General features: G+C 39.7%; 1 long non-coding RNA gene across 1 annotated transcript; it reads right to left on the reverse strand.

The window, feature by feature from the left end:
• Positions 1-6,531: 6,531 nt before the first annotated feature.
• On the reverse strand, positions 6,532-46,217 carry LOC308180116. Its single transcript, XR_013940757.1, has 3 exons — positions 46,200-46,217; positions 20,296-20,385; positions 6,532-6,558 (listed from the first exon to the last, which is right to left on the reverse strand). It is a non-coding gene; the product is annotated as an uncharacterized lncRNA (long non-coding RNA).
• Between the last annotated feature and the right edge of the window lie 25,872 nt (positions 46,218-72,089).

The raw sequence follows: 72,089 nt of genomic DNA on the forward strand, positions 1-72,089 counted from the left end.
TTTTTTATCACCAGTCCACGTCTGGAGCAGTAGTGGTTCCTGCAGCTCCCCCTTTAGGATGCAGATAGGGGTTTTGCATGGGGATAGCACACAGAGGCATCCTCAGATGATGGGTACACTGTGGCTCACTTCTGTAGGAGGCAGCCAGGCCTGAGCTCTCTGAGTGTGTAGGTTTTGTTTGTTTTTTATACCTAAAAAGCAAGACTTCATAAGTTTTGCATTTCAAACCTTAATCTTTAAGTTCCTCACTTTCCACCACCTACTCAAAAACTGAATGCAACATTTCTAAACCACTTCAACTTGATATACCCCATTTAGTTTGCGAAATCTAAAGAAGCCTTTCACAGTTCTCTTGGTGATGGGCATCGGCATTAAATGTAGCATGTGGGAGCCCCTTGCTTTGAATATCCTTGGGGCATAGACAAGCCGTGTTGTTCCTGCACCTTGATGAAATGATGAGACAAGAAGGAACCTTGTCTTACTGAGCTGACTTTGGGTCTGGGCTTCAAAAGCTGCTGTCAACCAGGAAGGGGTAGATGTTTAGACCATTAAAATTTTCTCCTTGATTGGTCTGGAAAAATAGAGAGCCTTCCTTTCATGCTGGCAAATGCAATATACATATGCAAAATAAATACAAGTTTAGTTTCTTTCTACACTGCAGTTTACTACAAATAAACAGAGCTGTCCTTCACAGACACACCAGCAGGATTCCTCAAAACGTAGCACAACTTACAGTACTGTAGGGCAGTTGTTACAGTCCTTGATTATGTCGTCAGCACATCTCTATCTGTTTTCCCATGAAATTGAAGTAATTAATGGCTTAACACATGCCTGTGGTTGAACCGTGACCCTACAGATATGATAGTAAAACTATCGGGATTTTTTATTTATGTCTGTTTCCATTAAAAAAAAAATGTATTCCTGAGACTCAACTATGTGCACGACTTTTCTTTCACTTTGTAAGTGACCAACTTTCAGTCTTTCTATTAAAAATAAAAATTTAGAGCACAGCAAGCAAAGATAAATGTGTTCAATCACCTTCCCAGAAGTGCTGTTTTATTTATTTATTTATTTATCTATCTTGCAGGTGTCTCTATTGGGCAGGGTCACACTTAATACACGTGCTTGCATCTAGTCAATTGTGTTTGAATGTTTTTTTTTGGCAAGCTCCTGATTGTATTCATTAATTCCTTAAACTATTGGTTTCAACTAAAATAAGGGAAGGTCCCGGAAAGTTTTCCATTCCCATTGTGATTTCTCAATCTCTTTGAAATAAAGTCAGGACAGTGCTAAAGCAGGACGCTGTTTTTCTCTTTTGAACCCTGTTGAGGTAGACGCTTCCATCACTGCTCCGTATGTTGTGTCATCTCGGCTTTTCTCCATCTCTCTCCATTTTGAGAGCCCTACCATCCTGAAAACATCAGGCTTGACCTGAAACCAGCAGTAAGCTGCGTCTGATAGTGAGTCTTCATGTACCTGTGTGGTCTGATGTCAGAGAAATAGCTTAGAAATGGGAAATCAGATGAAATTACACGATTCTTATCTCCCCACCACCCTGTAGAGGGCACAAGCTACTGATTTAGAAATTCCTTAAAGTGAAGGGAAACTAGCAAAAAATAATTTTCATGAAGTTTTCAGGACTTGTAGCAGAAATTAGCAAGGGGCCCTAAGGTAGTTATCAACTATGCAAGACTATTGTTTATTTTTACACAGGAACTAAAGGAGAAAATATCTATGCTTATTTTTCTTTACTTAGCTGAAGAAATTGTATAGCTTTTTGAAAGGGTTAAATAATTTCCTTCTTTCCTGCACTCCTAAAGCTTTTCTTGCATGCATGTGTGTGTGAGTGTGAGGTTCCCCACTAACCACAACTCTGTTTTCCAAAAGGAAATTAAAATGAAATACATCAGGCATGCTGGGATTTCACACTTCAGAGACTTATAAAGCAGTGTCGCCTGTTTAAATTGATTGTCACTTTAACTGCCCACAGCTACTCTTCGGGAAGGGAGCTTAAGGTTTTACTGTTCTTAATGGGACAATATCTCTCTTCCAATGACTTAATTTAGCTTGTGCTGAAACTCCGATTAAAAGCAGGACTGTTAATATTTCATTGAAAATGCCAGTGATGTCAGGAGTAGCAACAGAAAGTTACCTGCCAGGCTACAAGAAAACCATCCTTTTCCCTTGTGATTTGCTAACATCCCACAGGAGGGAGGAAAGACGCGTACGAAGGATTGCATGAAACCTCCACCCTCCTCAGGGCTGAGCCCCTTTGTTTCTTCACGGTCTGCAACTTTACTCGTTGTTTTATTGTTTGTGCCTATACCATTATTACTTTCCTGATAACAAGTTTGTAAGTAAAGTATCACAGATATTACCAACAAAAATGGCCAGAGGGTCTTGAGAGCAGGGAGTTAAGACCTTTCCATTTCTACGCTGCTCATTTCTGGGTCTCTTTTCACAGGGGTTGAGGAGAACAATGAGCGTGCAGATGGGAAGCAAAGAAGCAACGGTGGCTTTAACAGAGAAATAGCTACAGTCTCACAGATACACCATAAATTTGAATGTGTTTGAACATTGTGCGACACATCTTCAGCCAACGTAAATTTTTGTACTTTCCTGATTGCAAACTCTAAGCAGTTATGACACTGAACAGCGCTAGAGGTTGCATTTCCAGAATTTCTTTAAAATCAGGCAACTCTGTTTCTTGGGTAAAAGGAGAGCTCTTACTATGCGCTTAGCAAACTAAAGCTGTATGTTTCTCCACCATGAAAAAAAAAAAAAAAGAGAGGGAAGGGAAGGGAAGGGAAGGGAAGGGAAGGGAAGGGAAGGGAAGGGAAGGGAAGGGAAGGGAAGGGAAGGGAAGGGAAGGGAAGGGAAGGGAAGGGAAGGGAAGGGAAGGGAAGGGAAGGGAAGGGAAGGGAAGGGAAGGGAAGGGAAGGGAAGGGAAGGGAAGGGAAGGGAAGGGAAGGGAAGGGAAGGGAAGGGAAGGGAAGGGAAGGGAAGGAAAAAGGGGGGGGGGGGTGGAACCATTATGGCAATAGCAGCCAGAACGTTCACCAAGCCTGCAAGCCAAGGCTCCCCACTCCCAGCTGAAGTGCCCATGGAATATATTATTTCTTAAAGATCCCATCTTATTGGAAAAACCCAGAGGTCAAAAGAAGATCTCTGAATAAATTTTAAGGTGTTTGTAAAATTCAGTCAGTGCTCAAGTACTGGGTGTGATGCAGGGCCAGGATGGGTGCCACAGCGCAGTTCCTGCAAGGGGCTGGAGAGGAGGCACGGAGGGACAAGGAGCACATTGTCCTGACCCTCCGCACGCAGCACTGTGGCCGCCTACCAGGAAAGTGAAATATTACTATTTTGAAATATCTCGTTGAATCTTAGATTCTTTAGGGACTGCTGAAGCCCTAAGGACTCTACTTTAGGCCCCGCAGTTAACATTTTATTGCTATGGGCTCCGTATATTAAATGGGGAGAAGGATATTTTCCAATTTTGAGGTTGTCAGCAGTCATTTCTCTTTGCTAGTTTGACACATACATCATCTTAGGAATTTATTTGACTGACAAATGCTGTCCAACCCAAACTGAGCCATGCGCATAGATCTCACTGACTATGAGATTGAGAGTTATTTACAATGCTGTGGGATAATAATTGCGTATTAAAATGAAATAAGTACCATACGACGAAACCTGAAGTGAGCATTTACCACATTTTAGTGCAAAATATTTGGTTCCTTGAAATTTCCTTCTACTGTTATTAAATCTAACTTTTGGGCCTAAACTTGTGTTCGTTACAGTGTCAAATATAAAGCAATTAGAACGTTCCCCTTTCAGTAGTAATATGTGATTTTTTTACTATTAGATGTGGCTATTAGACCTCATCAGGCTTATGTTTCCTGAATGATGATTATAGAAAACCATGTCAGAATAAGACCAGTGAAAAAAAAGACATTTCCAAGTCTTAAAAGGAAAGGCTTTTAATCTGTGGGGTGGAGGAGGTTTTATAGGAATAATATATTGACAGGGAAAGGCTGCAATACTACAAGCTTTATTGTCCTGAAATCTCATTTCATAATTTGGGAACACAGTTCTAGTTTATGAGTACAGGGCAGAGAGGGTAGCTAGTTATAAAATAGCATTAATATAAATCAAAGTTGTTACAGAAAGAATGAGCAGGTTACGTTTAAGATATTTCAAAGCTTCTAGCTTTAGAGAAATAGGAAATGACATATATATACACAGAGATCCCAGAAGAAAAATACAATATCCAATTAAGTGTCAAGGAAGGATGCTGGATATGTATTGATATACTGCAAAAGTGAAATCTGTGTGGCAAAGTCATTTGAAAGGAAGCTGTGGCTCCCATGCTACTTAATTTCCCTGGTCATTCCCCGCTTCCCTTCCTTGAATAATCCACAAAGAATCCAAACTCCAAAAGCCATTACCAGCATAGCACTGGAGTATAATAATGTTTATGGCACTTTGTTTGCTCCGCCAGGGACTCCTGCAGTGGGAACCTCGGCAGTCTGTGTAAGGCCTACCAGCAAAATGAAATGAAGATTGACCAGACAAACCTCTTAGAATAATGGGATAAGTGGAGAGGATTTATCCAAACAGGAAACATTAATTTTCCACTTGTGAGGCTGCTCTTCTTGTCCATCACTTTGGATCCTGATGAATGTTTCTTTTCAGCCAAGGGCTCCTGACAGCTTTATACAGCAGCACAATTAACTGGCAGTGACGGACACGTATTGTTCAGGGGGGACTATGTTTGATTTTAACCTGAATTTAACCACTCTCTGTATTTTAAGCAATGTCAATCACATATTCATGCTTTGACTTCAGTAGGTGTTTGATTCTTGTCCCATCTGACCTGGATCATAAGGAGACACTTGGATGATGGCAGAGCTTTCAACAGTGCCCCAGTTGGACTTTCCTTATTGCCCCATGCTTATGGAGATCCTGGCCCAGCTTATTCCAAACCCGTTACAGCACTGGGGAAGTTTCAGGTTTTGAAGTTCCTGCCCGCACTCTCAAATGCATTTTACCTGAAGTTCTGCAGCATCAAGCTCTCCTTTGTGCAGCTCCTGCTCTTGCTGACATTACCGGGCAGGTTCTGTTGTCTCTTTTCCCACCACTCGCCTCATCAAGGATCTCTAATGTACCTGCTGGCAAAAGTGTGTTGTTTACACATATTATATATTTATAAAGATCATTTATATATATATATATATATATAATGTTTATATATGTGAGTAAATTTCCTGTTTTCCCCACTGAAATAAAATAAAAATGCATCAGTGTTATCTTTTATTTGAAAAAATAAATAAATAATGTAAATCAGAACTATCCTAGGGCTTTTTATTTGAGGCAAACAGGAAACTAATGACTTCTGAAGGCAATCTCACATGCAAGAGGATTCTGCCTTCTGGCTCTGGAACATTTTCAGAGGCAAATACTGCAATTAGATTTGAAACTTATGGCAGTCTCCAGGTTCAGAACCCCTCAGGTTTTAGTTCTAGGCAGGCAAGGTGCCATAGTCAGTGCGCTCAGCTCTCAGACTGGTCCAAAAGACTGAGCCACCAGCACTGCAGAGAAAATATTCTCTGAAGTCTTCATTGATTCACAAGATACGGTGTCTTTAGACTGCAGGGAAATAACGGATTACAAAGGATGGAGAAATATCAGAGAAAAAAAAGGGATGGTTCTCCTTAGGGCACCCGCCTTTGCTGTCATCTGTCCTCCCCTTCAAGGAGAAGATAAGTAGAATGTAGCAGCAGCATTTAAAACGCTGCTATACTCAACTCTACTCTATTGCAGAAAAGTAATTAAAATCCTAGCTGCTGACTCTTTCCCCTGGGATCAAATTTTTACTGGAAATGAAAAGGAAAGGTGGTTGAACTGTGGAAACATTTACCAGCTGCAGGTATAATACTGTGTCTGTTGTCAGAGTGAACATTTCATTGGTTTATTTCTGGAGGATTATTTAGAGGGTTGTGGTCTTACGTCCAGGTCTCAAGAAAAAAAAAATATAGCCTATGAGGTGTGCCTTCTTTCTACAGAATAGTGATTTGTTATGTGTTTGTCTGAGTTAAATATAGCAGCCAGTCATTTTGCACAGTCCGATATTTTATCCTGCTAACTTTTAAAAAAGAAAAAGAAAAAAAAAAAAAAACAGAAAAAAAAAAAAGAAATTTGTGTTTGGATAGATGAAAAAGTCAGCAGAAAAGCCACAGTTCTTACGTTTGTTTCCCTGCAGGTTCAAGTGCTCGGTATTGTAAAATTCAACAATCAGTCAATATGGTCAGGCAGTTTCAGCACCACATTTTGATGCTCTCTGTTGACCGTTTTCTGGCCAGTGACAATTCCTCATCCCTATAAAACCTTGATGGGAGAAGAATAATTGTGTATCATTGAACACACCTTGATTTTATGGGAGGGAGGAGAGAAATGCAGATGGCCTTACTAATGTTTACCTGTCCTAACAGAAGGTCCTCTGTCCCACTGCTCGTGCTGCTGCTTGAGGTCGTCAGCTATGCACATCCTGCAGATTTCCTGGGTCAGGATGAAAGGAATAATAGAAATGTTATACTGCACTGGTAATTGGGTAAGCTCTGAGGTTAAAGCAGCTTACCAAGTCATGTGGATGCTGCTTTCTTGTTTTTTTTTTTTATCAAAATTTGTGGAATTTTCTTAGATACCTTTTTTTTTCCTTCTTGAACGGATTCAGTTTTCTCTAGCCACAAGTAGTCTGTGCTGTTGCAGGAGGCTTCGGTTGTTCAGTTCCCAAGCTTCGCTGGGAAATACCAGCTTAACAGCAGTATCTCTGAATGACATCCAGCAGAGATATTTATTTTTCCTCAACAAGATTTATTTGGCGCCCGTCCAGGGCTCGGCCTTTTCCCTGTACTCCCTTGGATTTTCCTGGAGTTGCCCACTTTTCCTGACTGCCTGCATTCATGGCTCTGACCCGAGCAGCCCGCAGCCAAGTACATCTCTCTGCACAGGGAGAGCTGCCTGCCATTCCTTTCATATCGGTTTGCTTTAGGAACTAGGTTCGCCGTGTCGTTTCATGCCCTCACTATGCGACACTTACCGCCATACTGAGGTTTCTTCTTAGATACACTTTCTGCATTATCTTCCCTTACATTCTCATTACGGTCCGTAATGGGATAAAGACACATATTGAAAAATCCTGTCTGCTTTGGGCATGAGACTATTTACTTAAGCTAGCTGACTTACATATTTTGGTTTAATAATTATGACTCTGCTCCCTTGTAACAATCTAGTGAACCCTACTATTTTCTCCCACTGAAGACCAAAAAAATATTTACACAGCATTGTGCTCCTCAGGCTAAACACTGATGTGATGCTCCACTAATCATGGGAATCAGTGCAAAGATAATCGATTAATTTTTATTTTTTTTTTCCAATGATATTTGAACCAAGCCTACATGGAGAAGACAGTGAGCCTTTGTCTGTAGGTGGGAAGGAGAAGGGGAAAGAGATGCTTCCTGTCTTTAAGGTGAAGTAATGTACCTCAGCTCACTTTTGTTAGGAGGAAATGATACTGAATGGAGCAATAAGTGAATGTAAAATATTTTCCTGGATGTGAGTGGGAGCTAGCGATGCATCTGAAGTATCACTTGTGTCTATATAAAAATGGAATACCATCAAAAAAGCTTCTTGGCAGAACTGGTACCTACTGTGGCCAGCTGAAGGTGAATGTACTGTTCCCTCTGTTATTTGACTGGGCAATCATGTCCAACGGGAAGATGAATAACACCTAGGATAGGAGAGAAGCTGTGCTGAACCTGGGCGGCTATCCAGAAGCAGCTTCTCTGGAAGCAGATAAGCTTAGTGCAAACAGACAGACCTCACCGACGTCCCCGCAGCCCTTGGGTTTGCTGGTAGCTTTGGAAATATTCTATTTTAATTTTTTTCCTAACAAATGAGAAAATGATTTGGTTCTCTTTGTCCAATTTGTCTGGAATAAGGAGGCTAAGAGTTCCATGGCAATGTCTCTTTTCCTTCTGGTTCCAGACAGATATGTCAAAGGAAAAGGAATATGGGGAAAAAAAAAAAAAAAAAAAAAAGAACTATCTGAACATATCCTACTTGGTGTGATTTATACACCAAGGGACTATTTTCCTTTCCCTACTTAGGACAGATCAAGAAGGCCCACATTATGGGCCTGCTGTTGTTTGTGCTGATGGTAATCTGGCTACCAAAGTCAAGTTAGAATGAGTAAGCTTTTCTATCTTTATCATTTATGATTTGAAGTTTCAGTGGATCTCTTGCTTAATCCAGGGGAAAGTACCATGAGTAGGAACATACTTTGGTTTGCAGTTTATTTTTCTCTGCTTTCCCTTCCCTAATTCAAACAAACCAACATTTTCTTTGATTGGTATTACTAAATTGAAGGATGGTATTTCTCTGGAGTCTCCCTGCTACTCCTGGTGGGTTGGATGTGGGTTGTTACAATAAACATAATGAGATGCTGGAAACGGCTGGAGTGATACCAAGTTGTGGGCTACTTATTTCTTAATCAAGCTTGTTAAATAAACAAAGCATCAAGGCTGAAAAGTGAAAATTTAATTATCTGTTCATTACTAAAGCTGCTATTGAATCATGAACTGTGAAAGCAGCAAAAAAAAAAAAAAAGTACAATATAATTTCAAAATGTGATGTATTAGTTTTGGAAATAGAATCTACTGATGTGGCTTGAAGGTAGCAGTGTGTGAATCCAGAGATATCTTGGCGTAATGCTATTCTAGGGTCCAGATTTCAAAGTATAATTATGGACACTTTCCTCTTTCACTTGCTAACAATTTTCCATAGGTTTTGTCTTGTTCCGTTCAGGAAATGTCTGTGATGTTGAGTGCAATTCATGATTTGAATTTCACATGATGAACTGTAGCTCATAAGTTAATCAACTCGGAAGCTGATGTTAGTAGGCATGAACTGGTTATAGTAAAAGTATAGAAAAAAAAAATAGTAGAAGTATCTTCCAGAGATTTTTTTCTCCTCAAAAAAAAAAAAAATTTTACTGAGACTCTAAAGCTGATGAGATCATTGATCAATCATCTCTTAACAAGGGAATAAATATGCATTAAGCTGTTTGTGCTGATGGACTGCTCTACATGCTTGTCTGAAATAGTATGAGCATGCTCTTATGAGCATGGTCATCTGCCACCAGGTACAAGAAATATGTTGCTTTACGTTAAGAAATCTATTATTATGTGTTGGTTTCAGTGTTTTATTTATTAAATCAGATGATTTATCAATGCAACTTTTAGATGACAACATTAATAAAACCTCTAGAGAAGACTGCAAAATTAATGCCAAGTAGCTCTGTTAGAGTGCCAAGTCCAGAGCTAAAGCAAGACGATTGTCAATTAAATATTTCACCATAATTTTTTCATTGCCTCTCAGTAACATGCAATTGCAAGAGGACATCTTTTCAACCCAACTTCTGTCCAGTCCATTAAAGGATTTGCCAGAAGCTCACTTCTCACGTGGGCAGGGAGGAAGCAAGAATCTTTGGATGCTTTTTCACTGATGCAGTCCTACCATTACACCTGACTCCTCCAGACACAGTCATGCTGAATAGAATCTCTTGGGATTTTTTAGTCATCTAGTTCCCTGATACTTGCTTATTGTTAAGCTAACTGGTTAACTGGTTGGAAGACCAGTTTCTGGGTCAAAGCTATTCACTTACTGGCTGTAAAATGCAATGTATGTAATTCAGATTGCTAAGGCATTGACTGGGTTAAACCTCCTCTAGCAGCTTAAGTGTCTGACATTCCTTTTGCTACAAAGCCATAATGATCAGAAATGTTCAAGTTTTTATTTTACTCCACAAAAATGAAGTGATTAGGGTGGGGAAGGTGCTTCACATTGAGGAGCTTTTTTCTCTTTCCTGGGGTAATCATTTACATTTATATATGTATATACATGCGCGCACACACATAAACATATAAATATATATTGTTTTTGCCCAGCTCTTAAAAATGTTCTGCATCTACTGCATGAAGCCACATTTACCACTAGCTGGAGAGAAAACATATTAATATGAAATCAAATATTTGGCTTGTTGAATGCAAGATGTAATTACATTCATTTGAACACACTTACACCTGGGAAAGAAACCATACTTATGGGAAAAAAATAATTTTCAAAGGTGTTTTCATGTCTATCCTGGGAGAGAGAAAAAGTGGGGGTGACTTTGCTCTAAATATAATAATGTGCTTCTTTTAAAAAAATATATCTGAAATTTTTTATGCCACAGCTCAAATCCTATAATTACAAAGTAGCCTTTGCAAAGTTTTTTACCTAATTAGTACTTATTGGGTTCATGGAGCAACTTTTTCACTAAGGGCTTAAAAAAAAAGCTTTTTAGAGAAAACATCCAAAAATAGAGGACTAAAGATTTGGCTTCTCTCTGATCCCTGGCAGACCCCACCTCTTGACTTGTATTTGGTCATAAACAATTTTAACCACTTTCCAGACAAGTAAGATGAACCTTGCTGAGGACAGGGTGGTGGTTCTTTCCTGGGAGAGCCGTAGCTGTAAAATGAAGGATGCACAGACAAGTGGGTTTGGAGTAGCAGCTGCTACAATGCACAGCCCACGAACTGAAGAGAACTGAGCAGTCAAGTGTGTGAAATAAGTCCCATCCTGAACAGTGTTGGTAAAAAACAGCCGTTTCTGATTTCTTGGGACCCCAGTCTAAAAAGTACAGGCTTTAGTGTAAGCAGTCTGGTAGTGGTAGTTTGTTTAATATTGGTAGAGTCTCCCATTTTCCTAAAACTAAGCTCATGCTTGATTATATTGCTGGACCAAAGGAAGCCTGAGATAGGTGAGATAAAATAAGGTAATGAATGTAGACATTTACCTTTCCAGGTAGATTGTTTGCTCTATATTACTTTACCTTAGACTTTATACTTTCTGTTTGATTTCTGAATATAATAATCTTTAATATCAAACAGAAGCAGGAAAGGCTTTTATTTTCAAACATTTTCAGCCAAATTTTGGCAGCCTAAGAGCTACAACTGCATCCCTAATGTAACCTCATTCAAAGCAAAATAGATTTTAATCAGGTCTAAATTTGTCCCTAAAGATTCAGATAAGTTTCAAACAAGCCGTAGAGATGGTGTTACTCAATATTCTGCAAAATATAAAGTTTATTACATTTTTATTTATTTATTTTATTTTATTTTATTTTGTTTTATTTTATTTTATTTTATTTTATTTTGTTTTGTTTTGTTTTGTTTTATTTTAGCTGGTTTTCATCTAGCCTAAATAAATGACTGGGCTACAAGAATTACCCTGCAATTGTTTGCATGTCCAGTAAGCCATGGTGGAAGCTCCAGGGCTGCAATAGAGAAGGATGCAGTGCCTGGAAGATGTCAGTGGTTGTTAACTTCTTTTGTTTGCTTTACAAGCAAACCCACTTAAAACAATTCCTAAAATTGGTTTCAACTGCCTCTCTGTTTGTACACATGTAATTTAAGTGTTGTTTTTTAAGACAGTATAGTATTGACAAATAGAGCAAGACAAAAGTTAGTGTTCAGAAGTGTCATTAACACCACTGGTGGATGCCACTGATTTGCAATTAGACAACTCCTGTGGTTGAAACACTTGCTTGTCTAATCACAAGAGAGCCAAAGGAACCTCATCTCCATTGTTCAATTTCATTGAATCTTTGTATCTTCAGTACAAAAGCAGAGCCTTCCAGACTTCCCCTGGATGCATCCCTTCTCTGATCTGTGCCATTTCTGCAACACAAAGTAAAATTCAGCCTTATAGTAACATCCTGGATCTGTTTCTTTTGGGGTAGGCTGTTTTTCCTTCCCTGCAAGTTAAATGGGATGTTCAAAGCCTTGGAAGAAGGACTAAAATAATCAGCAATTTATTTGACAGCTGAGAGTATGCTTTCGTAGCTGTCAATCAACTTCTGGAAAGCCACAGACTGTAAGGCTGAGGTAATGTGCAAAATGAGACACATGTGTGCAAAAAACACTGTCCCTAAGTGTTTTCAAAGTGTCAGCATTGCCAAATACACTCAGTATTCAGTGTTCATAAATAAGCTTCAGTTCCTAACTTGTTTTAGGTTTCCTAGCAGCTTAAATAACTTCTGGACATTTAATAAATGACAATCACATAGACTTCTGTATAGCCCTTTTATTAAGGGCTCTCAAAAACATTTGATGCGTGCTAATTATCTAAACATACAATCACCACTGAGGGAGAGGGATGAGTATCCCTGGGCAGGGATAGAGATAGCATCTTTATGGCTATTTTTATGGCTCTATCTTTATGACTTCAAAGCTAACTTTTTTCCAACATTTCAAGAGGATAAGGGAGATGAAACCTGGGTAAGGCAGGAAACTGTGGCAGCTGGTAGATTTATTTCTGCTTAGTTTTGGTTTGTGGAAGCTGTTTTCAGGGGTAGTTCTGAATTTGGGGGTTAAAAAGGGAATTTGCTATTTTTATGGACTCCAATCAAAACACTCTAAAGCTTGATGCTGTTGCAGAGAACTTTGCTTATTTTCAAATTAAACCTTCAGTGTTGATATTGAAGGGATATATTTCAACATATCTGAAAAAACTTGCATCCTCCTTCTCCCCCTGCCAATTGTTCCTTTCTCCAAATTGTAATATGGCAGGAAAAAAAAAATGAAATATTCTTTCTAAATCAGCATAAAAATGACAAGAAATTCTGAAACTTTCCAGGCTTCCCCAAAATCCCAATCAGCCTCAGCATGGTCCTGCTCCAGATCCCCACATCTCAGCTCTGCACGCTGCAGTAATGGAGTACCCAATGGGTAACTCATGCTCTGAGGATTTCTCTTTGCTCTACCAGTCTGTGCCATAGGATTGGGAGCCTGAAGCCCCCTGCCATATCCCCAGGGGGCTCCTGAGCTTGCTGGTTCACTCCGAAGTTGCACATTGCTGCATGGCCAAAAATCCCACCATGCCTGAAGCTCAACAACTGCAAGAGCTGAAGGCTTCTTTTCACACGAATAAAGCAACCCAAATGGGACTTAAAGGAGGAAGGCTTTAGCTCTTGATATGTCGTTCACCTGTAGGCGCTTGGTGCTAAAGGAAAACGTCTGTTTTTCTTATTTTCTCTATTTTTTTTTCCATTTGGCAGTTGAAGCGCTGAAGGTAGTTCCCTTCATTTGCCAGTGTTTGCTCAGGTCAGTCCCATCTTGCAGTTTCTATTCTTTGTTTTCTTTGCATCCCGTTGCTTTTGATATCAAGCCAAGTTCTTGGCTAAAGCAACGTCAGTCTATCCCCGTGGTCCCACCGAGCTGGCCCTACTGCATCCCTGTGCACAGCCCAGAGCCCCAGCCCTCAGTCTCGCAGTCTGCCCAGGTTTTATTTTAAAACAGAACTGTCTGAGACAGCATTGGAAAATACCAAAATCCCAAGGTGGACTTGTTTAAAAATCCTACAAAAATAATTGCAGCTTACTGAAAACACTAGAAGTGGTTTCAGAAGTTCATATGCATGTTTGAAGACTGGACAGTTTATAATCAAGCAAAGATTCAATGAAATTGTACCTCGGGCTAATATATTTTGTCAACCTTTTTATTTTTCAAACTATGTGTCTGTGGCGATTTCCTGCTGTCCAAAATACCTTGCATCCTTCTTCATCACGGTGATGGTTACTGAAAGGCCCGTGGCACGGCGCTGCGGCCACCGTCGCAGCCAGCGAGGGAGCCTGACGTTTTAGTGAAGTTTTTCTCTGTGGCAACGCATTCCTCGTGATTTGCAGTAGTATTTATGACGTGTTGTAGAACATTTCCAGCTCAGACCCAGCCGGCACAGGAGGAACCCGCAGTTGTTGGGTTGGTATTTGGAGAGGGAATCTCCTCACCTGGACTTGAAGGCCACAGAATTTCACACACACAGGCCTGTAACGAGGCCAATAAGTTGTGTTTAGCTAACATCTATCTTCCAAGACAGAGCTTAAATTAGATCAGACGACTTCAAGAGAGGTAGAATGCACCAGTTCCTCAGGCTCTTCCTATAAAAAGTCACTCCTCCTTTTTCAAAAATGGATTTCCTATTTTTATCTTCATTTTGGCTTTAGTTTGTTGTTTTTATGCTTTTCTCCGGTGGGTTGGAAAGTCTCTCTTGCCAGATATTGTGTTCCCTTTATGCATGGCTGCCACAAAAGTGTGCTTACCTGAATTGGTTTTGTTCTATTTAGTCTATGTAAAGGTGATAAAAGAAATCTGATACTTAGTTCAGCAACCTTAATGCGCAGCAGCATCCCACAGTCATTTTTATAGTCTACATTAAAGTTACTGTGATTTAATCAAGTCTCGATCTTCTCTCTGGCTAACTGCAGAAACTGAACACCTTACAGTTTTCACAGAGCAGCTTTTCTTTTCCAAGTCTCAAGTCTTCTTCTGCCTTTCTATAACCCCTCTCTAATTTTTCAACATCTTTCTTTTTATAATTCCCTACATCACAGAGCTGTGCTTTCAGAACATAAAATAATTTCAGTTAATTCATCCTACATGAATTTTAGTGATTCCTAGTTACAGTAACCATTATTGTGCCCTGCCCTCAAGTTGCATATTTTGAAAAAAATAAAAAATAAATAAATAAAAAATAAAAACTCTCTAAAAGAAAATAAAAAAAAAAATCCACCAAAATAAAAAACCTTTCAACACTTGCTAGTTCCACTCCCCCCAAATTTTCTGAGGCTTCAGTCATTCATTTTTAACATTTATTCATACATATACAAATCTTTCATTAAGAGTCTTTCATTACATTATGGTCTGGCTTTTTGCATATTTTCTCCCACCCCCCCCCTTAATTTTTTCAGTAATAATGTGAAGGACATTATTATAACAAGATCATTTTATTCTCCAAAGCTCCATCTGTCTTCCTAGGTGCTCCTTTAAATTTTACTTCTTCCCTAACGATAAACGATTGCTCGTTTTACTTCCGTGGTGCTATTCTCGGGTATTGTATCTCTCTTAGGTAAGGTTTACTGGCTTTCTTCATTTCTGGCTCCCATATCACATATCTCCAGAAGGCCTGCAGCTATGTGACTACCTGCTCCTTCCCTTGGGTGCACTGTCTCTTTGCTGGCCATGTCTTCTGAAATCCTTCCAATAACGCCTGAAGTTCTGTGGGACTTTCACATGAAATTTTAGAAGGGGATTTTATTTTTTTTTTTAACATATAACACAAGTTTTCTCTCTCTATATATATACACATATATATAAAGCTTTTTTATATGTGTCTTAATTTGAGATGTGTGCAGACCCATGAAAAATCTCCATACTGTTCAATTTAAGATTTCTAGCACTGATAACAATTGCATGCCAAAATTCTTTGCTTGCTTTTTGCCTTTTACTTATTTACCGTCTCTGACTTTTACTTCCATGCTCCCATTAAGATTGAAAAGTATATTGAGTCCAAATCCACTCCAGAACATAAACTTGAGTCTGAGTAACCTTCACATCTGCCAAATACCTCACCTCTCACTCACTTTAAGTCAATGTACAGAGAAAACTCTTAATATATCTGATCATCCCATCTATTTACCTTAAATAAGAGCTATTTGGATGATGCATGCAAGCAAAAATGTACTCATGTCCTGGAGTAACTTAGCAGAAGAATACAAAACACAAATTAGATCAGGAGGTTTGTGCCTATCATCAGAATGTACATTATTACGTGCGCTACCTAAGCCACAATCTCTTTTGCAGCATTCAAAACCTGTTACTGATGGAGGTGCTTTTCAGTATGAGGAAAGACTTAACTGGGCCACGAAGTTACAGGACTACATATAGTCCAAAATTTTGACTGTATAATCTATATGGCATAGTAATTTACCGGCACAAGGTGGATCATGTTCTGGATACCAGTAAGGTGGAGAGCAGAGACAAAGATTTTATGGGCTGAATGAGTCCAATAGCTTTTGCAGTATTGGTATAAAATGCAAATTATTTTCTACAGTGATACACGTATGAGATAGACACTGACAGATACGAGAGGACTTTGGGTGATATCCATCAAAGTCATGAGAATGCCATTCATAAATCTCACTGAAATTTCCTCGAGGGCTCTTGGCTGTTGTTTTCTTGGCCTGATGCTCTGCAGTTTACCACTGTTGGCATTTATGCTGTGTATGTAATTTTGAGCTGGATAGTCTTGAAACCATTTAACTTGTGGAAGTAAATTGCTTGGAGCACTATGAAAATATCATTGAGACTGTGTGGTTTTTAAACTCTTTTTCACAGTACTGTGTTACTGAATTATTTCCAGCTGCTTCTAGACGCTCTTTGTTGCCTTGCAATAGTAAATCTGCATATCCCACATCATTCAGGTGATGTTTATGTGTTTGGAGAAAATAAAAATCTTCTCAAAGTTCTGCTATGAAGCATTGTCAGTAGTATTGCCTGACACATTTATGTTTCTGTGTTTGGAAATGTATTTACATTTTGACACACCTGTGGTTTGTTTCGGAAATGCTAAACATTAAAACCCAGGTATATCCTTTTTCCATTTTATCTCCAACAAATGTAGATTAACATTTGGCTCTAATGATACTTCCATATAACACAGAGAGTTCTGGTAAAACTTACCATGAAGCAAGCAGCTCAATTGAAGGTGCCAATCCAAATTCTAGAGTTCTCAGAGTCATTAATAGTAGAGAATGATAGACAAAACTGGTGTTGCTACAGCATCTTTAGGAAGCTGTAACCCCAAACAATGGGGACATTAATTTTGTCTGTTGTGTGTAGCCACACTTTAGCTCCTGACAAAACTTTGAGTCTGTTGGCAGAGGAGACTGTCATATACAGGGCCATGGAGAAGAACAGAACTGTTACCTTTGCTGTCAAAGATCTGGTAATAGCTGAAGAAATCCAACCTTGACTTGGCTTCTGTGAGCCAAAGCATAGACAGGACTTAGGTTCCGCTTCACAGTATTTTGAGCTTTTACAGACTTTGTCTGTTTTGAAGTATTTTAATGATAACCTAAAAATAAAAACATGATGAGCTAAAGGTGTGAAATAAGCAGGGCTAACTCATTTTACTGGATAAGCTCTAACTCTTTAAAACCATTGAAAACTTCTACATGTGAAAATAGTTCCAGAAAACTCATGTTGGTAAAAGTCTAATGAGAATTCACCAGACCTCCTTTACTGTTGCTGTATTACTTCCAAAAATAGGTTGTTTTTAACTTTTATGAGAAACTCGTTCTAGCTGAATAAAAATAAAATGCCAATGATAATAGAAAAAGAACTGTTAATTGATTTTAAATACTGGTGGTCTTAAATGGTGCCAAAATTAATGACAATGATAATATGTTTATGTAGCCCTTTTTTTATCCCATAGCCCCTTACAAAATGACTTACAAATTATTTAAAGAGAAGAGCAGCCAAACGTTGGGTAAAATATGGCAGTTGTATTACAGCACACGGCAATGCAATACAGCATCTCAGGATGGTTTTCCAATTGAAACTGCAGGAGGAATATCGGGAGAATATATTACTGGACCTGGAATTTGTCCAGATTCCTGGGATTTACACACTTTTACAATGCTTTCTGGGAGATCTTTAAACATCATAAATGCTCAGGATAACCATCTACAGTGCCTGTCTAGTGCTCTTGCTATGTTCCAAATAGAGTGTCAAAAATAGCATACCCAGGATGATACTTTTAGTAACCAAAGCTAGCAGAATATTAATAGATGGTAAAGTCTCTGTGCTCACAAAACCACTAAAAGCATGTTTTCAATTGCAAGAGTTTTAAAGTGGTTTGAGACCTGATGACTTGTTTGTACAATAGGAACTTTTAAAACAGGTCTCCAAGACATTTTGAACCTCTTGGTCATCTCTTCCATTTTCAGAAAAGAAAAGAAAAGAAAAGAAGAGAAAAGAAAAGAAGAGAAAAGAAAAGAAGAGAAAAGAAAAGAAGAGAAAAGAAAAGAAGAGAAAAGAAAAGAAGAGAAAAGAAAAGAAGAGAAAAGAAAAGAAGAGAAGAGAAAAGAAGAGAAGAGAAAAGAAGAGAAGAGAAAAGAAGAGAAGAGAAAAGAAGAGAAGAGAAAAGAAGAGAAGAGAAGAGAAGAGAAGAGAAGAGAAAAGAAGAGAAGAGAAGAGAAAAGAAGAGAAAAGAAGAGAAAAGAAGAGAAAAGAAGAGAAAAGAAGAGAAAAGAAGAGAAAAGAAGAGAAAAGAAGAGAAGAGAAGAGAAGAGAAGAGAAGAGAAAAGAAAAGAAAAGAAAAGAAAAGAAAAGAAAAGAAAAGAAAAGAAAAGAAAAGAAAAGAAAAGAAAAGAAAAGAAAAGAAAAGAAAAGAAAAGAAAAGAAAAGAAAAGAAAAGAAAAGAAAAGAAAAGAAAAGAAAAGAAAAGAAAAGAAAAGAAAAGAAAAGAAAAAAGAAAAGAAAAGAAAAGAAAAGAAAAGAAAAGAAAAGAAAAGAAAAGAAAAGAAAAGAAAAGAAAAGAAAAGAAAAGAAAAGAAAAGAAAAGAAAAGAAAAGAAAAGAAAAGAAAAGAAAAGAAAAGAAAAGAAAAGAAAAGAAAAGAAAAGAAAAGAAAAGAAAAGAAAAGAAAAGAAAAGAAAAGAAAAGAAAAGAAAAGAAAAGAAAGAAAGAAGGAAAGAAAGAAAGAAGGAAAGAAAGAAAGAAAGAGAGAGAGAGAAAGAAAGGAAAGGAAAGAAAGAAAAGATGTCAGAGTGGTTGTTTGCTTCAGGATTTCTCAAGATTTCCTTTCAGAGTCATTACTCAGTGAAATGCAAGCTCCTGCACGTGCAGTGCATGTGATGCTTTCAAGGGGCAGGATGGCAGTCGCATGCAGTTGAGCTTCAGCTCCCATGTTCTTGCTGTCGCTGATCTGGATGTGTGCCATGCAGAGCCTGGCAAGCCTGCCACTTATTTTGCTGGTTTATCCTCCCACTACCAGTGGGACCGAAAACTTGCAGATCTGTGATCTTCCAAAAGCTGGGGAGGTGCTGATTTCTCCTGATGTAACAGTTGAGAACATTGTTTGTTCTTGCTCCTGGTGACGGAGCTAGTTTTCATGGGTGAGGGGTTTTCTTTTTCTGAATTTGCCTTGTTGGATGGGAAAATATCCCAGCCTTCTCCACTTAATAACACAGCACAGATCTACATGTTGGTGAAAGAGTGTATAACACTACAGAGACAGCTTTCTAACTAATGCAAAAGAGCAGAGATTTTTTTTTTTGGTGGGTTTCTTTTTGTTTTGTTTTGTTTTGTTTTGTTTTTATTTTATTGTTTTGTTTTGTTTTGTTTTGTTTTGTTTTGTTTTATTTTATTTTATTTTATTTTATTTTATTTTATTTTATTTTATTTTGTTTAAACTCACTGGTTATTGATTTCAATCACCCAGTTCATCCACTTCTGCCCAAGGATTTAAAAAACAAGTGACAGTAAGCGTAAGGCAGACGCAGGGTCTTCCAAACAGTCTAATCCTCCTCCTGCAGTGTGGGTAATTACGTGGCACTTCTGTTTATTTTAACAGACTGTTATCTCCCCGAACAACTCTGTTAGTGACCTCACTCTCCCAGAGGGCAGCTGTGACATCATCAAATGGCGATACTGCTTCCTGATAATTTTAACCCCTGTCATAACCAGTTATAAACTCATAGAGAGACTCTGGGTTACTCTGCAACTTTCTGAGATAGCCTCATTTTCTTTTTTGTAGAAGAAGAACACATCTGTTTTACCTGACTTGTTAGTGCATGTGGAACAAAGCGTGGTTAGCCAAATAAAGTCTTTCTATCCTGGCATCCATTACAAATGCTTAATTCAAAGTGCATTGGTAACCAAGAGTATGTTGAGATTTAACTTGCTAAAAATAGTAAAGGATTTTCTTTTCCTGCATCAAAATTTGGCAGCTAGATAAGGGTGAAATATGTCGTACTACCGTAGTATTACCTTGATACTGGATGTGCTCAGAGCATAATGTCAATCCAGTAATATTAACATATTCATGCCATAGACTTACCACTGTTTAAGAACAAGGGATCGTGACTTGGAAATCTTCCAGTTTCTATGCCACTCCCAGCACTGATAACTTGGCAGTGATTGCAGTGTTGAAGGTATGCATCCAACCTCTGATAGAAGGGTGATCATTTCTAATAGGAATTATACAGCTTTTACATTCCCAGGTTGACTGTGAAGAGCTGTTTTGATAATATTTTGCATAATATTTTGCATAAATCAAATTGCAGTCTAGTTAAACTCATATTGTACAGTGAGCTCATTGGCAGTAACATCTAAAAGTAAATAAATCTCACCAGTTAAACCGGAAGGTTTGAATTTCATTTCAGAAATTCCAGCTCTGCATTGTTCTGGCAACCTTTATCTTTCCATCATCCTCAAAGCATCTGCAAAATAGAAGTAAAGGATTTTTTTTTTCTTATACACAAAATGTCAAGTAATTTGTTGTGAACACAAATCATCACCCTCTGTACTGTACAGAGAGGGAAAGAGATGGAATTTTTACACAAAGCTATAGACAGGTAAAGAGGGGCCCAGTGTTTGCAGATGGCTAAGGTGGGAGAAGAATCAAGGGTGGTTTGCTTCGGCTGGTGATCTGTGCTGTTGTAGGAAATTGAGCAGATTCTTGTATAATTTGTTACCTTGATGGAGCTATGAATCCGAGGATAGATTTTCATCTTTACATGATTCAGATGGATAGACTGTATTTAGCAAGAAATGATAAGAACTACAACTGTCTCCACAGTGAGAGATTTTCAAATTCTGTGTATATATACATGGAAATTTGCACTTCCACATTTGCTCCGTGCTTTTGCTGTTGGAAGCGCTTGTGTATATCCTAAAATGTGTGCAGAATAATCCGAAAACTTGTTCCCAACGCAAAAACATAACAGAATCTGTTTATCAAATACAAATGCTAGCACATATGCAATTGCTTCAGGTGTGTACAAAAATCATGATGTGATTTTGCAGTGCAACTGCAGTGTATACTTTGAGATAAATCCACAGAAGAAACTGGGCCAGGATGTGTTTTGATAAAGCCTCTTTTATTCATGTGAAAACCACAGACATTTTGCCCTTGTTCTCTTTAAAACAAATTGTTATTAGCCAATTCAACGGGCAGGTAAAATAACAAACAAACAAACAAACAAAAAAGAGAATAAATATGAATCCTACAAGTCCAACCTCGAACTAACATTAACAGCTGTGGTGATCATGATCTGTTCCCTGCACAGAGGAAGGAGAACACCTACCCAGGAGCACTCCAGAAATCAGATGTCATCGGATGGTCAGCTCCACACTTCTTACTTCTTACTTCTCACATTGCCTGATCTGATAGCTAAATTTATTGTTGCTCTCACTTTCTGTAAGACTTTGATGTAAACTCGACTCAAGAACAGCTTGGTCAGGAATATTGGCTTCTGGTTAGAAACTCTGACCACGAGTGGATGGTGTTAGTTATTCCTGAGTGTGCAAAAGCAACACAAGCTGATTTCAAAGAGCACTTGGCACAGGAATATCAAGTGTTAGTGCAACTTACTCCAGCTGAGAGTCATTATTTCCAGTGGCAGTGGAAAACCATTGAGAGCTCTCATGGGAAATTGTAGAAAATGTTATGGCAGGAATAATATTAACCCTTGCCACTGTTTTATGTGAAATTTCCAGTCACAGCCAAACTTTACTAGGAAATTACTCCAAGATTTTAGAAAATGACACTTTTGCCACCCATGATTTTCATAACATAGGAAAAGAAAATGTTAAATCCAGTCTGCTCTCATGCATCCCAGTGCAGGAAGCTAAAAGAGAAAAGCAGTTTCTGCTCACTGCAGGATTTCACAAGGCTGCTGGTAAGGAAAAGGCAAGGGATGGAAAAGGCTGCCTTGGAAGGAAGCAGAACTAGAGTCAGAGAGGGATGGGGGAAATGGCACACTGAAATATCATTGCAAAGGTCTAATTTAATCTTCAAAATTCTTTTTCTTCTCTAGAAATCAATACAAGATAAGGGATTTCAATGCACTGGGAAACTAGGTCACTTAGTTAACTGTTTAAACAATTAAAAGCAATGAGGCCGTTTTGATTTCAGGTTAATCTGGGCTTCAACAAACAGACCTGAATGAGAAGCTCTGGATACATCTTAAGTATTTAGTCAGTGAACCCAGATTATTCTTGCCATCAGGCCCTAATTAATGACTAGATACCCAGAGAAAAATTCAGATCTTAAGAAGTCCCATCCTTTAAAAGTCTCTGTATTTTGCCATGTGGGACCTAGAAGAATTATGCTGTTAAATTAGGTGTCCTTAGTGGGAAGCATGAATCCAGGCACACAGCTCAAGATTTAAGAAGATTCTCTATATTTCAGCTGAGATTTCTCGTAAATTGTAGACAGAAGTCTCTGTTCAGGTAGGGCATTATTTTGTGATTTTATTTAAACAGGTCCTGGGGGGGGAACAACACACAACACACAAAAACTAACTGCTTAATGAGTGCTTTCTGTCAATAAACGTCCTGAAGAATGGTCTACGTATTGCTGTAATGGCATTAATAGTAATCCTGTAAACAGTACTTCACTGATTCCTCTTTGCCAATGCAGCCAAGAAGCAGAAATACTAACTAGAAAATGTAACTTAGCTCAGAGGTAGAAATTAGGCTTGTTAAAAAGTGTGATTGCTGCATTCATATTTTTCAAAGCAGTCTATGGTTACTGTTTAGAAATGCAGACACCCCCCCCCACCTCCACCACCTTTATAAAGCCTGCAGTTTTGCTATCATTAATAAAGCCAAAAGGGAGAGGTGGGGCCACATGTGGTGTCAATACACTTTAATTAAGTGTAATAATTCCCCTTTTCCTGAGGTAGACGTGCTAAGACAGATTTCTCTTCAGAGATTTATGCCTTGCCGATGTGTTTCTCAGCTTTTCCCTCTGCTTCGTGTGCAGAGCATCAGTGCCCTCTTTGGGAAGACCACGATTCTGCAGGACTGTCCTGGGCAGCAGCTTCGAGTATTTCTACACGTCCGCTCTTTTTTAAAGTGTTTTTAGAAAATGAAAGTCAGCCTGGAGCCAATGGCCTTTTCTATTTGAGTTCCATCACATAAAATGCTTAGCAAAGCCTTATCTGGATTCCAGCTGCTCTCTCAAGAATTTAATCAATAATTTTAACTGAGAACACGCTGGGGGCAGTTGAATACCTGTACAGGCACGGTGCTTGCTCTGAACCTTTCAGCAGGCTGGTACAGCCTGGGCTGCAGCAACATCCCGGTCACTCCTGACGGCTGAGCTCCCTCGTCTCCTTTTCCCTTGGTCTGAAGAGGGCAATGAACAGGGGGTGAGCACCCAGGACAACGTGGGGTCATAAATGCTGTGCTCCTATTTGGGCTGCAAAGCTGAGGTAGGCAGATCAGGCCAAATTTAGCAGTGCATAGATCCCTCAAAAATCCCACGCTAGGTAATTCAGTAGTTGATGTGATATATGGAATATGCACCAAAATCACCACCTTTCTGTGCTGCCACATGGCTGAGGTATAAACTTCAGCTGTCTTGGTTTAAGTCTTGCAGGGAGGTGTGCAGGGTCCTATATTTATCCTTCCATTAGAAGAAGACTTCAAAATTACAATGTGGAATTGGCGATCTTATATTTTATAAGGCTGAGAGAGTATCTGTTGTTTCTTTTTAGTATTTAGTTCTTGCACACGACTGCAAAGTCACTGAACTTTTCTGGCCGGCGTCTGCCCAGGTCCCAGGGAGCAACAGGCAGTGACAGAGCTCCCCAGAGCATCTCACGAGGGAGCCCAGCAGCCCAGGAGGGAGGCTCCGAGCTCCGTTAAGCTGAGCTTTCCGGGGAAAGGGAAGGCTGAGTGGGAGGGAGGGGATTTTCAAAGCGATCAGAAGCAGATAGCAACGCACAAAGCTCTGGATTAAAGGCACTGTTGCTCACTGGAGGTCACTTTTCATCCTGAAGGATAATTCTTGCCTGCTGCTGGCTTAAAAACACCATCTCGCATTCAACATCTGTTTTAGCAATCTCTTCCAAAAACAAAACAATATTCCCCCAGCGATTGTGGTACAACAACACAACCCCCTCTGCTCCCGCCTGATACCGGGAAGTGCCCTGCTGTGCTGTAAACCTTGCCCTGTGTTATTGCGCTGTATTACCCCCATACAAGTCAGGGGGCTCTCTCACTTACACATTAAATACTTGGGAAGGATTCACCTGGGACTGAGAATGAACAATTTTGCTGAAGCGAGGAAACCTACAGGAAAGTACTAATCAGACAGACAGGGGGGTTGGGGAAGAAACGGATCCTGCAGAAGCTTTTGCTTGATGCTCAGTATGCATCAGATAAGCAGGAAACTGTAACATCAGCCAACTTCGGTTATGTAGCAGTCTGCAAGCAGTGGCAGATCCTGATTAATCCATTGGATGAATAGTTTAACCCCAAGTTTAACTTTGCTGAATACATGTGCAGCAGAGCTCCTATAAAAAAGTGCTACTTAAATTCTCAATCTTTGATGTGCTATCCATGCAAAATATAGCTAATATAGCCCAATATAGCTAATATAGCTACAATATAGCCCAAACGTCCGACTGCAGGAGCACTTTGTCTCCTTGCACAGGAACTTCATTTCTAATTCCAGTGTCACCAGAACAAGAGATATTTGATAATGCAAATGACAGTGTTATTTAGTAAGTGGAAGAGCGTCAGATGATGCAGGGGGAGAAAAAGGCAACTGACCAAACAGGAATGATTTCTACAATGGTGTAAAAAGAAGAAGAATTTAAACCAATATCTCTATATCTCACCAGACATGAATTGTCAAATCTGTGTAGGAGTGGAAACTTTTTGCATGGGAAGGTGTGAAAGAACTGTGTCAAGCCCTCATCACAAACAGATTTCTGGCATTTAGTGAGCTGAAGAGGAAAGTTCAAAACAAAAAATCCTGGAAAAAAATGGCTTCTCCTCCCAGGCCATTTATGAGTCGAACTTCCATAACAACTCAGCCTCAGATCCAGTGTGGGAAAAGAGACATTATAATGTGCATACATGATTTTAATTCTGCTTATAGCAATGAAAAGCTTCCTTTTGTGGCTGCCGTGCACACACACACACAGTCTGAATACCCTGACAATGATTTGAAACTATAAAACTCAGCTGTTCGTCCATGTCAATTATTTCTTTGTTGCTCTTTCACTATCAATTTCACTTAACTGTAATTATCCAAAATCCCCAGCTATTTCTGATTGTACCTGGCCATAGGAAACTATGCAGATCTTTTTCTCTGTTAGTCATGTCCTGAATCATGATTTCTGTTGCATTGGATGTAACAGTCAACTTCTTGCACTGGCACCTATCCTACTATATTGACACCTATTCTGCCCAATGTGGGGCCAGAGGTTTGTTTGACTTTGCCTCAGTGCCCACATAGGCATTTAGGAAGTCAGCTCCACCTGAAATGGTGTCTATTATCTTCTATACAATTTTTCAAAATTTGCTGCACATATTTAACTATGTGGCTACTAAACATTTTTGGACCTGGGTCTGTTTGGTACTTTGTGTTTCAGGGAAACTTGTTCTTTTATTTTCAGCAGAAATTTAGCTCCTCCTATAATAAGTGTCTAGAAGAAAGCTCTGAAAACCTGTCATCAGACTGGAATAAACTGTAGCTGTTGCTAATTTATTCCAAAATTCAGACTATCACATCTATTTTCTGTCTTACTGTTCAAAAAACATTGTGCTTCTCTCCCCCAAAATATAGCACATTTTCTAATGAACTGCATGTAATTTTCTTCCAAAACATTGTAAAATGCTGGACTTTTTTTTTTTGTTTAAACATTAAATTGATAAAAATGTTATCATGTGGTAAAAAAAAATAATAATTATATCTTATAAGAGAAACATTGAGATTTTTTATTTATTTTTTTCCTGTAGCTTGAACGTAACATGGTATGACAGACACATCAGATTTCTAATTTCATTTTTAACACCTTAGTTAGATTATATACCAGTTTAGGACAACCAATATCTGCTTCCAAATATTACCAGACATGCTTTAGAATTTGTTCTCATATTCATAAGATTATTTCTGAGGCTAATCCAGCGTAATGCATTTGAATCCAAACATCCCAGTTTAGGTGAAATTCAAGCTCACCTTGGTGGCTGGAAACAGCAGTGACCCGTGCCTTATGAATGTGGAAGAGGTGCTTGCAGTTTGCAAATCCATCTTTAATTTAAACCCACGAGTCATATGTTTTATATTTTACCCATCCCACGGTATTTGCAGCCTTTTTCCAAAAACCCTGCCTCACCTACTGAGAGGCCCATCTCCAAATCCTGCATGTCCTCCCTCCCGAGTGCCAGGCCTCCTGGGTGTGCTGGGACCCTGGTGGCACTGACAGCCTGGGCTCCACGGGGTCTGCCTCGAGGGTCCCCACCTGTGCTACGCTGACCGTGGCGCTGGAGGCTTTCCATTCAGACTGCAGTCCCTCCAGTGCAAGAACTGGCTCTTGTGAGGAGTTTGCCCACCTTTTGACATCAACCATCAAAAAGAAAAAACAAAACCCTTCGTAAACAGTCAGGGTCCTGTGCTAGCACTGTAACAAAAATTGTGAACAACGATATTCCACGGATACCTTTGTGACCATTTAAGTCAGGAGCTGAGGATGTTCTTCAAACATCATGTTATTACAGGCCTGTGTGGCAGCTTTGTTTCATTAGAACAACAGAGTGTTAAAATTGCCTTCATGAAATCACTCTTAAATATCTGGACTCTCAAGGACGGGTCCTTGAAAGAGAAAGCAATAATCAAGAGGAAGCCAGCTATGGCTCAGATTTTATAATGTTTTCCTGCTGTTATTTTCACCACAGGCTATTTTATTCTCCCCACATTTTTTTTTTATTTTTTTTTCCTCCATGAAGTTGCATTTTAAGGTCACATCTGTTCGGGGCACATAATGGTTTTTATGACAACTTTCCAGAGAAATGGAGAACTTGAAAGAGGGAACTGTAGTTAGACAGGAGCATATCAGGGGGGATTTTTCTCCATCTTGAGATATTTTCTTACGTTGAACTCAGATGATCTATCCCTAACCAAGCAACACTTGACCTATCCTGTAACAGGCCCCAGAGAGTGAAAACAGCTAAAAGCAAAGTGATGGAGAAGCACGGACACCAGAGCAAGAGTTCATCTGCAAGGTGCTGTGAGTTTACCTCTCACTGAAACCCAAGCATTATGAAAGTAGAAAAAATTCAAGCAAGAAAAAAGTAAAAATATTTTCAAAAAAGCCTACGTTTAAAACATGCAATTTAAAGGTTAGAAAGAGCCTTTGAGAACATCAAGAATTACCAAGCTCTATAGTATATCACATAGCATCTCCAGCGGTGTGTCTGTGTAGGAGGGGGGGATTGCCCTGTTCTTTCACAGCATTGTTATTTGTTGGAAACTTGCTATGTATTATCAGACCATTTCTGATAAATGAGACCATCCTTTTCCTTCTTGAGTGGCTCCCTCAGCCGTCAAATGACATCACAGCGTGAGCTGGGTGACACCATGCCATCATCATACTCTAGGAGGGTGTTGTGCTGATGGGGACATGGATGCAAGCAGTGGCAGGATTGCAAAAAGCAGCAAAAAGAAGCTGTTCTGGCATATTGTGAAAGGACCCAAATCCGGTACTGCAAGGCATGGCTCAGTTCTGCTTCACCAGTGCTCGCTGTGTTGTTCCATGCTGCCTTTAATAAGGTTATATTCGCTGATATGCTCTAAGAGCAATTCTTTATCACTGGATTTGTAGAACTTTTTACAGACCCTTTTTGATCTTGGACAAAGCAAACATTTGATTTTCTTCTTTATCTAATAACCCCTAAAACCATTTACAGGCTTCATGGTAAACAGAACCCTTGCTGAGATTAAAGCCCTAAAGTAGAAACATGGAAAATATCAATTGCAATAAAATTGCTGCCTTTTAGTGAGCATAATGAATACATCGTGCATGTGGTGTTCATATCCTGGCCTGCATTAGTGCTGTCCGTGGAGTGGTGAACATGTTTTAATGCCAGTGCTCCTGTGATCCATGCTCTGAGTTGTCAGTGAGCACAAGGCGATGCATTGGAGTGAGAGCTCATCCCCGCTGTAATTAACTATTGAATTAATGCTTTAATGTGTCACCTCCTCTGGTGACTACAGAAACATCTTTTCTTTTAGGAACACCTCATGATAAATGTTAAAAGATGTTAAAAGGATGACTGCAAAAATGTACGTCCAGATCTGTACGGCAGCAGACCTTCCTCTGGTCTCTGTCTGTTAGCGTTGGACACGCTTTTGTCTTAGGGCTCTGGATGTCCGAGCCAGCTGAACAGCAAAGTCAAGGAGAACTTCCTCTGGCACCACAGTTAGAAATTAAGTAAAGAGTGAATCAGAGGTTGTCTGCTCCAGCTCAGAGCTGGGCTGCAGCTTTACCAACCTGCTGTTGGCACGGTGGCAGAAAGGCGCTGCCGCTCCAGCCTCCCGCATCACGCTCCAGGAAGGGGGTCTAGCTCTGCTTCCTCACTGCCTTTTGCTTTTCTAATCCAAATTGACTCCAGGGTAAATTGCTACCAAACCAGAAAGGTAGCGTTTTAAATCCATTTTCTACCAGTGCAAACAAATTCAGAAAGAGCAAGGCAAGAGATTGCCAGGCTATCCTTCTCCAGTGCAATGAGTAGAAGATCTTATTGTGGAAGTTCTGCATGAAATTATGGCAACCGACTTTTGGGAGCTATACTGGTAGCTCTATCATTCATGTTTAGCCTCCTGTGGGTGCATTTTTCAATTGATATCCCTTAAATAACCTTAATTATGTGTATGTTAAAGTGCCTCATACAGCAGGGAAAATTGAGGAAGACACTTATTAAAAAGAGGCACCAGCACATGTGGTATTATTTTTACAGTCATCCAGTGTGTTGATATAAAGTATTACATTTGAGTCAAACCTCATTTGCGTGAGTAGTTAAAGTGAAAGCCGATCTGTCTTTGCATTGTGGCTCGAATGGCTGTCCAATTAGCGGAATGATTAGCCCGGCTAATATCAACAGAACCATTCCTGTGTCAATTTGACAGTTACATCACCGCACAGTTTTCAGCCACTTCCTGAGGGTTTCTGAATCAGACCCAAGAAAACTGCAGTCCTACAAAATATCCCCATGGAGAAGGCATGTTTCGCAAGCATCGTTTTAGGAAAAGCCAGCAAACGGTTTCTTATGGAGGCCAAATATTTGTGTTGACATTTTTTCGCAATTTTCCAACGTTTTTTCTAAACATATGATCTGTTGTTTTCAGCTTCTGCTGCTGGAAAGACTGCTGAAAATTTGTTTGTTTTTACTGAGATTTTACTTGACCTTGAATGCAACTTATTGCTAGAGCTACTGAATAGTGGTTTATGTTGTTGATATATTTGCCATAAATCATTGCAGAGGAGTCTTAAAGGTGCACAGGAATGTTTATTTGTTTTATCAAAAAAAAAAAAAAAAAGGCTGCTTAAATTCCCAGTCATTAGCAGAACACCCTTTTTGCTTATGTAGAAAGTATACAAATAAATAACTTCTTTTAAGAATCTCTATCCTTGTTTATCATCTGTGGTGTGTTACTTCTCTCTCCTTTTCCTCTCAAGGAATGCCAGGAAAACAAACATGGTTCTGACTTTATCTGCCACTGTGCAAGTCAAGGTTTTCTCTCTCTCTTTGCTGCAAGTTGATATTAGTTTCTACTCTTTCCACCTGCTCCTCCATCACCCTCACATTTTGAAGTTGCTTCTGCAGACTCAGTGGCCGGACTTCCAGTGGATTTGTAAAGCTGTGAGGTCTTCATAAGCGCTCTGGTTTGAAAAATAAAGAGGAAAGTGTCATGTTCTGGGAAGAAGCATTTAAACAATTCCTAATGGGTCTGATTTTCAGAAAATTTGGAGCACCTGCTTCTGAAAAATAAAAAATTAAAAAAAAAAAAAAAAGCTGTTTTGAAGGGAATCTCAACTGGGCATCTGAAAATAGAAGACTCCCAATTTCCTATGGTGACATATGCATGTCATAAGACGTGTGCAGGGACATTGCTTCAGTGCTCCTTGTTTTGCCTCTCCAGAGCAAACAAAGTGAAGACGCCAGTGGAATGGGCAGGAGCTGCTGGCCAAGGAGACCCAGCAGAGGAGGAAAGAGAGGTTTGAAATTTCCCCCACTCCTGGGATTTAGCCTGGGAGGAAATCCCACGCTTAGAAAATGTCCCTGTAACACCCAAAGTGGATAAGATGTGGATAACTTTCTGTCCAACTAAATGATGTTTGGGCTATTCCATTTCATGCAAAACCAAAATTAGAACTAGAGTCTTTTGTGATCTCATACTAGTTTCTTTAGAAAATCTCAGTACTGGTATTAATAGCCCCAAATACTGTTCAGAGTTAGGGATCCCACTCAGAAAGACTACCATATCAAGCTTGTGAGTCATTACTAGGGTCTTTCTGTATGCTTTAAGAAAAGTCACATTCTTCAGCAAGTAGGCCACCATCAACTTCACAGAAAACAAACCCAATGGTTGCTTCAGTCTTGTTCAGTCCTCCCTGTTTAAACTTTCTATAAATAGTTAATCTCTCAAATATTTATTTGGACTCAGCACTCCCACATTCAAAAGCAATGTCCTAGACATCATTGTTTTCTTCAGTGTGCGTTTTTCCCCATATTCTCCTTCCAGCCCAGAGAAAAGTTCATAACACTAAACGGAATAATTTTAAAACTACTTTGATCAAGTGTTCTTGACAGCTTTTTTTGATCATGTTTACACATTATTCTAAAAAGTAGAGTTGTTTTGGAGAGAAGGTAGTGATTGTCCTTTCCCAAGAATAAATCAGAAAAGATCCAGACAGTGCAGGAGTGGTTTTCTAATAAGCGATTCTACAGACATATAAGTTTTTGGTAAAATAGTCAGTAGCTCCAGGAAGCACAGTCACTTCCTTATGGATTTCTAAAAAGTGGATGATAGGCATGTCCAAACCAATGATGGCAAAGCACTGACACCGATGCTAAATTTGGCTGTGGCAAATTTGGGCTGGCACCAATGACAATGAGCTATAAATGTTTTTTAAAATAACTTTGGCACCAGGACTGGGGATCTGTTCTAGATTACCATCAGTGCTGCTATGGACGTCTGGAATTTCTTCCATGTTTTTTCCTTTCCAGGCTCTCTACTAAGATCCATGTTGGAGTCTATGATTATTAGCTCTAGAAAAAACTTTGTTTGCAGTAGTACACTGCAGCTAATTTTTTTGATCTTTTCCATAACACAAACCTGGATTTAATCAACTTCCTCTTGTGGTTATATCATTTGCATTTATGTTCAAGATGAGGAGTGAAGCCAGAAAAGCACAATGAGTTCTTCCTTCATTAAGGAAGCACAGAGAATGAGTTCAGGTACCAACACAACCCAAAGTCATTGAATTTAATCATCTGTAATTTGTACATACATTACATTTTAGTCAGTGTCTTTTCATTTCTGTTTCACTTGCAGAGGAATCTTCTCTTTCTCCCAAATACAAATAATCCTTTCTTATTTTTTTCATGTTTTTGTTTAATAAGAAATTCTTAATTTTCTTTAGTCCCAAAGGATTCCTCTGTGGGATGTCCTTTGGTAAGACAGGAAGCCGAGAACACAAACTGTGTTCATAGAATGGAACAGTAAAATCACTTCAAATCCAATAAATGATTTTTGTTTAGAAAGTTGCTAAATGTGTTTTATTGTCAGGCATCATGCCCCATTATCCTGGAAATGCCCAGGAGTAGCATTCCTTCCCCTCCATGCCCTAAGCTGACATTGACTGAAATCCTTCCATTAGGGGAGTTTATAACAAGCAGAATTAGGTTGTTGCTTTTAGTTCAAACACATACCCCTTCATTTCCTCTAATTTTATACAATGTAAATAAATACTCAGTGGGGCTTGGAGGCTACTGGAAAGCACTGAATGCTGATCATGTGTTCTAAATAAGGCACTCCCAAAAAAAGCAATGCCTTTAGGCTGAGGAAGGTAATTGTCAGTTGTCGAGGGGAGAGGTCGAGGGGTGCAAGTGGGCTTTTTCCTGTGTTTGTCTGAGAGGATAAACAGCAGGGGAGAAATGCTCTGCTAAAATAAAACAAAGCAAAAGTATGAGGAAAATAGGTGACTCTGCTGTTAGATGGCAGAAGGTTTACGTAAACTGAACTGCTCTGTAAGACTGATGGTCTCCACTCAACAAAAAGGGATGCTTTTTTTTCTCGTGAAAATCCTGCTTTTTTTTTTTTTTTCCTGAATTTGTGGCCTTCCAAGAGCAGAAAATGATAGTCTAAAAAGATTTGTTGTCCACACCAACTCTGAAATTGTTGAAAACGAAGCGCACAACTGCACGCATTTCTGTCTTCCAGGTTTAGATCTGTTCCTTTGACTACTAAATAGATGTTTCATTACTGGCCTGTAAAACATCCATACAAGCAAGAAAAGGCAGTTTAAAGTGTCTTATTTGCAGCAGTCTTAATGATTAACTGACCTCAGAATAATGAAGATTTTGCCACCACTCAATCTCTAATCAGTAAATTGATATGTTTCCAGTTGGAGGCTCAGACCCGTAGTCTCCCTTTCTCCTGCTTCAGACAGTGAGATTTTGAAGCACGGAATACAAATCAGTTTTCCTCGGCTATAAACTGGTCTTGCCCCTCTAGTAGAAGGGCTAATTAAAAGCAAATACCATCCCAGAAATTATAGAGAAGGTTTTGCAGGAATATTTCACCCATTACAAATAATGCTTCCCCCCAACACACACACACACTTCCATGCACTGAAGCTGGCAAAAACAAGCTCAAAAACATTAAAGGAATCCATAGATATCAAATCATAGAAACGGTTTAGCCTAACAGAATAGTGTCTCTATTCTATTCCCATTTGTTTTCTAAATTGTTTAATGCAAGGCACAGCCTTCCTTTAATTTTAGTTTTTTTGGCTAGCTTTAAGAATTTTAAAGAGATCATAATGATCCTTAAATCACAGATAACTGAACCTATAAAACACAAACTCTGGTCTCCTCATAATGTCATCTCTTGCCAGCTCTCTGTCGGGAATGATTTTCAGTCAATTTGATCTTCAATAAATAATAGCCTAGGTAAACAGGTGAACTCACAGTAGGCAGACTAATCCTCTTACCCCTTCCCTAACGCAGATGTCTCCCAGGGCCAGCAGGAGGGACAGTTATGAGATTGGCAGGCCATACAGCTGTGTCCATTGCACTTTTTCAAGGACTTAAATAGCCCTCAAGTGTGATTTTATACTCTAAAACATCCTAAAATATGACCACATCCTAAATGCATTAAAGATTGTTCCAGGGCTCCTGTGGTTAAATGGAGGAACCAATATCCTTGAGTAGCTCTACAAATAGGAAAAGAAAACGACATCAAATGTATAGAAGACTATCATGGTGAATAAAAGGATATGAGTATTTTGCCTGATTTTAAGGAAAGAATAGGGAATCAAATATCTTGCCAATATCTAGGTTCATTTCTTGCTGTGGTTTGGGGCAGAATGGGGATAATGAAGGCTGATCAAAATGAGCCAGAAACTATCATACAATTCCTTAATTCCTTAGACTTCTTGAGAAACAAGATGACAGACAGCTAAATAGACAGACTCATGCTTGCCTAAAGGCATGCTGTTTATCAAATTTACACCAAGATTTTTATCTTACAAGGACTGAAATTGTCCTTAGATTTTCTCTTATTGCAAATTCAATCCTGAGGAGTATTCTCTGTGATTTCCTTGGAGAATCACTCTAAAATAACTCTTATTTTTCCCTAATAGTTTTACTAACTCAAGATTCATCCTGTAGAACTTTATAGTTCCAAAGTATTTCTCATGGATAGGAAAGATTAATACAAATGGTTGATTCTTTAAGATAGCTTTAGCTGACTAAAAATCAGATACAGAAAGCTGGTTTTATACATTCATTCTTTTCTCTATATATTCTATTGATATAAATACATTTTGTCTAGTTTTGAACTTAATGTCATTGTTTTTGACATGACTGGCTGTTTCTAATTTGAATTTTACAAAACTAATCAGGAAAGCCAGGTAAAATCTATTCAAAAAGAACAAACTAACTCTGTCTGTCTGGGAGACTCGATGGACTGTATGGACTGTCAAGCCCTATAGGATGTCAAACCCTACAGAACAGCTGAATGAAAACAGATGTGTTCAGACCCTGCTCAGTGCTACCTTCAACATGAATGAAGCAGGTGTTTGACTATTATCAGCTAAGCTGAAAAGGCTGGGCTGTTTTTTTCCTTATCATAGGCTTTCAAACAACATGCTTGCAGACTAAAATTAAACTCATTCCCACTAAGCACTTGAGAGATTTTGGTCTCATTTTACCTGCCTTTCCACCCCATATTCCTTTCTTGACTTTTTCCCTTTTTGGTCTGAGGCCCAGCAATTTGCTGAGCAAGGTATCCAGCCCAGCAATGGGACATAATCCATTGCAGTGGGTGGTTGGAGAATACCGGGGAGAAATCTGAACTAGTCTAGTCAAAGTAAAATTGCTAAAGTAGGTTATAAAAGCTCTTTTATTGTTATTATTATTATTATGTTCATGTATTAGAATTTGTTCCATATTTTTGTCAGAAATTCTGAAATCTGTCATGGTTTCATCAGCTTTTAAGTTTGATTTTACTGATCTGATGCTGTGAATTGAAAACTTGGTTCATGAAACTCCTTTTGATCTGCATCTATAATTGCCATTCCTGAGCTGTGCAGTACATCTGTACTCCCTCGAACTATTGTTGGGCTAAAACCCAGAAGATTTCATATCCAGTGGAAGAAGCATTTCTTAATTTCATAAGTGCATCCAACAGTAAGGTAGCAAAGTTAAAATAATAGTAGCAGTAACAGTAATAATTCAATCCTATATCATGAATTAAGATTTAAATCACAACCCTTTGAAGGGCTTCAAAAAAAAAAAAAAAAAAAGTCCAGTTGACCACAACAGTTTCCATGAGGTACTTACTATTTTATTTGTATAAATAGTATTGAAATATATATTAAGGAGTGGTTTATGAGACCTGACATATAATATGGTGCTGGATATCAATAAATATATTACAGGCGATTCATATAACATTTAAGAGGGATTAGATTGGCAAAAGTATAAAAGAATTATATAGACTTGCTCTTTTAAACCTGAGACATTGATTCTTCTATCAATTTCATTGAATCTTCACTTAGAAATTTATGAAGGGGTGATCATTTTCTAATAAACATTATAAGACAATTTAGAAAGCTCATGAAAAACCTTCTCATGACTGATAAGAGGTTTTTCCATAAATAAACAATTTGTTTCTTTAACTATTTCTTATAGTCTAGTGGCTTCTTTTCTGACTTAAAAGTAGTGACTGTGTCTGTTCTGCAAAAGGAGAACTCTTGACCTCCTTTGCAAGTGGAAATGATTCTGATCTTTACATCATTGTCTCCAGATTGGTTTATTCTGAGACTCCATGACTTAAGTTGGATTGTCAGCAAGAAAGAGAATGCGAAAAAGGAATACTGGCCTTGGAGCAATTTTCTTCCCATGGTTCACTGAAAAGCATCTTCCCCATCTGCTTTCTCTTTTGTTCACATATTAGTTACATTATTTCCTGGATCCTGCTTTCACAGTTTCCTTTGCTGTTATGTGGTCTGACTAATGTATTATAATGAAGCATAGGTAGAAAGAAGCTGTAAACTTGAGCTGGATGAATCTTGCCAAAATTTATCTCCTTGCAAAGTTGATGAGGTATCAGGGAGATCTAGAGCGTGGGTAGGTGGCACAGCCCATGTAGTGCATTGTTGGCCACTGTAAACAGAAGAAATGTAAGTGACCAAGTCACTTGTCATTGTTTTTATTTGTACCTTCTCTGCAGTCTTAAAGAAAGACATTCACGGAAGGCAGTCAGCACTGGAACAGATAAAAGAACAATGATATGTTAACAGATACTGTTATGATACACATACTGTTAACAGATAATATAATTGGGTATTTTTTTCATTATTCCAGCAATGTCTTTGCTCCCTGTTGTTCTATAACTTTGATCCTTCCAGGAGAGTGAAATACTGAAATACGTCCAGTATTTCTTAATTCCTTGCCATAGCAATGAGCACTGATTCAGGCCCCTACTGAGCATTTCAAGAGCACAATGACATTTAGTAGCGTCAGCTTTGGATTCTATATAATTGCAGCTCAAGAGCCTGAGTCCTGGCTTTACTAATACAATCTACCCCCAGATAAATAAATTAAAAAAAAAAGGAAAAGAAAAGAAATGAAAGAAAACACAACTCAACAACACCTGAATAATCTATTAGATATCTCGTTCGTTCTCCTGTATTTTCTCAGTGCTCCTTGTCTCCGCAGTTGTCAGTTTGCAGTGTGCCCCTTTTCCTTGTCAGACCACAGCCCATTTCCTACAGCTTCTCCTCCCTCACTGAACTGCATGAGGCAAAGGGCCGAGATTTTCCATTTTCTGAAGGAACAAAGGAGCGCCATCAGACCAGCTTTGGCCACGAAACTCCTTTCTCACTCTGAGCCAAATCCCCTTTTCTTCCTCCAGACCTGGTTTCCGCAGCCAGCTGGTGCATCGCCCATCCACCGCACACTCTTGGCGTCCTCACAGAGGAGTGAGGAGTGCGTGCGGCCAGGGTGCAGGAACCGCCGACCACCTCTGGCACAGGAATGGCTCTTGAGGGACCCCAAAGAGGCAGGTGCATCTCAGCAGAGCAGCTCCAATGGCAGACCATGCAAAGCGATTCCCCTTGCACCTTTCCCTTCAGCTTGCCCTTTGGCATATCTTTGCTTCAGCTCGAGCTCTAGAGCTCAACGAGAATTTTATTTTGCAGAGTGAACAAAGGCCATTCCTATGAGCTGTTCGTTACCCAACACAAGAGCTTTATGCTCCTTGCAGTGCTCAGGACCCCCTGGTGAGTAAGTGGCTGAACTTTCCACACTGAAACCTGGATAAGAAGTGCTGAAAATCATGTTGGAATAATCAAAGACACCTGTTGCTGGTGGAGACTATTTTCTAGTCAAAGCACAGCTTTTGCTAATAGAGATATACAGGATCATCAGAACTGCTCATAAAACTAAGGCGAGGGTTTCATTTTTCTCCTTGTGGGCAAAGTGTTCGTATTCGCTTTCCTCTCATTCAAAAATAGTTCAATCATCGAGGAAAATGTTATTTAAAATGTTAAATAGGCTCCCTCCCCTCAAACATCTGCCAGCATTTGCCCCTAAAATGAAAGTTTAGGAGGATTTTGAGGAAATGAAACATTCATGATATTTAGCCAAAGGCCTACCTTCTTCTGAGTTATAAATCGTATTTGTAGAACAGAATCTCCTAGAAAAATTTGCCTGTTTCTTCTTTTGGATTTGCTGGATCACACTCACTATTTCTTACTAATTCTCCTAATAGCAGCTAGCACACTCCAGGCATCCTGACACTTCAGCTGAAAGCTGTTTTATCCTGTTGTTGTTTTTTCATAAGAGACAGCCTGAACATTCCATCTTTGCATATCTTGTTTTTTAACAGCTCTTTGATTTGTTGCTGTACTGCTTGCGTCTCTCCTGAACTGCTTCATATGCTATTGATTTTCTTCCTCTCCGCTGGAGTAATCTCCTCCTCTGACTGATGTGAGATTTCAGGAGCCTAGTGCTGAGGCTTCCTCCTTCCCTTCCAAAAGAATTCAAGTCTCCTCTCTCTCTCTCTTTTTTTTTTTTTTCCTTACATCATCCTCATGGCTCACATCCTTTCTCTGAATCTCCCTCCTGATTCATTATGTAACCATGAATCTCTCTTCAAACAGAGAACATCTGGGGATGGAAGGAGAAGAGTATAATTACTATAACATGTGGTAAGAACAGCAGATTATTTTGGTATTATCATTGCAACTTCCTTATATTTCTCCTGCTTCCCTTTTGGCATTGCAGATGATAGAAAGTAGCTGAGTGAAAAGTTTCCTACCAGCTCCCTCCAGAGCACAGAAGGCAGGCTCTTGCCAGCCTGCTGGTGGGCAATAGAGTGGCTGTCAGTGAGGTCATGGCTTGAAATGCACACAATATCAAATGATGCCACAATTATTAGGTGCTGATATGATGGCATTCCTGGAATGCCACTTGAATCAGTGGCCCTTAGGTGTGGGAAGATGAGAGCAGTGTTTCAGTGCCATCAGCACCACCACACCTGGTAAGCACCATCATGGGATGAAGTCCACCAGGAACAGGTCCGTCTGCCCCTTGGGGAGATGTTGTGGAGAAAGTGAGATACTGATGAGATGAAAAACAGACCTATCCCCATGGCATCTCTTCAAAATCCTCTTGTCCAAGAAGTTTCATACTAGTGAGTCTGGTGCTGTTACTCTTGTAATATTTGAGGGGATTATTAGCCCTTCCTTCTTTGGAGATGGTATTCTGTATATTATGTATATGTGTCCTCCGTATTAAACTCGTGATGAAGGAGTATGTGGATACATTAATTGAATAAGATTTGCATTTGGTTTCTTAGCAAATAAACTTTACTATGCAAGTTCTCAATGCTGACAGACAGCATTTTTTGTACCAATAGAGTCCCTGAGATGCATCTCATCCCCAGCTGTCAAACCAAAATGCCCACAAAACCTGTGTGTGATGCTGGTGTCACGCAGCATTACAGATAACTTGGCTATCAGAGACTACATCAAGCAGCGTATGAAAATATATGCTAGGAAAATGTAGCTATATTCAGCATTTAAATCTTGGATTTTCAGGGAGTTTTCTTTTCTGCACTGAATGCCATTAACCATGCTGTAGTGTTATCTGTATCCATCAAGGTTGAAAAGGGGTGGGTAGCTGATAGACAGGCATGAAATCCTGATCTCCAACAGCGATGAAAGAAATATTGATACTCTTCAAGATTAATACTTCAGGATAAGTTAGCTCTTTTGTCCTATTTTCATCTTAGTACAGTGCCAAGTAATCTTGATTGGGGTTTTGCGTACTGTTGCAATACAAATATACAAAAGTAGTTCCAATATAAATGCACATAATTTCTTACATTTTTGTTTTCTCTTTATTACCTTTGCTGTTTGACAGTGGCATTTGCAGTAAAACAAGTGGTTACTCTCCCTCAGAGTCCCATCTTCTCCTCCTATCATGCTTGATCCCACTGCAGGGACAACTCATATGTTGAATTTATGAGACTGGAATAATTTTTGGAAGAGCCCACAGTGGTGCCATAAACACAAGTTCCAGCTGAGGGAGAAATGAGTCTATAAGTGAGCACCTCTTCACAGTCCCTCGTGTTAGCAAGGGAAGTGAAGGAGATTGATAGCTTACGAGTATCGCTGGCATCTGTGTCTATATCCTCTTTTGTTAAACCTTGGCAAATAACAAGAGAGGCTATATGCCATAATACTTAAAGCTCAGTGAATAATTCATACTGAAATTCATGTTAAAGAAGCTGACTGTGTTTCTGTTCATGAATTACCCATGAGCAGATGTCGATTTTCTAAATGTGCACATTATTAGAAAGTATTCATCAGATAATTTCTGCAAATACTCTTTAGCTTTCTCTTTGTTTTGAATTCAGTTTCTCATAAGAATTCAGTATTAAAATTTGAACTATTTTCATTTCATGCAGAAATCAGAGAATATAGTCTCCTGATTTCTGTTCAGAAGTCATTATTAAGTGTGAATCCTAAATTTCAATTAATATTCTCTATGTTTTATATACTAATAATTGTTTGGCTGAGGTTTATTGCTAGTTGTCTTATGTGTCAGAATTTTCATGTACTCATAGGAAACACCCATGACAAAACTATGTGCAGAATTGATACAAATAGTGACCAAATGCAAATATATGCATGCAAATTATAGTAATTTCTTCATTCTTTCCCATAGCCAAGTCCCTGAGTAATATCTTCCCCTTTTCCATCTTATTTTATTCATCTGTCTCAAGGCTTCTAAAAGTATTGTACTAAGTCGTCATGTTTTGCTTTCTTATCAGTCCTTAAAGGAAAGATCCACTGTGGATTTTTTCAGCAGTGATGCAGACATATGATATCAATTTAATACAAACACCATGTGGGACTTGTTGGCCTGGGCCAGGGGCTGCAGATCAGGGTTTCTTTGCTGCTATCATATTCACTTCCGCTTGCTTCTGCATCTCTCCCCTCCCAGCTGCTCTAGCAGAGCTCCATGGTTAGCCCTGACATGGGGCACGCAGGATTGCATGATGCCCTGTTCCCTGTTTCATTTCTTGACCCACCGAGACACCATACGAGCCCATGAGCTGAGTGCTCTCAGGTTACTTTTGCCTTTAATATTGATGCCTTTATTCAATGGTATAGCTGTTGACTGAAACTGCTGTCTGCTTTGCACTGAAAGTGAGGAGTAAACTTTGGAGAGTCATTTACCACCTTGTCTCTGCTGAAGGAAGGGTACTGAACAATTGGGAGAAATTAGTGAACTGCTCAGGCATGACGCTTAGACCAGCACAGCCACTCCACAAGGTAGTTCCTGGCCGGACCCAAACACATGTTCTTTCTTCCCACCACCACTGCTACATGAAGCTGCTCAGGGATTCAATCTCTTAGAATAGACACAAGATGAGGAGAGTGAGGTGAAAGGGGAGAAATACACTCAGACCTGGAAGTGTAATGGTCTCTGAGCTGCTTTGCATTATGTGGAAATCTTTCCATATGGCCTGGGCTGTTTTTTAACAAAATAATGTAGAGCTGCCAAAGAATCTCAACAGATAAATTTAATCTTGAGTGAAACACAGAGGACAGATCCTTCTCTGGCATAGCTGTGATGAAACCCACAGAGAAATATTGCTTTCCACCATCTGAGTACCCAGTCTATAGGATCTGGCTTTAGGGGATGGAAACCAATAGCAAAACACAAGCTTTCAGCTTGATATACTTATTGAAGGCCAATGGTGACTGGCGCCTACCAGATATACAGAGCATACAAGATGTAAAAATGACGAGCAGTGAAGAGACACAATAAATGGAAATATGACAGCTCACATATACAGAAACATAGGAAAAGGCATTTGATTTAATTTTATCTGTCAAATAACAAAGTATTTCTTATGATAAGAAACAAATAAACTGTACTTCCCATCAAAGTTTGATGACAAGAGTAGTTTGATTGCTTGGTTGCTTGTTCTTATTTGATTTGTGGCATGAGATTGATGAGTTTCTCAGGTGTAGCTGAAGGGAATAGCTGCAGAACACTATTCATTAGATTTATCACAGATCTGTACTCACAGAGAAGTACCAGTGCAAGTGCAATGACTTCCTCTAACTCACAGCTGTGAATATGGAGTGTGCACAAATTAGCTTTCCCGTACCCTCCATCTCCTCCCAAAAAGACACAAACCAAAATCTTTCCTTCATTTTGATTAGATCTCATGTGCTTTAACTATGACGAGATTTCTTGAAGTTACCACTTTCCTTTAAAAGCATTGGTTTGTTATAAAATAATTGCTGCAATCTGTAGCAATCTGTAAGCAAAAAAGAAACAAGCAAACAAATAAAAATGTGTATATTGGTATATTGAATATACTGGTCTGTCAACCGTTTTTAAATCTAAGAGACTTCCAAAACCACAGATCTTAGTTTCCAAAAAGGCTAATCTTATTAGAGGATAAAAGTCCAGAACATAAAACTAAATACAGACTGACACCTTCTCTCTGTGGGGAAATGTCTGTAGTATTGGAACATTTAGTCAAAAGAAGAAGGTTCCCATCCTTCTTCTGCCCAATGTTCGTCATCCTAAAGAACTCCAGCCTCTCGCCCTGGGGACAAATTCTTTAGACTCTCCATAAATTCAGTTGGCTTTTGGCTAGTTTACAGGCCAGAGAATGGAGCTTTTTATAAGAGAGAGGATGCAGAAATAAGGTTCTTATAGCCTTGTGTAGACATAACAGAGGAATATGAACCCAGCTGCTAGATTGAGGGTTTGGGGTTTCTACACACAGGAACACACATTTCAGGCCTGCTGCTCTTTCCATCCAAAATTTTATTATGGACACAGGCATTTTCTCATAAACCACATGGTAATATCTTTCATCTCTTTATTTGCTCTACAGGACTGTTTCCTTCTCTGACAGCAGGAGAAGAAGCAGTAACACTTCACAATGAGTCAACCAAGCGGTTGTCTGCAATAGCACAGGAGCCGCATTCTCTCTTTTGGTATCAAGTAAAGCTGTATCACAAAAGTAGGCAGTGCCCTGCAGATCCTCCTTTCTGCTTCTCCTCTTTTGCCTCAGAAACTCAAGTTCATGGTAAAATACTAGCACCAAATTTAGAAATATTTAGATCCAAGTCATTGGTAATCAGCAGTATATATTTGAGGGCAAAGCACAGCCACTGAAATACCTACAGGAGACACTGTTTAGTGCATCCTTTGAGGTCCCTGTGCAAAGAGAATGACTTCTTGTCTTATGCTCAGTCCACGAGCACATTAAAATGCCCTTCAGGAGTCTGATGCAACCCGTGCTTCTGTCCCACAGTAGATGCAACTCTAAATTGCACTTGACCTGGAGATATTGTTGGAAGTGCCATTCTGTTATATACATTTGACATAAATGTCAAGACAGATTAAAACAAAAGCACCATTATATTTTCAATCCTATTAAAAAAAATACATTAAAAAGTCCCCAAATCTATTTAAACAAAGTCCCGCAGAATGCTCATAAACTCAACAGCTGTGTGGAAACTATGCACATCTTTCAGGAAAGTTCTAGTGCTTGTTCAAGGGGGAAGAGATCTTTCCAGCCTCTATTCTACATAAGTTTTATTGGTCACAGTCTTCCTATTAATTAGCAGAAACACCAGTGATCTCGTGGGTTGCTTCTTATTTCTGAGGTGTTGCCTGTTCTCCCTCACTTGCAGAGGCTCCTCGTGTTAAAAAGCTGACCTCAGGCTTTGGGGATTCAATAAATCTGTTACCACATTCCTCTGATAAATATTTTCTCAAGCTGTTTAGTAGAACTGAACAGCAAAGGGAACTGCGGGTAGTAAGAGTGGCCAAATAAACATTCACATTAGTGAGCTGATTTTCCAGCAATGTTGGTGCTACTGGAGCTGGCCACCATGGGATGCTGGCTGCCTCTAGCCACGTGGATGCTCACTTAGGCCATTAAAGGTACCTTGATGCGTGGGAGATCAAAGGTGACCCAGGAAAACTCTTCAGAAAGAGACCTCTGTGAAACCTTCCACATGAAACAAAGGAATCAGATGGTGCAGGACACAAGGCAAGGGAATATCTCATTCAGCATGATGTCCTGGGGAAATTTCCTCTTAGCTAACATGGGTGTACAGCCATTTCATATCAGAAGGAAAGATGTGGGGTCAGTTTCAAAACCTTCAGGGCTTTTAATATTTACTTTCAGATTCAGATATTATTCTTTCCTCCCTTATTCCTCCACATATCTCTGACTTGCTAAATTTATGCTCTACACTGTGTCTCATCACAATGAATTCAGTATTAGTACTGGCGATCCCATAGGCAACTGGGCATCCATGGGAATAAGACAATCTTCACCTGGGCCTGAATGGCCAGAGGTTTTTTTTATGTTGAGTGAAGTACTGGTTTGGATCAAATACTTAACTATTTCTAGCACCGTTAATTTCTGTATAATTTTTGCAGAATCTGATCATTCCAGCTATATCAAACAAATATCTAACACTTCATCTTTTTAACTTACAATCAGTGATGAAATTTCAGTTTGACTTTTACTGGATGAATTAATATAGGGAAATAGCGAATGATGAGAATCTTTTCTAATTTAACTCAGTGTCTTATCTTTTCTGCACTGTTTCCAATGAGTAAAAAGAACAAAAATAGAACAAAGGAGAAAATAATCTATATCCAACAACAAAAATGACAAAGCCAATTTTGTTTTTCATTAAAAAAAATAAATAAAGCGAACTACAAAATTTCTTGATTCCAAATTCTAAGTTTCGAAATAGATCAACATTCTTTCATTACATTAGGTTTCAGCATGTCTGAAAAGGCTATAAATGCTTTATGTTTAGGTGGTTAATGATAGGGTAGGAGCAATTGGTCTTTTGGCCTGTTCATTGGGATCTTGGAACTTGACCTATCAGGACTCCTTGGCCTGGTTTGGTAATTAATTTGCCATATGGCTTAGAAATCAACTTTACTTAGAAAGTAAAGTTCTTTCAAGATGAGCAGCTAGACATTGCTTGAAGTACAGCAAATTACAGCGCAAAACTATTCCAAAAGTTAAACCTCAAATTGTCAAAGGCATTCCCTTTAGCTAGCATTGCCTTTCTTGCAAACTCTCATAAATAGAACTTCAGCAAAAAAGAAGCTGATAAATTGGACATAGATGTATGAAGAGAAAGGAGCCAGAGACCAATACCTACAAGACATATGTCTTTATTTACTCAAACATAAATCAAACGGAGCAGGAACTTCTGCAAGTAAATCGGATTCCATTTGTATGTTTTTCCTGACACATAAATCTGGCTGTAGCAGAATGGCATGAATAATAGAGGAACCGAACTCCCACAGTGACTAATCTTTCATTGAATCTGGACTGATAACTTACCCTGCTGAGCTGGACTTTGGTGCTGCTGTGGTGAATCATGGGATCACCAGAGGCAACGTGGACATGTGTGTGCTGAGCATTTCTCTGGCTGAAGGCAAAATGTCTTGGATAGGAACTCCTATGTGCTACTGTAGATCCAACCTTTATTAATGTTATTTGCTAGACAAAAAGAGCTCTCTCTTCTGAGGCCTTGGAGCAAGAGTTTGCAGCTGTTTAGGTAACAAATAGCAAAACGCAATGCAGGGGATCTAATGAGAGCAGTGCCAACTGGCAGTGAGAAGAAATAAACTACTTGCAGATGTGTTTGTGCATGAACTTCCCAATGCTGAAATGTAGCAAGAACCCAGCTATTCTTCAAGACATGGGGGAATGTCCTTCAGGGTGTGACAGGAGCCAGCTTCAGCCTCCTGAGTCCTCAGTCCCCAGCAGGCATATTCCATCATTTCCAGCACTCAAGCTGATGCAATCACCCAGAAAGCTGCAAAATGATAAGGCTTTGTAATATTTCTTTGCAAAATGTTCAAGAGTCTTCGTAGCAACAGCCATAGCCATGTGGCTCAGATACAAGTCACCTGGCTGACAATAGTTGTGTTATATCTATGTGAAGGATTAACTATGAAAGGCTTTCACAGCCAGATTCATGAGGCATTTCCAGGAGAGAAAAATCCCTTCTTTCTTAGCTATGTTTTGCTGTCCAAGCTGCTGAGACTGCAAATTTTACCATCTTATAATTTGAAGAGACCTTAGGTGAATCCAGTTGCACTCTTAGGAATGTTATCTTTGCAGTTTTGGCAAACAGACAATATTTTCTTACAGATTCCTCTTGCTTGCACTAAAATGGAGGAGGATGGAACATGAGAGAAGGTTTTACTCCTTTGGCTGACAAAGTCTGCTTTGAATAATAAAAAATAAAATAATAAAAAAAAGTATCATGCAAAATATTATTAATGATCAAATCCACAGTTTTTGCTAAGCCAGAACATTACTCAAGGTCATATCCCCTGAAATCCTCCTTTGACTGATGGAGTGGTTTCTTCCAGTTTAAACGCAGTCACAATATTATCCCTAATGTAAACTGGCAACATGGATGTTTTTGCAGTTGGTGTTGGTAAAGCATTCCCAAGAGTGGCAGATCACTTTCCACCATGGAAAAACAAATTCCACCCTCCCTGCCATCACCCCCAATTCCACTCACCTTTTCCAAACAGTACATTCAGTAGGAAATCCTGATGATGTTAAAGCTACTTCTGCTGAAAACCTGGCTACCTTAATTGGTCCTGTTCACTTGATATATGACATTTTCTAAGTCAAAGTTTTCCTATTCTGAGCATCCATTAATTATGTCTCCAATGAGGCCTTCCTGGTACTGTATCAAATCCATTAAAACCTATCTTGCAGGAATGGAAAATGAGTAAGCAGATCCATGAAGAATAACAAAACAAGAAGTTCCTCCGGGGTGTATTAAAGACTACCTTAATGCAGTAGGGCAGGCTGTCAGGGCTAGAGCAGCGAAACGTTTTAGAGGTTGGGAGTGGAGAACAAACTTACAAACAGCTCTTTTGAGCAGCAGGTTGGCACAGTTACCTGGAATGATCGCATACGTTCAGGCTGTTGATGCTGAGTGTCGCAGTGTCGCAGAAATACCCTGATACGGAGCAGGAGGAGCACAAGAGTGGCTCCTGCAGCTCAGGACATCATGGAAGTGAGGGAAGGATTCGATTGCCTGTGCTGAAAAAGAATTGACCTGGTTAAGGAAAGAAAGGTTGCAGAGATGAGGGGAGGGAAGGAGGAAATGAAGGGAGCCTTATTTAAAAAAACGCAGTGTGGTTTTAATTCTACCACAATTGAAGTTAATGGCTAAGCTCCTCTCAGCTGTAAAGGTCCAGAAGACAGTTGTGAGATTGATAGTTTTTTAATGACTTAGTGAAGAAGCCATCTGGAAGGACAAAGTGCTGCATTATTTCTGGATTTGAATGATGCTAATGTGTTGTTCCAGCATAATATCCAGCTACTTAGGATGGGTGTACTGGAAAGGGGCCAGGTTGATTTCTCTATCAACCTCTGGCTGGCAATTTCAGTAGGACACAGAGACAAATTTTCAGTCTACACTGCAGATGAGTCTTCCATGGCTTCAGATACTTATCATCTAATGAAACTCTTTTTATTATTAATTTTTTTTTTTTTTTACTTTTTTTTTGGGGGGGGGGGGGATGTGTGTGGAAAGAAGATGCCACAAAGAGTTCTCTGAAGTGACAGGGATCTGCCATACTTCTTGAGATTGCACTGGGCCTGTCACACCAGGCCTTTTCCCTCTCCTGCCTCCCTTGCGCTGACCAAAAGTAGGGCAGGGCCCAAAGTAAGACCTCTGACAAAAACTGCATGCTGAAGACTTTATTCTAGGCAGTCCTTATATTTTGGGTCTCTGGGCTAAATATAGTTTTCAATTTTTCAGGATGTGAATCTAAAAAAATAAGAATTAAAATTAATTAACACCGTGTCAGTATTTTTAATGATGTAAGATATATCTACATGGTATATTTGTAAGTCTGCTTTTAGGTAGATGCAATTGGGCTGACAACATGCCACATAGCCATGGTTAGGCTGATTTAACAAGCCTCTCTGAGAGAAAAACTGTATCACATTAAGTTTACATACAGCCTATGGATTGGAGTTGAACCAGATCCTGACTACACTGTGCTGATTAGGCATTCTCTACCCTTTGAGAATTGTACAGATTTTTAAATATCCATCTACCCGTCCTAATAGCATGCTGCTTGCTTGGGGCGATATTCATCTTCATGGATTTTAGATATTTTAAATTTAGGCATCAGTCTTCCTAGGCTTCCATTATCATGAGAGGAGAGAAATGACTCTCTCTGGAGAGAGATTCATCTCATGCTAAAATAGGTGTCTGAGAAGGAAGAGATGAATAGCTCTTTGGAAGGGCTTATTTCTGTAGATGTCTAACCAAACTTATAGCACATGAATCTCAGCTTATCCCTGTCCTAGTATCCAGCTCTCCTCCAGCTTCTACGTGCAGGTATCTGGCAGTGCATGCACCCATCCTAATATTTCTGTTCTTTATAAGGTGTGGGCATCTATCTAGAGATATATATGAAAAATAATTAAAATTCACTGATGACTAAGAAGGACTTTTCATATTTCACTGTCTACTTATCTCTGTTAACTCAGATAAATTAGGTCAACCGGGGAATGTGGCCCATGTGCTAAAATCATCAGTGAATGATGTCATGGTCAAAATGAGTCCTCTTTTAGGAGTTTAAGAGGTAATTGAAAGGTTATTTTTTTTAGAAGTTCACTTCATTTTTTCTAATGGGAAGTAAATGAGATTCAGGTCATACACAGGCAAGCTCAGGGTGAAGTCATAGGGTGAAGAGAGGGAAGATGGAGTTGAAGATTAATTTGATTAGGATTTCTTAAGATAATATTTGATTTTATGAGGGGTTTAAAAGCAGCAAGGTCCATTTACTAAATCTGAGCTGTTCATTCTTTTTTTTCTCTCTTTTTTTTTTTTCCTTTTTTTTTTTCTGGGCTACACTAGAAGATACAGAGCTTTGGTTGGAGTTAGGTAGACACAAATGGAGAAAAATTAATACCAGTTACAATAAAAATCTGCAAAGTGTTAGCAGAATAATTGGATTTGATTAAAAACAGAGTCACATATTCTCTGATTTCTCATAGAGTCTCCTAATTTTTACAATATTCTACCTACAAACTTTTAACTTCGGTGAACAGGAAGAGCTTTGAATTTTACCACGGACAAGTAAATCTAAGAATCCATAGGAAGAAAACAATTCCTTGCCATACTTGTGGTTTCCTAAAACATTACTAAAGGTAGAAATTGGTCTCTTGTTGCTCCCAAAGAAACTTTAAACTTTGTAACTAACTGAAATAGGAAATAACATGGATTCAAAGAATAAAAACCCAACAGTAGTAGACATGAGATAAATTCCTTCAACATTATAAAACATCCAATCTTTGTAAAGTGTGATTAGATCCAGTACACCGCACACAGACTGAGGGTGTAGGACAACGACGTTCTTCTGGTGCAAAAACAGAACTGTAAAAGGAAAAAAAAAAATCTATAACCATAATATATTCAGAATAATTGTTTCGATTTTGAGGACACGACAGTTCTGCCAGCCATCTTAGTTCTGGTCAATCCATTAGTGTCACCAAAATTAGAAGACATGAAAAAAAATAAAGGAAGAGGGGAAAAAACTGTCTTTCTGTTTGCAATTTATGAATGTGTCCCCAAAGGTGGCAGGGCTATTAAATATCTATCAAGCTCCAGTGTGCCCTCACATCAACTGAGTTTGTTTTTGCAGGAAGTTTGGAGTCTCACAATAGTTTTACCGGTAAATGGCAGAAAGTCCTGGATGCCTGCAGTAAGGATTTTATACATGATTTATTTTGTTTTAAAGCTGTGACAATCAACAAACAGCTAGTATGAAACCTGTGTGAACAAGAACCTGAAAGAAGGAAAAGATCTTTACTCCAAGTATAATATATGTTTTTTGATTCTTGAGTTAACAAAGTAAGGCAAAGTGTTTTCAATGGGATAGATACGTAATGCAAATTTGGAAGAGGAGAAAATTAAAGTGTTTAACTGTATCCCCTAAGTTTTTTTCTCCTTTCCCTACAAAGAAACTTGAACCAAAGTGTAACACTTGACTAAAAGATCCAGGGGTATTTAAACCTGAAATCAAACTTGTAGTTCGATCCTCTCACTACAACCAGGTATTTGTGAATACCCCAAAATTTTGACATGTTTGTGATCCACAGTCTAAGGCTTGCCTCACCACTTTATTACAACAAAAACATTTCTGGTGAAAATACGTTTAAGTCTGAAGATCAATGAACCAGCTTATGCATGCTCTTGCTTTCCTCTAGGACTTTGGACAACAGCCCAGTCTAGACGTCATCCTGCAAGTCATACAGACGCTATTTTCCTTCATCTCTTCCAGGAGCTTTCCTTTCCCTGCCACCTTATCAAAGACTTAGTATTTAAGCTGCTTACGCTTGATTCAGCTTGTTTTTGATGAATTGGCCATGGACCATTTGAACAGGCAGCTCACAGTAAGAGCTGGGGAGCAGAAACCACCAGCTTAGAGGCTGGGATAGGCAGCGGGGGCAGGCAGGAGGCTGTGCCCTCCGTCAGCAGCACGGCATCCAGAACAGCTCATCTGTCCGCAGCTTAAGGACAACCTTTCCCTGCAAGCTGGAGTACCAGAACACATCTCCAAACTTGTTGGTCTCTTTATCACCACATCTCAGCAGATAGCTTCTGTGTGAGTTTCACATATCTCTATCTGAGAAGGTCTGTTAATTGTTTTGTTTTATATCCTGGCCCTTAGCATTAGCAAACTAAGACTTCCAGCTTTATGGAGACAGGATCCTTGAAGTTAACGATTTGCCTTATTTTCCTTCCAGTGTGTGTTCGAGACAGCTTATCTAGATTTCTTGGTTCACTTTCCTGTTTGCTCTTCCTAGAGTTCCATCAATTTAGACTGATGTGTGCTGTAAGGGGTCACTAATGTTTATAGCTTTACACTAACATTACCTCACTACTGTCAATATTTGTGCCATTGTTACAGGGTGGTGTGCTTAGATGAGCACACAGCAGCTTGAATTCCCTTTCCACTGCTACTAGCATGTCTCATCACCATACACACTAATGCATTTACTAAGGTAATGTTTCTTTTCTGGAAGTGCAAATGGGGACAAAGTGATATTCCCCAGTTCATACAATCTGTCTAAAAGCAGGAACTTCAACCTCCACCTCCAAAACCAGGATCTACTCCTAATGAAGAACCAACTTCTGTTAATACACAGAGCACTGAGGAGCATCTGAGTAAGGAGAGAACAGTTTCAGTACTGGGGAAGGTAAAAAGACCTAGAAATTAATTTAAAGCATATTTTTCTTAAATCCATGATGGTCCAAGTAGGCTCGGTCCTAATTTCATTTAGGTTTGGGAAGGGAGTTCAGGAAAACAAATGGGGCTCTCCAAATTAAACATGGGTGGAAGTCTGTGTAATGAATTGAATTGGCCCTAGGATCATTTTGCTCATCCTTGCTTTTGTGAAAATATTTGCAAAGTGACTTTTGGGCCAGCTGAGAACTGCCTCTGTTTGTTAAGGACCGCAAAGAATGTTTAGAGTAGAATTTTGGAAATGTCTTTGAATAATGTGGATTAGTGGCTGCCTGTGTAATGTAAAGTTTACCATTATTAAATACCAACAGTAATTAGCAAATAACATCTGAAAAATGAACTTATATAAAAAACGTCTTCAGAGAATGACCAACTAACACGGGTTATAATATTGGGAAAGGTGCAAATAATCCTGAGGGTTGTCGTCTCCTCTTCCCCTCTACCACCAAAGTACTGGAAAGGTCTGTGGGCTCCCTGGAGGGAAGGTTCTTGGATTTCTCCTGCACCAGCCTGGGGTGGAAAATGGGACTGATCTGTTCTAACCTTCGGCCTGACCAACCTGATTCATCTATTCAGATGCTCAGGAAGCTCAGGGACTATTTGTTAAATATTTTGCAACCGTTTTCACTAAGAGGATCCCTGGAGTCTCTGCAGCCTGAGGAAGTGGGATGCTAAGGGGCTTTTTTCCACCTGTGTGGGATTGGCACCCTGGAGCAATGCAGAGAGCACTGAGGGTTTTATTGTTGTGGCTGGGGAGTGCTATTCTTCCTGCTGCAGTCTGCATAAAGCCAGGCTGTATTTCTGTGAGCAACAAGAGCTTTGAGAACACATGCAGAGACACATGGACACAGGAAAGAAAACAAGTCAAAAAATTAGAAAGATGGAATAGAAAAGAATAATAGGAATCCATGATTTACAAAACTGCACAATGACAGGCGGAAATAAAGGAGCATGGAGTTTTATCAGATTATCTGAATTCATTTGAGAAGCAATACAAGAAGTGAAGCTTTGTAGCCCTAGAGACAATATTCCTGCAACTTTTTATATCTATTCAAATGTCTACTGTGTGGATTTGTCAAGCTTAAAAGACTAGCAGACTTGGCAGCCTAATTCTTTTATCTGCAAGCCAGGTAGGGCACAGGCAGCTACCCAACTTTCCCATATTTTCCTGCCAACATTTTCACTTCACACTTGAAGGGACTTGGTGCAGAGGGTACATCGAGATGCAGTCTTTGTGTTTGTTCTGCTTTGTAGCAGAGACATACAAAGATGCCAATGATGTGTGAGGATTACGGAAAAGGCTGGCCCTTTGTTTACTTCAAAATGAGCTGAGAAGATCCAAGAAACGGCATTAAGCAGCACAAGCCGAACCTGGCCTGGGAAATAAGAGTCAAGGAAATAACTGGTAACCGGTTCGGGCAGAGCAAGTGCCGAAGGGACCTATACTGACTGGCTGCCCAAGACATCCATCTGGGACATAAACTTCTGAAACTAAAAGCAAGGTGCCTCCCTGGCCTCATTACCAGGGCAACTGAGCAAATCTCCTTCCATGCTGTCTTCATGGCTTGTTGGCCACGTGCCCTCCAAAGAGGCACTCGCTCAACCTTTACATCAGGAGGATGTAAATCCTTCTGCTGCAGTGCATCTCTCTCTCTCTGCAAAGGAGAGACATGACTAGTGCAGAGACAATATCCTGCTTTTAGATGGTGAACAGCAGGGGAGACAAATTCGGCCTCTAGTGAGTATAATATGTCCACATTAAGGGTACAGACAGGACCTAGTTTTGTGCGTGTTCCCAGTCAAGTGGATGAAAGACAGCTCTAGGTCAGAAGCTGTGTAACAGTTTTAATGTAATGCTGTGCCTGAACTATTAATCCCAGCACTGTGGGTGATAAAGACATATCCCAGCATGCCCACGATGGAGTAAGGAGTTGAAACTGCATTTCTTTTCTTTTAAGTGAGCATTCCAAGTTATCTAATTCCCATTCGGACTTAAATATGCATTCTTGTTGTCTGCAAGCTAAAATTCAATATCTGAAGATATTTTGTGCTACAACCATTGAAACCTAAAACTGTTTTTTTCCCTATTAGTTTCTGATGAGACTGATTAAGATGTAGTGAAGTCACATCTGGGATGCAGGGTAACACATTCCAGCTCTGCTCACAATAAGCATCTCAGATTTACTCCTGGATCCCAAGTGTTTCCCTCGGATACAGGATACTGCATTCCCACAGAGTTCTTAAATCCCTGCTATGCAGCAGAAGTGTGTGGTCAAGAGTATTTCACATTGTTGGATAACAGATTTCAGCAATGTTTCTCACATCTTAAATGCAGCAGAAGATCTAGTTTTTGAGAGAAAAGCCATAGACTCATTCTTTTCTAGGAAACAGCAAAAATGAGACATCAATCAAAGCCAGAAAGGCTCCATCTAAAACCCACCTTACCCTCCCCTATTTGAATGTGTTCTTACTTGTATATGGACACTAGCTCCAGGTAAAATGACTGGTCTTCTTCAAGAAAAAGGAATGCCTTCAAACATGAAATATTCACTTCATTTATGGCCTACAGCATTTTTTGGAACTCCATGCTGTGCCACAAACCTCTGGCTGCAGACCTTTCCATCAGCCCATCCAACTCGCCCCTCTCCTCGGGACATGCTGACTCCATAGCAAAAGCTTATGCAATTCATTTTAATACCTGTCCGGTCACCTCATTTTCATGGACCACCCAGACCTCACTGAGCTAAAAACACCCTGGAAGCTCGAAGATAACCATATTTCCACCTTATTTGTTTTTTGTTTTGTTTTGTGTTTTTCTTTTCCATACAAATAAACTGTGACGGGCTCAAGTTGGAAATGATTGAATCCAATTAAACCTGTTTTCATTATATAATATAATCTGTATGGACTTGTTTACACTAATTGGAAACTAATTATGTGCCTCTGTTAAACTGGTAGGCTTTGACTGTGGGAGGTTCAGGTACAACACTTTATGCTTTTCAATGTGAGAGCTATCTCAGCAGTTTAAAGCTACTTTATGTAGAGGGACAAATGGAGCAAAATGGTCACAGGAGTGAAGTGGTGTAATCTCAGTGAGCTAGAGCCTTGCAGATGGTGAAAATCAACTTAGCTACATTTAAGTCACCACGAAGAGGAAATCGTCTAGTGTCTGTCCTTGCTCCGAGGCATTTGTAAGCTCATTTTGAACATAACACAATGAGAAATAAAACAAGCCATCAGGGAGATCTGGGGAAGTACATGGACACCACAACTAATATTTTGTGACTGCTGAGCAGAAATGTGGTATGCAGCAGCATGGAAGAGCAGCAAGGTGTTTCATTATTAAACTCATAGAAATCATTAATAGAAGACTTGTTCTGTTTTGTTTTGTTACCACGCTGGGTCCTCTACGAATAAAGAGATAGAAGGTAACACGTAAAGAGCCTTGTGCGACAGAGGATCACACAGTCACGGGGTCCAGCTGCTGCACAGCCCAACCAGATTTTCCACCTGAAGTTTCCTTATGCTGTTGCTAAATCAATGAGTCTCTCCTTTGGGATGTTAGCTGCACTTGAGTTCTCAGGACAAATGCAAAAATTAAGCCATTATCCAAAAGCTGCTTAGAAGTATGTCACTAAAGACATTGAAAATATCTTTGAGGAGTCATTGAGACAAACTTACCTGGGGAACTAGCTAGAAAAGCAGACTCCTGTGGCCTCAGAATCAGAATAAACATTAACCTTGTGGCCTAAATTATACCTGCAGCAGCTTTATATCAGTTTAATTCCCATGTGTTTAACCAAATGAAAATAAAGGAAATTAATGTCAATCTGTTTTAAAATCTAAGCTGCTACAGCTTTAAAATCTGTAGTCCCTGATTCTTCAGACCCTGCTGCTTTATAGCCCTTGAAACTATGCTTTGGGTCTGTAATTTTAAAGGGATGGGGGAATTAAATTCACCTGGGACTTTTAGATCCATAGATGCCTATGAGTCTCACAAGAACATACATTTCTATGTATTTTAGGATTTAAGACGTTGTAAGGTACAAGGAAGCTTTGCTTCAGGTGTAAAATATTCCAGTTTTATGCTTTTGCAACCAACTGAGAATATAGCAACACTGTAGAGACTGAAAACCAGTTTACGAAAGCTGGCTGAGCTGGTTCTAGGCTACCTGTTCAGAGGCTGCTGAAACTTTTTCCTGTTCCATGGGTATACACAAAGCTGAGACCCACCCTGGGATAGAGCTTGTGTTCATCTCAGAATTAGTGCCCACAGGTTCAGGCGACAGTCTTGGAGGAGTAGCTTGAAGTCATTTACAAAAAATTAAGGCCTTTTTAATAATTGACAGGCTTACCACCAACTGTGCTTTCATCTTAATTTGAAGGAGGAATGGATAAGAAAGAAAGAAAAAAAAAAAAAAGGAAAAAAATAGAAAAGATAGGGCAAAAAAAAAAAAAAAGGAAGCTAAAGAAAGCAATGAATCTCGCGTATCATATATAAGCTCCAGGGGCACTGGCATTCTGTGCCAGTGTCTTATTTGCATGGCTATTTCAAAAGAAAAAATAAACAGAGAACTCCACAGCTGCCGATTAGTATTCTGTGGCTGTCCGAGCTCGGCATTGCCCTCGGCACCGCCGCCACCGGGAGCTGCCGAGGCTGCTGATGACTTACAGCTGAGTCCTCCCGCAGCCGGGCTGCCGAGTTTATCAAGCTGAGGTGGCATTTATTTTAAGCTCATTTGCTGTCTGTATTCTGTATTGGATTTGCAATACAGGTTGATTACCGAGAATGAGGAAATCTGAATATTTAATTTTTCTGGTGAAAGTGGTTATCAAAGAGTCTTTGAGCAAATGGGATGTTCAGCCCCAAACACACTCTGCTCTCTCAGCAGTGCACAGTTTGGCAATGTGGGCTCCATTGTTTTTTATTTTTTATTTTTTGCAGGGTTTCTATAGTGTTATGTCAGAGCATGATTTAAATGTAATAGCAATTGTTTGGCTTGCAATCCAGGAGGAACATGTGGTACCTTTTTACAGTTATACTATTTTTGTAAGTTAAGCTACATCATTTTTTTTGTTAGCTTAGAGTATCTGCGGTTCCTAGGGAGAACTTTGGTTCAAGATTTCATTTTTTTATTCTTTTTTGTATGTGTGTGTGTTTGAAATAGATTTTATCTTCCTTTTCCGATTGCGTTTAAAAAAGGTTTGTCTTTTAGTGTAAATCCAGATAAAACCATCCCGGTCTTGTCACCAGCACCCTATTGCAACTAGAAGTGGATATTAAATTACCTTGTCCAACTGGCTGATTGCCATTAACACTGAGATATCTAACTTATCCATGAAGTCACCGTATCTGAGACAAGAACTGTCCCATATAATGATGTTGCTTTTCAAGTCCAAAAGGCTACTTCTCTAATAGAAATTTCACAGTAACCTCTACTTCCATGTAGTGCCATTCACGCACCCATTAATCTATGATGACACAAATGTTTGTGGAAGTGAATCTGAAGGTCACATGCACGTGTGTTTGTGGAAACCAAATGCTCTGTTTGAATGTGCAGTTATTCATGCCAAAAGAGTGTGGGCATCCAGCCAGGGAAGGAAAAGAAACAATCCAGCAAGATCCGTCTGGCCAAGCAGGGCTGGCAAAACCCTCTTGACGGTTTCATATTGAAAACCAGTACTTGTCTACATCGTTTTTAGAGTAACAAATGTTATCAGTACCCGTGCCTTAAATATGGGCTGGGAATTTTGTATGGGGGAATGGGCTGATGTGTACTGATATGTATAGGGCTGACAGAGGCTCATGTAAGCAGCTCAGTCCCCGACAAGCTGCTCGTGGATGTTTTACAAAAGGAAAGCCCACTCGTCCAATATTTTGTCGCACCCACCCCGTTGGCTCTGTTTACAAACGGACTACAAATGAAAATCAAATTCTATCAGATTTCAGGATAAAAGAGAGTTGAGCTCCTGCCCCATCGCTGGATGCTCTCAGCCTGGTCCTGCTTGCTGTGTGATTACGGCCTGCAGCCGTGACATTACCCCAGTCCATACCTACCAGCTCTCTCTGTTACTTTGGACCAAGAGCTGAAGATACCTTCTTTAATCTTGATATTATATATTACCATCAAGTCTGAACCACAAACCCAGCTTAAACTTGTCCCCAGGCCATAGCCAAAACTCATCAATTTGTTTTGTTTCCTTTGTGAAAGGAGGTGAGCCAAGAGCAGCCAGGTGCTTTTTAAAGGGAAGTATTCAGCTGATGAAGCGCTCAGAAATAGACAGAATTAATTTAGGATGATCAGTAACTTGCAAGACCTCCAGGAGTTCAGTTAAAACAATTCACCAAAATCTCTGGGTGTCTTCAGCTTCTCCATCCATCATTAATTTCTGAAATGGAAGGGGCAGCTCTCAGAAAAGAAAATGCCCTCAGTGGTGCAGAGCGTGAGAAGGAAACTGTGCTGGTTGTGTGTGGCCTTGCTATCAGCTGAGTGAAATCAAACGATTTTCATCTACGACTCTGTGTGTTACTGAAGAGCGTGCATGACATTGCTCAGTGTGTGCTCAAGGGGCTGTCAAGATTCTTTTTCACCGCGTGGTATTTTTTGGGGTATGCACTTAAGCCTTGAGTACATGGGGCAAGTTACCAGTGAGATCATAGCAGTATAATTATAACATTATTATTAGACACACTTATTCCAGAATAGAAAGTACAGAGAAAGCTATGCCACTATAACTATGGCAATATAATTAGGCAGTAGACAGACTTCTTAGTCAGGCTAAATTTTCTAATGTGGGTCTGATGCAAGGCTGACAGAATACCCAGGATAAAGTAGATGACGGTGCAGATTTCTACAGAGGAGACTGTGCTCAGGCTGCACGTAATAAATGCTGAGCATCTTTAGAAATCTGCAGTAAAAGATATTCTGTCCTGATTCAAGATACAGGCTTTGCTTTCTGTGTTGGAATTTAGCCCTGCAATATGAAAATGATTCTCAGACTGCAACAGAGCATTTAATATCTTTATTTCTTGGAGAATTTGACCTGTCTCATATGAAGTAGTGAAATCCAGAATTTAAATCTGCTGTTTCACTCCAAAGCTGTATATCAGACTGGGAATCGCATCAGAACAGCATTTCTTGTGAGATTTCCAATTTCTGAAGGCAGAAATACCACAAGAAAAGACTTGCTTTACTCAAGCCAAAGCCAGAAATTTCAGAGACGTGCAAAGCTAAACAAGTGAAACACCCCAATAGTTTTGAGACACAGAATTTTTTTTAGGATTCATGTTAATGTGACCAGATCTCTCCATGGTGCCTCTTTGTTTCAGCCATGAAAACCTGACTGAAAAATTGCCATTTCTCAGCAGTTTGGGCAGATTTCTTATTTCTTTGTGCTGAACATATTCTCTCTTGCTGAACTCAGAGCAATGAGAGGGCTCCACACAGCTAACCATTTCTTAGAAATGGAAGAAAGAAACCCCAAATCATAACAGAAATTAGCTCAACCTGTTATTAGCGGTTTAAAGGGGAGAAGCTATAATATTGGAGTCTGATGTGGTCCCACTTGTTCCTAAAGAGGGTTAATTTTTTTTCTTTTTTTTTAATCGTAAAGTGTAAAAAGCAACTTGCAGCTTTCTCTTCTTTCTGACAAATCATAAAGATCTTTAGTGCCCTCTACAGCCACATTGAATTCATTCATATCCAAAACAGTCAGCTCACTTTTTGTATTCTTGATCTTCTTTCTGTTTCTCAAGTGAGCTGCAATGTACAGTCCTTTAAACGAGCTTTCAGCACTGCATTAATCACATGCCTTAATGGGCAAATTCAGCTTTTTTCTTGCTAATATATTTGCATGTTCTTTACGTAACAGAAAGCTAAGAAGTACAGTCTGTGCAGCTGGAGAACTACAAGATTATTTCATTTCCAAACCAACTATGCTGCATGTGGTTTATATACCGAAAAGAGAAACAGAAGGCACAATTTTCCTCCCTGTGCACCGACACTCCATCTCTTCTGCTTGTAGCCAACTGCCTCCGATTGTGGACAACGCATGGAAAAGTCTTGAAAACCCCAAATTACTTTGCAGCCTCATACATTTACTCTGAGTGATTTACACAAAGCGTAATGGACCTGCGTGCTGTTTTAGAAAATAAAAATAAAAAAGATGAAGGCATCTTGACTGAGCTTACGTAGCAGTTTCCATGGCCGAAGAGCCAAAGACTGATCAAGCTCTCAGACCAGAGTAAATCAGGATGCTACAGAGTGAGCTGCAAGTTTGTGCCGAACCTGGCCATAACCATAACATCATCTCACCCAGCATTTCATCCACATTCTTCTGTAGCAAACACGACATCTCTTCTTAGGTGGCTTGCCTTTAACCGCAAACCGAGGTTTTGTGTATTTAGCTTTGCCCCACGGACAGCTGCGCTGCTTCCCACCCAGGAGCAGCTTCCACATGTCTCCTGTAAATACAGCCCACATCTGCTGACCTGCCAAGGAGGGTTTGCATGGTGGGGCCATGAACTGTCACAGCCTTTTAAATGGTGCTGCTCTGTCATTCAGGGTGTCCCAGCGCCTCAGCCTGGAGGCGTGACCCTGATGTTTTGGTTAGCAAAGCAGCCCCAAGCAGCAGCCCGTGCTGGAAGACGGCCTTGGGCCTCCTTGTATTTGCCCACACAGGTCCTTGCGGGTCATGCTCCAGCTTGACCCAAGTCACTTTAAAATTAGCTCAGGTGTGCCACATATTTATACAAGCTGCCAAAGTGTTCCTGGATCATGGAAGAGACAAAACGGCAGGAACAAGGACAGCATCACCTGGAGGCTCTGCCATAAGCAAAGGGCTCGGTATGGCGCTTGGTGCCGCAATGCTGGCCACTGACCACAGCAGCTCACACAGGCCATAAGGAAAAGGGCAGTTGCCCCATCCCAGATGAATTTAGGGGCTGTGAGAGGGGTTTTCCAATTACATGCACTGTTTGTTAATGGCAGAAGCATTGTCCTTTCACTGCCTTTTTAGCACAGCCAATATCTTCAAAATAATATCTGTAGGAAAAGTTAACTGATAGGAGCTGAACTATTACTTCATCAGCAACCCTATGACCTGGAGAACTGTTAAAAACCTAGATAATCACAAAACTGTTATTTATAACTCGTAAATTATGCCCATATGTTTCTGAGCAGATACTTTTCTCAGCAGATGAATTAACATGCCAGAAATAATCCATGTTAATGCACATATTTTTTCAGCAACCCCTGATGCTTAATATGGCTAACAACCCTTTGGTTTCATTATGTTTCACCCTCTCTTCTCAACTTCAGATTTTCCTGGAAAACCCACTTATTTATTTATTGGGGGTGGGTGTAGGCGCAAAAATAAAATTTTCCAATTGAAAATATCATTCCCCTGTGGTGCTTTCATTTCAAAATATGTTTTGATTCCATGTGTGTGTGGATATGAAATAATATCTTGAAATGAAAACCTGTTTCATTTTGAAATGTCAGACTGAAAAAGAAAAGCATGTTCAGCTTAAGATGTCATTTTATTCCTATATTTAAAAATATAGAAATCAGAGCCCATGTTTAATTTTAAGTGCTTTGATTTTTTATCACATAACTTCTTTCCCTCACTGCTGACTCTTCTCTCCTCTGTGTTCCCTATCCATCCTTTTCTATTTTGGAAAAAGACAGAAAAGGCAATAAAGTAGCAAAATATGGTAGAAATATTATTTCTCTCTTTTTATTTTTTTTCCAGATAGCATAATTTGAAGATTTTTTTTCAGTTTATAAAAAAGTGACAACTTTAAAAAATAGAATATTTTTACTTCTTAAAGTTTTCTGACACTTTCCGTTTCTACTATCTAGAATTAAGACTCTAATTTTGAAAAGATATAAGGGAGACATTCCCAAAATCAAAAATGAAGAAGAAAACTGAATAATCTCACAGTATTATGTATATGAAGAAATATGAAGTATATGAAGAAAAGCCTGGTCCAAACTCAAGTTGTAATCAAAATTTGAAATTAATAATGGAAAGAAACCATGTGTTTTATACTGACATCTTGTTTAAGAAAACTGCATCTTCCTTTTAAACTTTCCAGTTTGATTTGCAAATAAATTAAATCAGCAGAAAACTTCTGAAATCTGCAGAGGAAAACAAAACAATACAAAACAAAAGAAAAACACCTAATTTAGTAAAACTCTGCTTTCTCATCAGAAGCTTTTCATCCTTCCTGAGTCAGGCTCGGCGGGGGTCTGACAAACTAAATACAGAGATGCTCCTCCCCGAGGCTAACGTTGCACCAGGCTTTGCTGTGTGAGGGGAAGGAAGGGTCGAGCATCCAGCAACATCAAACGCTGTGCTGCCCCCTCACAACGTTCACACGCACCCTTAACCCAGGGTGCAAAAACCTGAACTCAGAATGAGATGCACGCTCAAGAAGGCGTTCCTGGGAGCCAGCACGTGCTGCCTCGGCTCCCGCGAGCCTGAGCGAGTCCTCTGGGACCTCACGTTCGCAGGGAGGTAGTGCAGCTGTGAGGTCCAGGCTAGGAGAGATGCTGGTGGGCACTCCATTTGCCAATAAAGCAAGCCACTAACACCTTCAACCGTCCTCGCTTGGATAACAGCACTGTTTGTCTAAGGCTGGGCAAACTCCTGGAAAAAAAATATTCACCCCGTTAAATGCTGTGGGCTGAGAATATCAGCCACACGAAAGCACTAACATTCAGGATATTTCCAGTTGCAAGCTGGCTCAGGGCGTGCAGTGTGTGTTGTGTGTTGAGAAGGAGCACAGTCTGTTACCATTTACAGGTTTATGCCGCGCACACACAGGCACACACAAATTATGATAAAGGGTACAAGTGTAGAGTAGCTGATGACAATAAAATAGGATTAGACTGGAGCCTTGTCTTCACTTAGGGATAGAAAGGGAAAAATCTCAAAAAAGACAAGTTTAATCCAGCTGTGAAATGTTTCAGGGGCTCTTAGACACATATCATGCACCGAGTAAAGAATAACAGAAACAATAAACCCATGATAGACACATGCGAGTGCTTTGAGTGGCTGTATAATCACTTTATGGTTTTTAGATGAGATGCTGATTTCATATTTCTGTTACTTCACATGCACCATGAAAGCAAACAGTGAATCCAGACTGATTTGGGAAGAAAGATCAGTGGGAGAGAAGAAATGTTACACTTCAGATGAGTTTTCTACCCCGTAAAGTCAGCATTTCCATGCTTCTGTGTTCTTTGTTCAGTTCCACACACCCATCCCATGTAAATTCTCTCTTGCATAAATAAGAAATGCATTGCTCTTGGTAATGCTTCTCATTTTCCGTCCAGTTCTTAAAATATAAACATATTTTTCAATTTTGTATAATTGATCTGCTGGGTTAGAAGCTGTTTTCGTACAGTGGGAGCAGCTGACTCCGAGCTAACCTTGCTGTTTGACACAGAGATTGAACCCAGCTACAAGCAGACAGCTCCAAGCTGCAAAATTAGAGATGAATTTAGGACAGAAAGTGCTGATGGTGAAGATTAAGAACGGTTTTTAACAGTTAACACTATCTGGAAGCTGAACTCATGCTCAGGTTTTTTTTCAGCTTCTCTTTTGGAGTGGGTAATGCTGGATGGATCATTACTTTTACCTACTCAGCTTTTGCTATGCTACTACAGACACTGTACAGAAGCTGTGAGTAGTGGGTATAGTGAAACGAGAGAGTGCAGTTGCTTAAGGCTGCAGCTGGGTATCAGAGTTATATTTTTTTTCCTTTGTGAAAAACTCCTTTACTCCCCCATCCCCAGTCAGATTGCTGCTTCTAGGAGGCAATGCACATGAAATCCATGCAAGCTCCCCCACTGTGCTGAAGAGAGCGAACAAGTTTCCAAATCTCAGTAAAACATTTGCAGCGCAGATGAGAAGTGGGGAGTTGCTGGATGTTATCGGGCAGACCCAAGGACGTCATTTTCTGTGGAAAAAGGAGGCAGAGGAAAGAAAATCAAAGGAGAAGCTTGGAGCTCTAAACTTAGCCTAGATGAACCAGGGAGGATTTCTGTTTTAATAATCATTAGTCTATCATTTTGCAGATAGTGAAATGACTCCATGATTCATTTATTTTGTGCAGTTTGCACCAGTCCAGTTTCCTGCCTCTACCTCTGGCTATTGCTTTTTGTTGCTGCTGACTCGGTTTAACCAACCTTGACACTTTAAGGCCAAAAATTAATCTTCCAAGTAAAAGATGGCCAAGATTACTAAATTATGTGCCTCTTCATTATCTTTAGGTACCTCCTTAGGACAGATGAATTGCCTCAAAGTCAGGAAAAAAAAATCCTACAGGGAGAAAGCAAAGAATAATGTGCAAATACTGAATGAGAAAATGAATCCTCACCAAAGGAAAAAGGGAAAAACACACATGCAATTTTTTTTCCCCCACTCATTCTGTTTCCTTTATGTTCACTGGTTCAGGGCCGCTGGTAGAAGATGGAGACATATATTAATTCTCCATGCAGAAAAGTAAATAGTGATCTCCGTCCTCTGGGATTCAGACGTCTGGTCTCAGCTGTCCCAGAGGAATCTTCCACCATTGCCTAATGGTCTCTGACCATAGCAGATCCATTTAAGGGATACCATATCATTTTCTAAAGCCTCATTTAGACTCATACACACACACAAAAAAAACCATCACGCTGTCACATTGAAACGATTTCAACCCCGTAAACCTCCTTTTTCTTTATTTCTCGTAACTAATTTAAAATGCAGGGATGTATTTAAGAAAGAAAAGGAGAGGTAGAGGAAGGAAGGAAAGGATATGGCACAGGAGCTAACTTTCCAAAATTGCATTAAATGATGGATTTTAAAAGTCCATTTTAAAGAAAGTTGTGTAACTTTTTTAGAACAAGTGCCTGCCATAAAAGAGAGAGAGGGGAAAAAGACATTATCTGGTCTAGTAGTTTTCAGGAAGTTGTGGTCCCAATTCCCTAAAAATAAAATTTCTTTATTATCATCATTTTATTTATTACTTCTGTTAGAGTAGCACCCTGAAAACCTTAACAGCACTCAAGATCCTATTGTAAAAACAGATTATTGGTGAAGAGATCTAAGGTTTGAAGAAATTTTTAAAAACAGCATTGGTGTAAATACAGAAATTTCCTCCAGAAGAGGGTCAGGGAGCTCACAACTTTCTTTTATTATTGGATTCTGATGAAAAATGCATACATTATTGTTATTTGTGAACTCAAGTATTTAAGAAATATTTATTTTGACTTTATGGAAATTTTACACTGTGACAAAAACAAACATTTTATTTTGACAAGCCTGAGTCATTTGAAGCTACACATTAAAACAAAAATCACAGCAATAAAAAAATTTGCCATGAATGATTTGACAGAATCAATATGTGCCTGCGAACCTTTCTGGTTAACATGAGAGGGCGTTTCCTGGTGGGAAACCTTTCTGAATGAAACTTTTCAACCAAATCAAGTCAGATTGGAAACTGCCCCAGGACAGACAAGACTTTAATGGAAGCTCATAAAATAGGAAGAGACTTGCTAAAGGGCATCTTGACAGCAGGGCCAGGAGCAGAATGAAATCTCCAGTGTCCTTATTCACAGCGTAGTTTCATCTGTAACTGTACATGAATTTATTCCTATGCAGCAGTCCCATCCAGCACACCTCACAATTGCCAGCATGGGGAGAAAAATCAGCCCATCTTTCTAGCAAATGACTGATTTCATGGACCACTCTGGTAATGCTATTAAAGACGATATTTTTGAACAATAAGTAATCTGTTCTCTGGGATATTTGTACAGCAGAATTCCTTTCTGGGTCCTCATTTTCTTAACAAAGAAAACTAAATTGCTATAGGTAATCTAAAACTATCCCAAACAATTTTTGGTAGGAAATGTGGTTGGTAGGGAGCCCATGTCAGAGAACTTTAATTTGGGGGGATCAGAACTTTGGTAAAACTTAGTACAGTTCTGAAATCAGCAGAGCAAAAATCTGGCCTTACAGCTTTAGGAACAATGAAATACTTTATAATATATTAAACCCTTTTGATACCTCCAGCTAAAATGAGTGGAATCAATTTGGGCCTCTCTTAAATGACAATTTATCAGATGCTCCCATCTCAGGGCTTGCTACACATCAATATCAGCAACTGCTTCCTTAACCAGAGGATTTTCGTGCCTTAGGCTCTGACTGGGATGAGATATTGGGGTCCTGCTCGGCCCCACAGCACCAGGTGACCTGGGCTGAACTGACCATCCTCCTCTCTCCCAGCCCCAAATCCACAGCGAACAGCATAGTGTGTTAATGCAGTGCCCTCTGCTGGGAAAATTATACCTTTTTACCCAAATTTCAGGAGACTTTTAGGTCATACAGACTAGGAGTTTTGGAGTGGAGGGATCTTCATTCTGCCTCTGTTGTTGCTGTAGCCTTGGGGAGGCGATTCTGCAGACTGGGAGGCTTGGGCAGCTGTTGTGTTTCATTGAATTTGCTATTCATTTTCTCAAGTTTCCTACAAAAGGCTTTAAACCATTTCTACAGATTGTAGTTGGAGCTCCCTGCTGGAGATAGAGCATTTCAGACTTCTTTCAAAGGACATATAATAAATAAACAACCCTGTAGCTTAGAAGAAAGGCTATGGAAAAAACAGCTACATCACATGCATACATCTACTCTGTAGCTGTATGGTTCCAGTTTGTTCCCTCTCTATTGCTTTGGAAGCCAGATCCCTGGCTGAAGCTGGCATGAGCTTTGGTGATATGCTCATCTGTGATCATTTGTCAAGAAAACAACAAGACAAGAAAAGCAACAACAAAAAAAAAAAATATTGCTAGTAATACAATCTTCCTGAATGATCTAGAAGTGTAGGATACCTGAAATGAAGATAAAGACCTTTCTTAGAGTACATTTAGCTACCTCAGATATGTAGCAGAAAGGGAATACCAGGACATTTTTCCAGATGCAGGCAGGAGACAGTCCAAAAGAGCTACCTGCTCAGCCACGCTATCCTACATATAATACAAAGTTTCGCCTTGCATCTCTGGCTCAGCATCGATCTGTGGCTTCAGCACTTTCTGCAACGTGTTGGGCATCCACCCCTCCAAGTGGGTGTTGTCCTTCCGGAAGGAGACATTCAACCGCTGGCAGCAAAAGGATCAATCTGTCAGACCTCAGAGGAAGAGGCAGTTTGGGGAACAAGTCTTTTGGATGCTCAGCCAAAACTGAAACAGCACTTCAGTCTTTTCGGGCTTTACTTGTTCCTGTGTCAATGTGTTTGCTTGCTGGAACATGACTGACAGAGGATTTGGTCTCATTTAAACTAAGGTGCAAAAGGTAATTTATAAAGTTAATAAACTTCTTGTCTTAGCAAAACAGATACGTGCAGTGCACATCCTTTGATTTTATTTAATTATATGTAACAACTATAGCTTGTATTTCCGGATTTGTTTTAGTGCAAGTTACTCTTTTACATTTGTTGAGACCTTTAGAGGCAAAGGGATCTCAGTGAAATGGATGCTCAATCTGTGTGAAGTGACCTGATACATATTTCCTTCTTCTCAGCTCTTAAGTCAGCCGTACATATTGTCTCTTTAGAAAATAAATAAATAAACCAAATAAAAACAGAAAATGTCGATCAAGCCATGATTTCCATCCAGTTAGCTGTCAGGTGTGACCTGATACATACTGAGTCTAAACCTTCAAATGAGAATAACACTACCATGCAAAACCCCATTAGACTTGTGGCCCATTATCACCACAGTCTCTTTACAGAAAAGCCAAACTTACAGGCCTAGAAGCAACAATAACGTCATACATATACCTTTTTGAACATTAAGGAGTTGAGACTTAAAACCCAAATAGCTGTTAACTTCAGAAAATTCAAACTTAGAAGAAGGAATAGTTTCCTCTTGGATGGCCTGTGTTTATTTTAACTGTACTTCAGTCTGTATGATTAGCGCAGCTTTCTTGCACAGGATATGGGGAATTGCAAATGTTAATTTTTCTGACACACTATAATTACTGTGGACATCAACTGTTTTTATGCACTTCTCCAAAAATATGGTCAATAGTGTTTGCACAGGAAATTCTGGCTTGCAGGGAACACCCTGGATTTCATCCATTCTTGCTCGTAACTCAATCTCTTTGAAAAATCAGAAAATACCTAGTTTTACTTGTTTAATTTGTAAGTTGCGTGAAAACTTGGTTTTTGGTCTAGACATTGCTCCTATATCCATGCTGACTATACAAGTTTTTCAGGAATATCTTCTTTATGTCTTTCAAATTGTTCCTAGCATTCTACTCAAACTAAGAATATATTTGCAGTTCATTTTTGCTGTCTTTTTTTGGTATGAATAGGAAATCAAAAGAAAGTCACAGGCTAGTATGTTGGAGAGGGAGAATCAGGACACTTGGACTCTAAGCCCTCTTGAAATGATTTTCCATCACTGTACTGTCACATCTGCAATTAGTGGTGCATTTGAAAGCAGTAGAGGATACTCATGGATCACAGTTTTATGCAGCACTGCTCAATATTTTGCAAACCACATTTCAGCACTGATCACTGGGCAGAGGCCACTTCTCCACCACTTTTGTTCATAGTGAAGTATTTATGGCAAGGCAAAAAGCAGGATGGAGCAGCCGCACATTGTGCCCACTGTCACGTTGTGCTCTACAGTGATTATGTGTTCAACCTGCCTTACCGTAACTGTATAGACAGTGCAGAATTTGGTCAAGCTGAACACTGGAATCTCTTTTGTCTAGACATCCAACACCAAGAATGTCTTGATTTTCGTCTAAAAAAGGAAGGGGAAAGAGAAGAAGAAAAAAAGAAATGCAACAGCAGCCACATATAATGAGTTTCCATCATTTTACAGCATATTTATCCTACCTCGACACGTCCTGTAGTGGTGTATTTTCCTTTTGGAGAAGACAGGAAGCTTTCACAATGGCTATGCCTGTGTCTTTTCTTACTGTATCATCCAATGAAAGATGTTTTAACAAGGACTGCGTATACCCAGACCCTGTAGCCTGTGTGTTCATGTCATTGTTGGACACAAGCCCACATCTTGTTATTTAAGACCAGATGCATCACTGCTACCAGCTGAGCGTTTAAGTCTGTAGAGTAATAAGAACTTAAGTCAAGATAAAAATGAGAACAGCCCCATTTCTCAGGCAAACTTTACCCAAATATCAAATTCAGTGTACCAGTAGTTTCCAAATATTATTTGTGATCCTGATCTGGCCTAGAGGCAAGAATACTACTCACACAGACTCTAGCTGTACTGCACATAACTTTTAGGAGATGCTATCCTGCCATTTACTGCCTCTGGAAACATATTTGCACACTGAATATGTTGGTTATGGAGAGATTTTTGTTTGCTTACTTTGTTTGATGTTGTTTAGTGTGTGCAATGTTGGAGAGCTGTTTCCCTTTGCATGTGTGTATCTATAGGATTGCTGTAGATACCTATAGATAGATTATATATCCTTTGGATTGTTTGCAGTGGCTAGACCAACTGTGAATTACATTTGTCTGGAAAATAACACATATCTAGTGCACTTCAACTGAAAAAAAAAAAAGAAAAAAAAAAGAAAACAGAACTAGCTTAATGGATCTTACCTTAAGCACTTCTCTAGCTCTCAGCCTAATATCTGGTTACCTCTCAAATGGGAATTCTTCAACACAACATACTTTCATTTAAAAAAAAAAAAAAGATGGCTTGTTGAAAGCAAATGTTTTTGTGGAAACGGATCAACTCTGACAAAACCTTTTTGGAAGAATTTCTTGTGCGAAGCTAACAAGAGATTGCCAGAGTAGCCTTTGTAGCTAACAATCTCTTGCAATGTATAGGTCTATTGACCTCAAGTTCTATCAGAAAGATGCAACTTCCAATGATGATTGTATGAAAACCAATGTCCTATGTCATGTAGAAGTCATCTTTAAAATTTCAGCTTTAGGTCCTCAAGAATACACATAGGACAAAAATTAAAGCCAGGGGAACATCAGTTTGGCTGTTCTCATGACAAAATAGGGCAGGTCTTCCTATGATTCAAAGCAGTATTTAGGGAGTAAGAAAAGGTGAAAATGAGTGAATAAATTTTGTCAATATCAGAAGGTATATGGTGCACACCTTTGAGGAAAGAATGCTGAATGATAAATAGTTCCTGAGAAAGGGAAAAAAAAAAAGAAAAAAAAAGTGTTTAACTCAATCTAATATTGTGAAAAAGCAACAGTTGATGACAGCCAGCCAGTCAGGGCACATTGCAGAAGGTGTTTTTCATGGCTGTAATCTAATGTCATAGTTTTTGCAGAAGTGGAATTAAAAATCTTCAATTCTTTGTGGTGAAGACAGACAGATGCTTTCCTGCTTTAATTCCTGAGTGGCCATAACACGTTCGTTGACATTTCAACTTGATGTTTTAATTGGCTGATTTGAATAAAACTCAGACAGGTTATGTTGCTCAGTTTTATTTTGTGTCTCCCAGCCCAGAAGCCAACAAAAAGAAGACAGCAGGACCAGGAGGGGCAGTGACTTTTCACCTCTCCGATTCTCTCAGTGTTTTGTTTAGCTCTTAATATATTTAAATTCATGCCTTGTTAAATTAGAGCTGCATCCTGGAGGGATTGAAGTCAGCCACTGCCGTCCGAAGAAAGGGTCCCCAACATTCCTCCCAATTGTCCAGGAGAATGTTTTCTTTAAAGACTATTATTATTTTTCTAATGGAGCCATTTGCAGCTCTAAAAACGTACACTTTGCATACCTCACCACACATCTCAGGGGTGTGCTGCAGCCCTAGAGCCAGAGGAGGTGGTTCCTTAATTTTTCCAAATTGTGGAGGCCTTTTGCTGGGGTGGACCACACCTCCCCATTCCTGCTGCCGAAAGGGAAAGACAAAACCTTCTCTAGGAAGTGTCTCTCTAAAGGCTCACAGACTGCTCAAAAAATCACTTTAACCCATCAGGAAAATGGAGCCATAAAGCAAAGGGCACCGTGACCTTGCTAACGTGTATACCTGCAGAAATCAATCCAGCCCTGTGCAATTATCATTCCTTGCCAGGAAGGTGAGGAGTCAAGAGGGAAAGAGGAAGACCAGGAAAGCAAGTGCTTAGGGCACAGGTTGATTTAGCTGGGATTTCTCATCTAAGACTTGTTCAGGACCTGCCTACAAATCACTGTTCTCTGAACACTAAAAAATTAGAGGGGTGGAAATCCACTCACTCTCTGTATCTGGTGAATACCTTATTACAAATCTTCACTGGCATCAGCGGTAGTTACTTTCACCCCTTATTTTTTCTCAAGTAAAGATGTATGGCCTATACTAATATTTTTTTTTCTCTGTACATACATAAACGTGGGTCGCAAAAGGATATGCAGTTTCTGTCTTTTCTATCAGCTTTCCTATGTACACAAATGCTACACTTGGGTGAGCAATTAGAGCCCAAGATCAGTATCTGCAGAAGCAATGCAGTTTCCTATACAAATATTCCTGTATTATAACTGTACGTGTGTGTGTGTGCACACATGCGTGTGCTCAGGCTCAGTGATTAGCCTTTGCCAAGGAGAGGATGACAGGGGAAAAATGAGGTGTTTGGTGTATTAAGAAGCAGGTATCTCAGGTACCATGGGTGAAGCCCAAATCCGAATAGGAAGAGGGTTTGCTCGTCCCAGGTTAGTGCTTGAGGTGGAAACCCACAGCACAAAGCCGCCACAGCCCATTAGCAGAGCTGGGCATCCATCTCTGTCAAGGGGAAGGTCAGGGCTCAGTTAGCATGGAATCTGAATTGCCTTCACCCTGGAGAACCAGGCGCGCTTGGCTGGGACTGAGGTCACTGCCAGGGCAGTAGCGCACTGCTGCCTTCCAAAAAGGGATTTCAGCCTCATCGTTATCACCGTCTTTGCCTCCAAAGAAACCTGTATTCTCCTTCTGTAAATTCTCCTGCTTCTCAGCATAGAGCTGTCCCATTGTCCTTCTCTTCATGTTCCTGTTCTCCACATACACCCCACGTAGATCCCATGTCTGTTTGGTCTGCCTGAAACTCTACATCAGGTGACAGAAATAATCCAGTAATAATAAATCACTGCCTCATCTCACTGCGGTAAGGAGTGCCTTGATTATAGTGAGTAAAGTTTTATCGATACAAAGGTAACTTTGCTGAAAAATGAGTGAATCAAAGTGAGGTTTGCAAAACTTGAAAAAGTATCAAAATTTGTGGGGCAAATCCTGAGCACCTGACATCGGCCATATTTCCACCACCACTAGTTCTTTCGTGATTAAGCAACATAAACTCAGAATTGTCACAGGCGGCAGCTCAGAAAAGAGCTTGGTCCTTCATGCCTTCCAGCTATCTATCTGCTACCCTTGAGTGCTGTTAGCATGTAGGAGGCTCCAGCCGTGACACATCCTTGTGTGCAGAGGGACTGGCAGTCCCAGGCCCTTGCTGGGAAGCACTCTTGGGAGGGACGAGCCTGTTCTCGTTGACGTCTGCAGGTGCTCACACCAGGCTGGGCTTTCATCCAGATGAATCTTTGACTGCTTTTATTAAGAACTGCCCAAAGCCCAACTAAAAATAACATTTTTAATTTGATCCTTGGCTAAAACAAGCAAGGAACATGAAGAAAAGCAGTAGAATTAAAAGGCTCCACATGCTGACATTCTTGATAAGTTTTGTTTTTGGATGAATCTTATTCAGAAAGCTCTGCTTCACTTGCCTTCAACTCAAAATTCACCCAGACACACAAAAATCTCATCAACTTTGGTACGAACATCACGTGTGCCTATGAACTGAATTGGAGCATGTGGGCTGATACTTTGCAAAAAAATAGACATTATTTTTCATGTAGCAGAAAGGAAATTGTGCTTTACTGTATTGTTTACTCTTCCCAGTACTTTAATTTTCCCTTTGTTTAATATTTCAGCAGAAGCCATTTATCTTCCCTGATGATCAAATAAACTGGGTGGTAAAATAACGGATATGCAATTCATTGGGAGCGGGAGAATGGTATTATAAGGCAGACCAAAGGGATATAGTTTGGAAATCCAGTAATGTGTGATTTGCTACCTCATGCTTGCCACAGTGCCCGAGGGAAAATATTGTTTCCTCATACCGAGCAAAGATATGGGTTATTCTTTAACAGCACTGCAGCACACAGGCTTGCAGCTCTGAAAGCTGATACCTGACTGCTTAAAAGAACCACAACTGATTCAAAGCAAGATCTTTCTCCTCCATTAAGATAACAGGCAATGAAGGTAGCTATCAAAATTTGGTTTTCTAGGAGCAGGAGTAGCTAATTGGGAAAGACAGCCCACGGGGGTGAGCTCCAGCTGGCTTGAGGCTCAAGTGTCGGGAACAAAATGACACTGCCTGAAAGACAGAGATTTTTCTTTGGTGCTCCAAGACCTTGATCCAAGGCCAGAAGAAGTCTTTCCATTGGCTTCAGGGGGATTTCCAATACAGAAGCCACAACTGAACCTGACCCCCAGTGTGGCCCTATAACAAATGGGCTTCGCTGCCGAG

Source organism: Anser brachyrhynchus (genome assembly GCF_964034855.1).
Source record: "Anser brachyrhynchus genome assembly, chromosome: 18".
NCBI lineage: Eukaryota > Metazoa > Chordata > Aves > Anseriformes > Anatidae > Anser > Anser brachyrhynchus.